At 39.5% G+C, this 51071-nt stretch overlaps 7 protein-coding genes across 7 annotated transcripts; 1 reads left to right on the top strand and 6 right to left on the bottom strand.

Annotated features, from left to right (window-relative positions):
• Positions 1-1832: 1832 nt before the first annotated feature.
• On the top strand, positions 1833-16513 carry kcnk10b (potassium channel, subfamily K, member 10b). The gene is made up of 7 exons (XM_034525246.1): positions 1833-1887; positions 5064-5479; positions 12866-12983; positions 14094-14254; positions 14383-14575; positions 14668-14810; positions 15739-16513. The coding sequence occupies exons 1-7, from the start codon at positions 1833-1835 to the stop codon at positions 16429-16431; spliced, it is 1779 nt and encodes a 592-aa protein (XP_034381137.1). The 3' UTR covers positions 16432-16513.
• A 5771-nt stretch (positions 16514-22284) lies between these two features.
• LOC117751702 (psychosine receptor-like) lies at positions 22285-25301 on the bottom strand. Its single transcript, XM_034563659.1, has 2 exons — positions 25170-25301; positions 22285-24525 (listed from the first exon to the last, which is right to left on the bottom strand). Exon 2 carries the CDS (start codon positions 24495-24497, stop codon positions 23553-23555), a length of 945 nt encoding a protein of 314 aa, XP_034419550.1. The 5' UTR covers positions 24498-24525; positions 25170-25301; the 3' UTR covers positions 22285-23552.
• Positions 25302-26075: 774 nt separating this feature from the next.
• LOC117751597 (ovarian cancer G-protein coupled receptor 1-like) lies at positions 26076-27041 on the bottom strand. Its single transcript, XM_034563528.1, has one exon. The coding sequence runs from the start codon at positions 27039-27041 to the stop codon at positions 26076-26078; it is 966 nt and encodes a 321-aa protein (XP_034419419.1).
• Positions 27042-31465: 4424 nt separating this feature from the next.
• LOC117725178 (B2 bradykinin receptor-like) lies at positions 31466-33974 on the bottom strand. Its single transcript, XM_034525191.1, has 2 exons — positions 33955-33974; positions 31466-33123 (listed from the first exon to the last, which is right to left on the bottom strand). Exons 1-2 carry the CDS (start codon positions 33972-33974, stop codon positions 32076-32078), a joined length of 1068 nt encoding a protein of 355 aa, XP_034381082.1. The 3' UTR covers positions 31466-32075.
• Positions 33975-36921: 2947 nt separating this feature from the next.
• bdkrb1 (bradykinin receptor B1) lies at positions 36922-38734 on the bottom strand. The gene is given in 3 exon segments (XM_034525510.1): positions 36922-38034; positions 38667-38702; positions 38705-38734. Coding segments are annotated over 3 exon segments (1179 nt in total).
• Positions 38735-41617: 2883 nt separating this feature from the next.
• On the bottom strand, positions 41618-42646 carry LOC117751596 (B2 bradykinin receptor-like). The gene has a single exon (XM_034563527.1). The coding sequence runs from the start codon at positions 42644-42646 to the stop codon at positions 41618-41620; it is 1029 nt and encodes a 342-aa protein (XP_034419418.1).
• A 1304-nt stretch (positions 42647-43950) lies between these two features.
• Positions 43951-46640, bottom strand: LOC117725177 (B2 bradykinin receptor-like). Its single transcript, XM_034525190.1, has 2 exons — positions 46565-46640; positions 43951-45275 (listed from the first exon to the last, which is right to left on the bottom strand). Exons 1-2 carry the CDS (start codon positions 46582-46584, stop codon positions 44261-44263), a joined length of 1035 nt encoding a protein of 344 aa, XP_034381081.1. The 5' UTR covers positions 46585-46640; the 3' UTR covers positions 43951-44260.
• Between the last annotated feature and the right edge of the window lie 4431 nt (positions 46641-51071).

The raw sequence follows: 51071 nt of genomic DNA, 5'->3' as shown, positions 1-51071 counted from the left end.
AACATGTACTGGTACCTATATCTTGTTTTTTACAGTTTGAAGTAAACACCCACCATCTGGCCTGCTGAAAAACAAAACCAACAAAGCAATAATGGGAGCGTGTGAAAAACTGACCAATGTGAATGACACAGAGTGCAACACATATAAATTCTGATTCAAGTATGTCCATCATGGGAACATTCTGTCAACAGCATATTGTTTATTCTGCCATATTCCTTGCATTGTTTGATAGACCTTTTGACCCCTGACATCATTCGCCAACAAAAGATTGTACATTAGGTAATTGTAGTGTGAAACGAACAGCGCAGTTAGCCCTAACCACAAATGAAGTCATGCTTGTGGGTGTATTCTTGTTTCCAGGAGTAAAACAGGGCTATAGCCTATTTATAATTATGATGGGCTGAGACTTATAGTTTGTAAAAATGTAAACCTGTTCTGTTCCAAAACGATTTCATTCCATTTTGCTGCCTGAATAAATGTTTAAAAAAATTGGAAGCTGAAACACTTTGAGGGTAGTAAAAGAAAAAAGCAATAATGCACTTGTTTAATGGACTATAAATTAGCAGCTATTAGAGATGATCTAATACTGCACAAAAAAATAGAAAGATATGACTGACCACTGTGAAGAAATTAAACATTAAATTCTGCAGAGCATTTATAATACGGTAATAATTAAATGTATGTGTTTTTTAATGTAAATCACATACATTACATCGCTGCTATCTCTTTATAATTGTATTACAGCGGCAGTAACATAACTTAGACAAAAATTGAAGCAGTTCTAAAGCATGTTTCGAATCCACAGTCTATTGAAATATATCGACACCACATTAAACTAATGTATAAATATAGTTGGAAATAGACAAAAACATGCAAAACAATAGTATGGTTCTTCAAATAGACCTGTAGGACATTTTGACTACATAATCAATACATTTTTTGGTACACTTTTTCAGTTATATGCAACAAGCCTATAGAGTAACTCCGAAATCTATATCCTGAATTTTTCTTCCTAAAATGGTCAGTCTCACCACCTGACTTAGTACAGGGGGTCTGACGGTATGGAGGAGGTGACTAACCCAGAGATAGAAGTTGATAAATAATGCACTGTTACATGTGCATGATGTCATGGTTGAAGTCTGCTGCTGATTTGGCGTACAACTCTCACTTGACGCCCTGCGCCATGTGCTCCGTCGCCGGTTGCTAAACGATGAGAGGATAATCCTGTTTTGGGGGATAAACAAACGAGTGAGTATTCAATAACGGATTATAACAACATGTATTTAAATGGCTGATGCAAATAGAGGCAAATTTACCTCCAGCTAGTTACAGTTAAAAGCAGGTGGAGTGTAGAGCTTTGGGAATGAAAGGGAGGAGAGCATCCTCCCCCGTTGTTCTTGCTGCTGGTGTAACGCATTCATGGGTAAAGTTGCTTTATTTGGACACACTGGCTGGTGTTTGTGGACCGGACCACCGCTGTGTGTGTGTGTGTGTGTGTGCGTGTGTGCGCGTGTACGTGTGTATGTTTGCGTGTGAAACGTGATGTGGGTTGTTCCTCCGAACGCTGCGACAGTGAAATGTCTCACGAGTATATTTAAGACAAACACCGCGCTTCCAAGCGAGGAGGAGAAAAAAAGGAGGGGGATACAGCAGAGGCAGACAATGCGGTTTTGCGATGCGTTTATTCCTGCGTACAATTTACGCCCACGTCCACGAAAACATGTTGTCCTGAAGATGTGGGAGAATTCCTCGTAATATGGCTCATTTTCTTCATTTAAAAAAATTGGATTGAAGAACATTTCCTTACGATTTGATTGAGAACAAAAATAAAGATGAAATTTCCAATTGAATGCCCAAGGAAACAAGTTAACTGGGACCTCGAACAAGGTTGGTAAATATTGCTTTCTTGTATACTGTCTGATAACTTTAAATAGGCTATATGCTATATTAATGGGCTCCTCCTGATCTCAGCACCCTCTCATGGAGATAGAATGAGGCACAATACATTACAACATGCTGCATTATTCACAGGCTTGAACAGTTTTTCACAATTTCTTATTCATCATTTTGTTCATTTGACTTTATGGTTACTCGTATTATATGGTTCTATTTAGCAAAAACGAGACAAAGCGGCAGGAGGGTATTTCTTTATTCTCCATTATCTGTGCTCAGTTGTGCAAGGAAACGCTGCTGCAAGCAGAGCTTCAACCACTCCAAGCTGACGGGAATAACCAGGCCCAAACCGGAAATTGTGTCAAGAATAAAAGCACGTAAAGTTGTTGTCCGGACACGGGTTATTTTCAGAGACTCTCTGTGGTTTATGCACGGAATTAATTACACAGCAAATAAGGCTATGGCCCTTCATCATATGGGTATTTCATATGTGGTTATTTCATATGTGTTACATTTGGTATTTCAGATGGGTATCTCATATGTGGGTACTTCACATGTGTTTAGATGGGTGTTTAATACATGTTTAATTTCTATTTCATTTCATTTTACAATTTTGCTGTGAGATAAATAGATTGATTGACAGACTAGGCTACATGAAACTTCCTCAGTAAACGTTTTATGTTGAAATTAGTTTCTCCCGGAAGCGTGGGGTCTTCATTTCTAATCCAGGCGTGCTTGACACTTGGTTTTGAGTCTCAGCTGGTGAGTTAATGCCTAGAATAAATCTAGTTCCATAGGGCACATGAGCTGAAACCAAACCAAAATGTGCCCCCATGTTTATCATTACGTTTAGTTTATTCATTATTCATTAGTTGGCAAACAACGCGTTGTACACACAATATGCGGCGGGCATGCTGAAATGTTGACACAGTGTTTCCAGTGTACCAAAACTGTGCCCCACTAAACAGTGTCGTAGATGGTTGATGCAACATTTTATTTTATTACCGTCATCTCTAAATCCTCATTAGCATCCACGTATTTGGTTTCCAGAGAGAGAGAGAGAGATTATCAGATACTGCTTTCCACTCAGGTCTTATTTAATTAGGAAAAATCAATATGAAGCAAATTCAGTAGTCTGAAAAGGATTTTAGATGAATGCCACACAGCCTTAACAATCACATGAAATTATGTTTATCATAATTTTGATTTTTCCTGTGGTTTTAAACTTAGATATACACATATATTCTTTTATTTCTGTTTGAAAGTCTTGTAGTTTTTTTTACCACGTAGCTGTACTAAAGTCAATGATATCCATCATTCTGAGCTATCTCACAGGGTATCTGCAGCTGCCCTGCTGCATAGAGCTGATTTATTCAATTTCCCTCATGCACAAGATGAGATGAAAGGCACTTAATGTCTCAATAAGACTAGTTATGGACTTGGTTCATGTTGTCAACATGACAGCACAAAATACAGAAGGTGATATTTATTTTGGGTTACATTCTTTTTGATGATTCATCGCTTAATTTTAAAATGTATCCCATGTTCTAAAATTAGCCATCACACTTAAAGGCTTGTACCATGAATTGAAAGTGGCAGTTTGGCACCTTCCTGGATTTTTCACATCACTTTGCTGTTATTGATTCACTCAAGGTACTCACGGCAATAACAAGATTCATGGGCTACTTCCTGGATGCCCTTGACTAATCAGGGAGGGAGATGTGCATACATTTTACTTTGCATTTCCCATAAGTGATCCTATCCCAATAAACAAAAGAGAGCTTCTCGAGAACAAATCCATTTTGTATTCCTATACCTATAGAGTTGCATCACGGTAAACAACAGGCTCCACCCATGGCTCTGAGGCACGCCATGCTCTCCAATCTGAGAGAGAAGGGGGCATCAGGGGTGAAGGTGCTCTGAATAGCTCATACAGTGCTTTATAAACATTAAAGTGATCTATATTTGGCTGCCTCCACGGTGCCACTTGGTTGACCTGCTCCAGCACCCGTGCTTTTATTATAAAACCAATCCAGAAGCCAATGACTGAAAGTGGCCCTTATAGTCTATTAGAAAAATTAAATCCTGCTTCTCAGTACATTTTCACCTCTGCCTAGCAATAATGGAAGGGTTTTGTTTCAATGGTGCGTGTTCCTATTTTGCCTTATTGTGCATGTACATCCATGTTATATACATCCAGTCATTTGATTATTCACCCTAATTCACGTTTTTTTTCAGGTTTTCAATTCATAATAATAATTAGATCACACGGTTTTCTGCATTGAAATCTGAGGCTTCATTTAACAGGAATAAAAGCTATTATGTGTAGAAAACAAAACAAATTCTCAACCTGTGAAGACGTTGAGATGGTAGCATTGACACATCTGTAGGCTGGATAACAGGCTTTTAGCTGATAGCTTTGAGTGTTGGCTTTGGGAAAAGCCCTTTACCAGCTCAGAGTAATCAAAGGAAATCACTTTTAATGCTTCATGCAGGAGGATATAGATTTTCAATGGCTAGCGAGCTCGTGTTTATGACCTTATGAAAGTGGTGTTAAGTGCAAAAGAGACGTATGTCTATCTTGTCCAGGAGTCCAAACCTGTGCTGTGGTTTCTGCTTTTGAAGAAGTCACTTTTAAATATTTAACATTTAGAAAAAATATATTGTTTTAAACTCTTCCTCAGGTACAGAGTTACGCAATCAATTTCGATACCTACATTGAAAAGTTGTCTTGTTGTACTTTTTTAACAAATACATGTAAAGAGTGTCCCTTTGCTGTCACTGTATTTGACATGCAAGCTTAGCTTAAAAGTATGTTTAGTGTAGTTAAATTCATTCCATGCATTTCTTTTCTCAGTATTTGGATTTGTAAACACATAAACTTTGTTTAATCATTTCAGGCTCACTTAAATGCCTCTAAGACCACTGACAAAACCACATCTGAGAACATTTTTTCTCAACACTCAGTCTGCCTTCACATTTTCCTATCTAGTCTGTAACAGATTCAGGGCCTTCAGCCAAGAACGGTCTGTTAATTTTCACTTGCCAAAAATCATTAGAATCACTCCAGAAGATACAGAATAGCTGTTTCTGTCTCGGTATCCTCCAACACAAAAGCTAAATAAAAGATCAATTAATCTAGTTTTCTCTTTCCTTTGACTCTTTCCTAGTGGCGGTCCAGACCAACTTGGTCCCTCCGAAAAAGGTCCAGTCCGGCATGGCAAAGTCGAGTCTAGTCCAGGCCAGCGTGGCCACCATGCAGAACCCCATGGGCTGCGACCCCAAGGCCAATGGTCATTGCCCACTGCCACGCCTGTCCATCTCCTCCCGATCGGCCAGCGTGGTGGCCAGCATGGATGCCAGCTGTGACGGCATGGCCGCAGCGCTCCACTCAGTGATGAAGTGGAAGACAGTGCTGGCGGTGTTCATTGTGGTCGTTCTCTACCTGGTTTGTGGCGGTCTGGCATTCAGGGCACTGGAGCAGCCGTTTGAGAGCAACCAGAAGAACAGTATCACTCTGGAGAAGGCGTTGTTCTTGAAGAAACACCTCTGTGTTTCTCCTAAAGAGCTGGAGGCACTCATCAAGGTGAGTCCTTGGAGGTGGAGATTCACTTTTGGAGTTTCAGATGAAGTGAGACATGGTATTCCCATTTAACAGACCCTTCTCCATACAGCTGCTCAGACAACCCTGGAATTGTACATTGCATTTGTTCAATCTTTTCATCATTGACCAGATACATTTATGACAGGTTAGGAAGATAAAATGAAATCAATGAAAAGGATATGATGAATAATTCTGAGTGTCATTTTATTTTATTTGTAGATAAGAAGTAGAAAGTCAGACAAATGACCTTTTGTAGCAGCAGTTTTCTAGCTGATGATAGTTATCAGGGGTAATTAGAGGTTCTCGGGTTAATTAATTCTGGTTTCATTAGCTTGTCACATGATCTTCAAAAGCTTGAATGACACTTTTTGTATGTCCAGATTGTCCTTCAGCAAATCAACTGTTGCAGAATTTGACTGAATAATAGCTCACGTCCACATTAAACGTGCTTTGCAACAAAATCTGTCAAGTTTGTTTTAATACATAACAAATGTTGAATAAAGGGTTTTTACTTTTTAGTGGACTCATTTAGAACCGTTTGGATTTCAAAGATTAGTTATATTTGTATCTATGATAAACTAGCCTTGACTTGAATCAGCTTTAATTTATATTTGAATAACAACAATGTATTAAATATCAATGGGAAAACGTGTCCAAATTAATAATAATATTACTCCTTAATTGCTAAGTCGCTGGTAAACATCTCTGTTATTGCAGGGTTAAAGCTTCCCTTACCAGCTCTTGCTCTTATTCATGACTGGAGTGTGGAACGTAAGCGCTGACGATGACACCTGTGTCTATTCCATTCATTAAAGAAGATTTTGACATGCAGTTGAAAGCTCAGAAAAAGCTAGTAAATCGACCTTTGAGTTGAGACCACGGCCTAAAAGGTCAAGAATGATCCTTGTTGGTTCCTTGTTTTTTCCTTCAGGCATCATTCTTACAGATTATGTAAGCGTTAACTTGGAGCGGTTAAGTCTACTATCCAGCCACTCTACTATTGTAAAACAACCCAGTTCTAAGTTTACAGATCAGTTTACAGATGAGGGGTTGTTTGTACCTGTTGCTTTTCAAGTATCGTCAGCCGCCAGTAATCTGCATTGTTGTATTGTACTTCTCTATTTGTTTTCTAATTTTAAGGGTTACAGTGAACTCAGTCAAAACCCTTTTACTAAAAGAGTATTGTCATTGCAGTAATAATGCAGATTTATAGACATTATATATAGTATGTGTATAGTAACTAAAGCACCATCATAATTTATTACGTTGATAAGAAATGACTCTCTGCCACCCTGGATGAGGACCGTTGATGGGTAAATGTCAAGAGCAGACTTAGAGGCAGGTTCCTCCTTCAGCGGGAAGCACATTAATACCTTCAGGGTCACTACAGAGATGCTCATAATTTTCTGTGACACTTCACATCTGTTGGGAAACACACTGTAGAGTACATGCGAACACATTCGGTTTTATGTTACATAACAGGACGGTAATATTGGAGGAAAGCGCAAAAACCTGTCTTGGTGTTTATCCTTAAAAATAAGGTCAGTCAGCGTGACCTTTATGCTGGATCACAGCTGCTGAGTGGAACATTGGGAAATTATTTCTTCAATTCATGTGCAAACAACCTACATAGTGTATTACAAGAGAAACATAGGGAGCCATTTCGGCTGGATGGGTGGATGGATGAATTGATGGTTACATTGAATGGATTCAATTTGTGTCCTGTAAACCAGGGTTAACATGACTTTACCTCCACAGTCCTTAGTTTTCGCAGCAGGTGGAGACACTACTTCTAGAACACTGAGTCAGAGTCCTGGGAAAAGGAGAAGGAGCTGTCTATCTCCGTCCCAAGGTGTTGAAATGATGGTATTTGTTATAGCAGCTGGCCTTTGATAGTGAGAGGCTGGAAAAGAGGTTGTTGTGGGTCTGGATTCTCTCGACTCCCACTGCACAGATTCTTGGATTTTGGTGATGTTGAGCTCGAGGAAGCTTTCCTGAAATATCTGGACAAGGATTCTTACTTCCTGTTGGTGCTTTTCTTCACTGGACCAGGAGATGTTGCTGGTGAAAACAGAGAAAAGAATAAGGTATACACACACTTAGGGGAGCCCTGTGTTTAAAATCAACTTACTTTTGGATTTTAAACTATTTACAAGCACCTGTTGTTGCCTGTCGTTTCAAAAAGTCTTAATCCAAAGGAACAGGTTGACCTGAAGCTCCACTAGGAGGTGGAGTAGGGTTGTGTGTATTAAAATCTGAAGACAAATCCATGAATACAATCTGAGGTCCAGGTGTCTAAAAGAGTCAGACTTAAATGTTCTGCACCACATGTTGCCTTGGAGGCAAGTTTGGGGGCTCTACCCCTGCCATGCCTCCTTTGTACTTCCAGACACATTTCCACTCCATCTTGTCTTTGGCCAACTTGTGAATTCTCCCTTAATTCCTTCAGTTAGCTTGTCTCCTTTTTCTGAACCAGGCAGATTCCCATCTCCTTGGTGACCAATTTCGATGAAGATTTGTTTGTTTGGATGGGAGTGACCATGACCTCACAGTATGAAACATAAGATGTCATTGCATCGCTCAGTAAATTAAGACATAAAAATAGTGCTACAACTGTTCCCAGGCCCTGCTACATAATACTCTCTTTCTGTTATCCGGTAGCTATTTAAGTTTGTTGGCTTCCTACACAGGTAATCATTATAAAACAAATCCCAGTCAGTCAGTTTAAAACAACTCCTTAGTTTCACTGGTATTGAGGTATATATATCTGAATGCCTTGTACCTTCCGTACTAAATGTATTAGTAATTCCAGAGCGAGGCTTTAACAACACGCACACATTTTAAATAAGGAAACTAGCCCATGGCCTCAAGAGCACTGTTGTCTTTACTGAAAGAAACGTTTGAAGACACGTTTCTTTGTCTTCTACCATAACTGTGTGTGTTGTATCTTCTTTTTTAACAAGACATGTTGTCAAACTTAAGGGTTTGAAAGATCAAGGACTATTTCAGCAGCTGAGGGACCCTGATATATATTTTTTTATATTGCATCTATAAGAATGATTCCTTTTCCTCAGCTCAAAACAGGTCTGTAAACCTCAATCTGTGGTTAATTTAAGCTGACCTGAAGCAAGCTGTTTCTGTTCCACATTACCAACATGGCATGAGAAGCTTGTATTCTCAACCAATACCTAAACTGGACCAGATAACAAGCAGATCGTGAAAAAAATAATTCCTATCACATCATGACTGTACTGCGCATGTCTTTTTATAGTGCCAGCTGCTTTATCACATAGGGAATGCACCAGCTTCAAACCACTCTCTGATATCAAACCTGGAATTATAGGTTGACATTTTATGGTCACTACATCAAGCTGACGTGTGGAAGCAGGATTGGAAAATAATTTGAGATTTGTCGATGGGCAGTTTGCTGAATGGAAAGTTTGATTTGTCAGGGAGTGCGGTGATAGAAGAAAGCAGGACTGAGATCAGTCCAACACCCCTTTGCAGAGCATGTTTAAAGAAAAGAGGGTATTCTGCAACAATATTGGTTATTTGCTTTGGAAAGTAAGGGTTTATGACACAAAGGCTTAAGGGAAAATCCCGTTTACCGACAGTAGTACCCAATTAGCAGTATGTTACAGGAAACACATGGTAATACAGCAGACCTTGCAGAAGAGTGAAGAGATCCTTTAAAAAATAATTTGCTTTCCATGTTTTAGTCTGAGAATAGTAAATACAAGATTTGCGTTAGTGCCTATTATCTTGAGCTTAAAATAAACCCAAAGAGTGGACCAACCACATGGCATATGGTGCACTCCACTTTCAGCTCCATTCGGCGGTAGCTTCTTCAACGCTGCTTCAGGGAATATTGGATTGCCTCATTCACCTTCTCCACACCCACATTGGTTCCATTATTCTCTCAGAGAAGCGTCATTCTTCTTTTTCCCTTGCAGCGCTCAACTTTGAACCACAATAGTGCTCATCGTGAGTTTGTAAAGAAACAAAAAACAAAACAAATCAATGACAGTATTTCCTGAGGAGACGCGTGGAAGTAGAACCTTTAGCATGGTCTGCTTGTGGTCCTGAGGGAATCAATTATTCATTGCACAGGCCAGCAGTCGCAGACCTCCTGCTGCCCAAAGCAGCAGGGCCAGTAGCAGCAGCTGAATCATCACCATGTTTTCCCAGAACAAATTGAGAATATTACATCTGACAAATTAAATGTATCATGAGAATAGTTTGTCATGTTGAGATATACACTTTTCTGCAAAGAGTTAGATCTCACATCTATAGAGTATATAAAGCTACCACCAGCTGCTAGTTAGCTTATCTTAGCATAAAGACAGGAAACACACGTAAACAGCTGGCCTCACTCTGCCAAACACCACAAAATCTGCCAATTGGCACCTATAAAAGACAAAAAAGCAAAGTGTACACATTACAAGTTGTGGTTTATGTGCCAGACTATTTTCTGACTTGGAACAGTGACTTAACTCCTGTTAAACCCCAACGTGTTATTTTTTACTGTTCTGTTTGTGTCCAGATTAAATTATATACGGCCGGTTTATCAGTTTTCGAGGTGCCGGTAGGCATATTTTGTTACCTATGATATATACATATATGTTACCTTTGTGGTGTGCAGCAGTGGTGACTCACTGTTGTCAAACTGCTTGGTGGAGGAGTTGACAGAAAAATGGCAACCTTGGGAAGCATGTGTGCGTACAGCGTGTGTGCGTGAGGCGGAAGACAACGGTATATCCTAAAGGTTTGCTACACAGCATGTGTTGACGATGTGTATGTGTATCCATGCACGTCTGTTGACCTCCTCATGTCTGCTTCAGCATCTGTGCTGTCCACCTACCCACTGTGCGCCCACAAAATCAGCAGACCTAATTGGCTTTTTCTGCGCCCTCGGGATGACTCACACTTTGCTGCGCTGTTATTGACACCAGCCAACCCTCATTTTTTTAAATATAATTTTACAAACACTGAGCTACCTGCAGTAAATCCACGTCAGGACACGCAACCAATGTCCTAATGTGGTAAGTAATGTGGAATCAGCTCCTCAGGGGTCTGTCTACACAATGTGCACCAAAACTGTACAGACAGGTGTACATCATAGACCTTTGTGTCTTCAAATGTTTGACCAGAACATGTGTGGAATGCAACGTAATGCATCTACTCATTTAACTAGGAATTTAAAGTACTGTTTAAAGTTCCATTTCATGCAATATAACACATTTCATTTTTTTACTCCATTACATATTTTTGACTTGAAATAAAACCTAACAATATATAAAGTAGTTAAAATGAAGTGAGTTTGCTGCTTTTGTGCTTCTTGTCCTTAAGTATGACTTACCGCAGTATAAAAGGAGTATTTGTATACTTTTACTGAAGTTAAATAACTAAGTACATTATCAGTGCTCTATTTATGTTTTAAATCAGTAAGTCACAACTGTAACATGAGTGTAAGAATTGTGAAACAAGTGTCTTCAATGTCAAAACACTGCAATATGTTAGTCTCAATGTCTCATTTAGTTTTTTCATCTGCTCACTTCACAAACAGTTTTGTTCAATACAAATCAGCCTTGTTTGTAATGGACCAGAATGGTTTGATTTGGCAGTCATTTTAATGCTTCAAGGTGGTTAGGGCAAAGCTTTAGACATTAGTGATGGCGAGAGTGCTGCAGAGAAGAGGGCTTGGCACCATGCTGGCTGGATCACTGCCGTCACCTGCTGTGAGTCAGAAAGACACACTGAGAGGATAAAGATCTGTCGTGAGTGAGCTCTCTAATAATCCTGAAGTGTAGAATATAAAAACACACATTAGCCAACATTTGGTGGCGATTGTGTGATTTCAACATTGTCTGTGTGCTTATTCTTCTGTGCAATCAAAAATAGAGGGAGAGCCCCATGTGAAACAAAAATAGCATTCGTCGTCCTAATTAACACTTTACTACACAAATCAAATTCAGCACACCTGTGCCTCAAAAGTGCTTGCGGAGAAGGAGGATTTTCGACATTTTGAATGCAGTGTAAACTTGGCTGTGAAAAAGAGGAGATACAGAAATAGACCTTCACATTAAGTATTCATATGAGGCTATTTTCAGCTCTCCCTTGATGCCAGATTTAGGCTATTTGAGGTTTATGATATAAATACCGCTTTGATTGTCCCCCTCAAATTAGCTCTATGAAAAAGCATTACAGTAATTGGCTAATTTTAGATACCAAAATCTGTCCTGTTAGGGAGGCTGAACGGATGGATCTGAGGTAATCACATGCAAGATTACGAGAAGGCATGTGTGGGGAAGTGGTCCTCCACTCTGCTTGCTTTGAAATGCATGTCACGAGAGTAGATGCATATTTTATTAGATGGACGTACATCTCCCTAACAGCTTGCATGGATAGATTGGGGGTTGCCCTGAATGAAGATGAAGACCAGGAATGTTGTTAAATGCACCAAAGCTATTTCTTACCAAAGGCTTCCCTCACTTTTAGTCAGCAGAAGTGATGTTTATTTGAGCCAAGAGGTACATTTCTAACTATTCTTTTCCACGAAGATTAAAATGCCCATAAACAGGGAATTTAGAAAAAACACAAGATAGTAGATTAGCTTTTCATTGCTACATAATAAAGCTCAGAAGGAGATCATTGAGAATAATGATGCAGTAAACGCAGATCACTGTGGCTTCTGGTGTTTTCCCTTGACAAGCTGGGGAAGAAAAAAAGAAACGTTGGGACTAAAGCAAAAGGCTGACAGAGGAAAAGAGCCATAAAGGGCTCTCTGCTGCAAATGAAAGTCAATGTAGATTTAGTCAGCGCGAAGAGTAAAAAACATGCAAAATGGGAATGCCGAGTGAAGAAACAGCTCTAAGTGGAGAGCCGGCCACTGAATAATGTGAACACATCTCGCGCTCGATGTTCGTGCATATTCTGTACCGACTGTATGTCCGCAGGAGTGTTTTCATAGGTTGACATTAAAGTGGTTGATTTTGTTGTGCGGATAATTAAACAGTATATTGCAGAATACTAAAACCTCTTCCCCATATTTCAAGTATTTTCATAAATAAATACAAAAGACCAGACTTAAGGACAGTGGTTATTAACATGTGGGTTGGGACTCCCACAAGAGGTGGTGAGGGGTTCGCTAGAAAACACATTTCTGCTGTAAAACTTGAATCACAAGATCATTTTACATCTGTATAATGCGTGTGAATATGTCAAATGTAATAATATTGGACAGATTTAATCAATTGTAACAGTATCCACTTGGCTCCACTTCTAATCACAGTTTTGTGGCGAGGATTAATCTAATTCATATTTCCCTCCCTCATTAATGTTTTAATTTATTCATGTTTCTCTTCGCAGCATGCAATAGATGCTGTGAGTGCTGGAGTCAGTCCTATTGGAGACACATCACACAATTCCAGTTACTGGGACTTGGGCAGTGCCTTCTTCTTCGCTGGAACTGTTATCACAACAATCGGTGAACTTTTAAATAATCCACTCTTTAATGCCCGATACTAGTTAGATATGCTTTTGTGTTGTTGCATAAGGTATTAACACAGAGGTGTGACCGATACATTAGACTGGGGTCTAATGTTGGCAATTGTCACAAACTGCAGAAACAATTCCCACTTGGTCAGATTCTATGGAAGCCCAAAGTGTTACATTTTAAATAAATGCAAAATACATAATGATGTAGGTAATTATCAATATAAATGAACCATCAATTTGTGAAATTATTTAAGAATACAAATTCCACTCATATATATAAAATACAATTTCATCATTCCCATTTTAATAATAGACTTTAATTGAATATCATTTTGTTTTATTTCATTTTGAATATATTTTTTTGTTTCTAATGAGTTGCAAAACTAACTCATTAGACCTGAACATAGAAATGATTGGATAACATTTCACTTTAATATTTTAATTGTGATATTGTTTAACATCCTGTGAAGTTCAACATCAAGGATGCTGACAAAACAAAGACTGCTGATATAGACACGGCCGATTCACTCCATGTCAATGTCTACGTACCTTTTCTCCTTCTGCAAGACAATCAAGTTATTGACAATGTGTGATTGATCAAAACGATTTTTAAATGAAAGTGAAGGGACTTTGAGTGCCTTGAACCCTTGAGCATTTACAATAGATTAACTTTCACTTAGGGGGATTTGCTAATACAATGTGGTGCAGATGCTTTAAGTGGCTTCTTTTACTTCTCTGTCCAGATATATTATTTTTAAATATCAGAAGTTAGAATACAAGAATTAAGACCTCCAGCTTTCTCCTCGGCCTCTTCATTGTATCCTTGTCACTGGAGGGCCATAATTAATGCAATTTCTCCAAGGGGAACCTAATTATTGTCTCTCTAGAAGCTTATTTACTGCAGACCCCTGCAACAGGAACTGAGTATAACACATGGGCTTCAATTGATTATGTTGCATAAGAAAGTCTTGATTGCCATCTTACTCTTAACACTCTTCCTCCTCCTCCTCCGCCTCCTCTTCATCACATCTTCTCTGCCATGTTTCTTCACTGTTTTTTTCTTCTCTGCTCTTCCTCGTGTTTTCCTTGTTTGTGACAGGTTATGGAAACATAGCTCCAAGCACGGAGGGCGGGAAAATCTTTTGCATCCTTTATGCCATATTTGGCATCCCTCTCTTTGGCTTCTTGTTGGCGGGGATTGGTGACCAGCTGGGCACCATCTTTGTGAAAAGCATCTTGAGGGTTGAGAAGATATTTAGGGTGAGTTGCAAGTCAAAGCTAGTTTCTCTTTTATTCATATTTGCCATTTTTTAATGAGATGTCTACCTCTTTTTTTTTTTTAAACTGTTGCTTGCATTGTTCTTATATCTCCTGTTTGTTTTTCTCAGCAAAAACACAAACAGATCAGCCAGACTAAGATCAGAGTGACGTCCACCATCCTGTTCATCCTGGCTGGCTGCATTGTCTTTGTCACCATCCCTGCTGTCATCTTTAAACACATTGAGGGCTGGACCGCTCTGGAGGCCATCTACTTTGTTGTGATAACACTCACCACAGTGGGAATAGGAGACTATGTGGCAGGTAGATCTATGCGAGGAACTGTCGTCATGATGTAGATTAATGTTGTGTCAAACTATCATGACTTATTTTTGGTACTTTTCCTTCCCCCGCAGGTGGTAACAGTGTGATCCCCTATATGAGCTGGTACAAGCCTCTGGTGTGGTTCTGGATCTTGGTGGGTTTGGCGTACTTTGCGGCCGTCCTCAGCATGATTGGAGACTGGCTTCGATTATTGTCTAAAAAGACCAAAGAAGAGGTGAAGTTCCTTCAATTACACCACTCAGTATTACCTTAGAGAGGCATTCAATGTAAGGTTACTGGGTTAGGGCCTCCTCTGCGTCTATTCTCTTATTTGGATATTAATTGCTGCTGAGATTTTGCCAAAATGTGTCTAGACAGAAGACGCAGAAGAGGAAACGATGTACAGGGCTCGCATAATCAGGATGGCCTTTGTCAAAAGCTTCAATCACATATGATTTTTGTTGATTTTGAAGTCCCTGAAAACTTTAATATACTATTTAGCATCAGATATTCATGATTAAATAAGCAACAACCAAAGTTAACGTCTGGGATTTAGCCATCAAGACTATGGTTGTGTTTTTATCGCATTTGATTGACGTCAATTCAAATATTGCTCAAGTCTGCATGGTGCACACAAGTATGTGCCGTCACCTTTATCAAACTCAGCCTTGGCCACTTTAAACCAGTGAGAAAAGCAGAAATCTCCAAGTGTGGCAGAAGATTTTGTTATTATTTAGGACCCCATAACTTATACTAAGAATCTGACTGAGATATTGCTTCCCATTACTTTTGGATGCTTGTCTTCCTCCAGACAACATGAAACAAGACCAAGACATGAGAGAACTATTGGGACTAAAAGCAAATTCCTGGAGACCTCTATCCATTTTGTTTTTAGACTTGTCATGTTTCCTCCTTCTACTCTGTTTACTGGCAGTTGACAGCGCTATCTTCTGAACCATGCAATTACTTTGCAGAGTCAATTCGCTCCGAACCAGTTGATGGAAATTTGCATTTCTTTTTTCTGTGACATTTAAAATGAATTAGGTTAAAATTAGCTTGACAATTCAATGGAAACTCAGCCTATGTCTTTGCTGCGGCAGATTATGACTCCATATGCTTTCAAGATCTGTTCCTGATCCCTTTCTTACCCCCGTCTTTCACAGGTTGGGGAGATTAAAGCTCATGCAGCTGAATGGAAGGCAAATGTTCGAGCGGAGTTCCGTGAAACACGGCGGCGCCTGAGTGTTGAGATCCATGACAAGCTCCAGCGAGCTGCCACCATCCGCAGCATGGAGCGCCGGCAGCTCGGCCTGGAACAGCGAGCTCACTCCCTGGACATGCTGTCTCCAGAGAAGCGGGCCTTGTTCGCCAGCCTGGATGCCGGCCGCTTCAAGACTTCCTCTCAGGAGAGTATCGACACCAAGCTCAACAACCTGAGGCTGAAGGGGGCCTGTGAGCCGTACAACCATCAAGGGACTGAGCAAACGCCACAGACAGCGTCTTCCTCTGAAGAGAATCTCTTCAACCTGCGCTGTGGATCCCTCACCAAGCTGGCCAGACGCAACAAGAACCGCGAGCTGCGGAGGAACATTAATGAAGATGTGCGACGGGCTAGTGTATGTGTAAACAATGGCAGTGTCATGCTGGGTGAGGAGAGGACGGAAGAAGAAGAAGATGGAGAGCCAGATGAGGAAAACAGAGAGCGAAAAGAGAGAAACACCAGTCTGACAAACCTGTCACAGAATGCAATGGAGCGCAGCAAGTTGAATAAGTTCACACCGGTGCAGGCCAAAGATAGCGACCCACTAGGCATTGAATGGAAGAGTGCTTTAGAGACAGAGAGAGAAACAGAGTGAAAGATAGAGACAGATACCGAACAAGAGTGCATGGAACTTTTGAGATGTCAGTAAATGTGCCTTTCTGTTTCCCATGCTTCGATTGGAACTGCTCCCAGGAAATTCAGTCATCACGCCATAGCCATGGGAAGAAAATGTGTTGCCAAAAAAAATTGAAGAGACAGAAGAAGCTGTAGTTAAAATACCTCATATAGGATGTTGCTGTAGGTTGAGCAACTCCCTACAGGAGCTATCTCTCCAGCTTCGTTGTCCTTCAGCTTCGACTCTTGAAGCTTGAGAGACACTTGAGCAACCGCTGTCTGTTGATGTTAAATCTTATCTTCTCACAATGTGGGCAGGACATGCAGAGAGCTAGCTTCAGGTCATCCATCTTCAGAAACATTATGGATCTCTGCTTTGTGGTGGCTATTTTTAGCTCAGCTACCATAGGACTAGAATGTGAAATTAATGGAAGGTGGAAGGTGGGAGGTTTTGTTTCTGCTGGATCAATAGACATTATGAACATTTGCCTTGCTGACATGTACAATTATTTCTTGTATGTGACTTTGGAAATGCAGCCTAAGGGCATAAACTCATGCTACATACGAAGAGAAGAGCTCATGAAAACAAACCATAACCTAGATTGTGCATGGTTATTAAAACTAAACCAGAGCAGTTAATTGACTTACTTGAAAGCTTGAAATGACAGCTGTAATAATGTTTCTTTTTGTTTAAATAAAATGAAATGTACTGCTTTCTTTCACATTTCGTGAAAAAAAGATTTATTTCAGTGATTGCCACCATTGTGGATCAACATTGAGCTGGAATTCACCCAACGGACACATTTAAATCACCTTTGGCCAAAAGATTGTCAGCCATGTTGAAAACATTTTTTTTGTATATGCTATTCACTTTTATCACAACTGTCTTGAGACTTTTTAATGAATGAATGGGATGTTGTTACTTTTGTACTCATCAAGCATGTTTGCATCCATGTTTACTCCTTTTTGTATCAGCCAAGCACTTGAGTAGATTTTTCCATTGAACTGTTATGAACTAGTTATGTCATGTTTCTTTTTTCGTATTTCTTTTCTGATACACGGTCAAACATTGTGGCTTCAATCATCTTCACACTGAAATGTGTTTTCCTGTAGTTTCTAGAGGTTGACTCATTGAAATGTTTGACATATTTCAACTTTATTTGCTTTTTACAAACAGGCCCTGCACTACTTACCCCGACGCCTTCTTTACATTTTCAAGAGATATTAAAAACTAAAAAGGTGAATTATACACACACTGGTTGTACTTGTAACCTGTTTTATCTGATATCCTTTTCATGACCTAACACGTGTGTTGTGTTTAATGAACAGATCACATTAAATGTAGTGAGTGCCTTTTTCCAGATAATAAACATGACAAAAGAAATGTAAAAGGTGGTAGTTGCTATACCAATAACAGCATTAGCATATGAATTTAATATGCACTTGCGGGGTAAATTGAAAGGGTACTGCTACAAAATATATTATAAAATAGGCCTTTTTCACTGCTGGCTTCTCAGACTAGAAAAAGCACAGGTGTAACTAGTAGCATCATGGTTGGCTTCCTTCACCAGTGAGCCGTAAGTGTATCAGCGTGCACAGTAACAGGACCCTGAAACTGGAGCAGCTAAATGGGATTTAGCCATCATTAATTTGATTATTACACTCACAAACTGTGTTTGTAAAGATTTGCTGAGTGGTGGAAGAAGAAGATGCCACAGTCTCAGTGAAGCTAACAGCCTTAGAAGCTGTACTACACCATGCAAAGAAAGAACCATGTCACGTTGTCTCGCCGCACACCTTCAACAACCGCTATCTTTGCTGGCTGGGTGGAATAAATGGTGAATTAGAGACTAGTGTGGATCTGGCCAAACAGCTCTACAGTTATTGAAATATACTAAATGCTATATACTATACTATATACCAGAATCTTGGGACTACAGATGAAAAATAGCCCCTTAGCTAACTCTGGCACATTTACAGAAATGTTTATATTAATGTGCACTCCCTTATCAAATAAACAAATATTAAAAAAAGAGAAATATTAGACTTATACTTAACTTAGAATATCAAATGTTATTGATTATTTATGCTTGTTGACCTCAAAGAGACACACGCACCTTACACACACACACACACACACACACACACCTGCTTGACTGCACCTGTCCTAATTATCCAGCGCTACCCTGATTGCAATTGACTGCAGCTGACAGCCTCTGTGAGCAACTTGTTGAGTCAGAATCAGAATCAGAATAATTTTTTCCCAAGTACATTGCCCATACAAGGAATTTGACTAACATTTGACATAACAATAAACAATAATCAACACACAATTTAAAAATAGATCTGTAAACAAACAGGTGACAGTACATTAAAACAAGTGTATATATATATGTAGATATAGTGTATTTTATAATATTTAAATAATATATATATATATATATATATATATATATATATATATATATATATATATATATATATATTTATTTATGTGCAAGGATGTCGTAGAGTCAGAGTCAGTGGGGGTCCTGGGCTTTGTTGATGAACCCGTCTGCAAAATAAAACCATGATGAATGTGCTTTGATCCAGCTTTTGGGTAATTAAATGACATAATTCATTATTTTCTAACTGCGTGTTACAGGATGCAGGAGCCCAAGGTCTCCCTCCGTGCTCGTCTGTAGCTCGCTGCCACAGTCACGTGTGTCAAAGTGTGTTTGGCACCCAGGAAAAAAAGACCCAGCTGACAGCCCCACAAGAGAAATTAATCAGGGAGACAGGTTAGAGGCAGAGCTATAAATTGCGTGTAATAGAAAGGGTGTGTGTGTGTGTGTGTGTGTGTGTGTGTGTGTGTGTGTGTGTGTGTGTGTGTGTGTGTGTGTGTGTGTGTGTGTGTGTGTCTCTGTCTGTCTGTGGAGGGTTTCCTTTCAAGGTGGAAGTAACCTCGACCAGCTGCTATCTCTCTTTTGCCTGTTATTTATCGGTCCCTCTATCTATATCTCTATTTCTCCCCCGCGCATGATGGATCCACCACAATTTTTTATTAATTGAAATATATATCATTTATTATCATCTATTTGTGTGTACTTCATTAGTCTGCAATCAGAGTCATTATTATAGAAGAGGCTGATTGAGTAGGTTCTACTACACGGCAGAAGACAGAAAAAACATCTCTTGACAAACATGTCTCTTAAGTATGGAGCTGTGAATCAAATGGCCATTAATATTGACATATGACCTACAACTGAAAGATTATACCTAATTGAAAACAAAGTTTTTTGTGTTTCTGAAAATAATGATCATCTAAAGTATCTAAAAACATACAACTGCACCTCTCTCTATGTAATGATCTCCCAGTCATTAAACAGGTCTCCCTCCCTTCACTGTTTATCTGTCTTTATCCCTGAGCTCTTTTCTTGCCTCCTTTTAAACAAATCAAAATAAATTCACATAATTTTTCTCTCGCTCCGCATCCTCCCATAACATCTTTTCATTCTCTTGTGCTTAGTGCTAAACCTTCCATATCAACTGTGTTATTTAACAACCAATAGGGGGGGAAGGAAACAGAATAGGTGGCACCCGAAGGCCTCCTTTTATAACTGATAACAAATACAAGTGAGAAGGAAGCGTTGGACCTTTATAGACTGTTTTTTTTAATGAGATGTTTAACAAGATTGATGTTTGTATGCAACAGAAAAAAAGACATTTATTCATTTGATACTGTGACAACATATTTTCATCCATCTGGCCTTCATAAATCACCGCCGTTCAATAGAGTGAGAGAACCTGAACATTCCTTTCTTACAACTTCTCTGATGCCAAAAAGCATATTTTAAGGCTGCAGTTTTTTTCTGGCATACCGACAGTTAAAGAAACATTAACTGATGTTGTAGCTTTACAGCTATTAAAAAGCCATTGGAAAGGTGTGCAATCTATCAAGAGAGCTGAATCACAAATGGATCCATTAAGAATTATTTGAGAATGAGAAAAAAAGGCTTTTGTGTCTCACCCAGAGGATGGCCCTGCTTGCATGAGCACACATTCTAATCTTACCTAGTGAAAGCAGCATACAACATTAAAAAAATCACTCCTATTTCTTTTTTTATTTATTTGAGAGATGAAGAGCACGAAAAATAGAAAACGCTTACGGTTGCAAATCGGGGGACTGTAATAGTGAATCCTCCAACTTTCACTTCCTTTTTAAATGTGTTCAAAATGGCCATGAATCAGTCACAAGGAAGGCCTCTGCTGGGGTTAACTCATTTCCCATGTTTGCACATCAAGCATAAAGCTTTCAAGTAACGGGCAATTCTGTACCCAAAACCACAGCTCTTATTGGACAGCGATTGGTCTTGGCTCCATTTTTTTTTGTATAACTGGGATCTTAACGCATTCTTCTTATACAGAGTTCTACTGTGCTGAACTTTGTCCAACAAAGTAACGTGCACTTCACCTTGTGGTTTCCAAAATTAAAAATGGAGGACGTATTGTTGCTATTTAAAGGAATCCCCGAAACACCAACAATAATCTCAAAGGCTGAAAGGACAAAAGAGGATGAGCAGAACAGTTGTTGCATGATAGACACATGTAATTTCGTAATTAACGAGTGCTAACTTGAATCACTAACAATGAAAAAATATCCCCACCACAAGTCAACCCTGTTAATTCAGGTCTTGGGCTGCACGTTGGTGACGGGCCAGAGTTCGATCCCCGAACCGAGGAGGCCCTTCTGTGTGGAGTTTGCATTCCGGGTTCTCCGGTTTCCTCCCAAAGACAGGCAGCTGGTGTTAATTGGAGGCTCTAAATTGCCCGAAGGTGTGAATCTGAGGGTGAGTGGTTGTCTGTCTCTATATGAGCCCTGCGTTGAACTGCTGACCTTTCCAGGTGAACTCTGCCTTCGCACAATGTCAGCTGGGATCGGCTCCATTTTTAACTCTAGCTTTCAAAGATGAGATGCCTTTTTTTAGTCTAAATGGAATTATTAGGTCTAAATGATATAAAGATAGAGCCAGTAACAATAATTTCACCAAAATGAAACCCCAAAGAAAGAATAAAAGTAGTATGATCCATGGTATTTAAATTGTGTGTAGAAAATTGAAAATGGATGGAATTCCATTGAATACATTTAAATAGGAACACAAACATTACTGCATTGTACTGCTGAGAATTGCTACCATCCTATGATTAGAATTCCCCCACATTGAAGCTTTTTGGAAGTTGTTGCTAGAGCTGTTGTTAGGGAAGTGTGAAAGCGCTGCGACCGACAGTGAGGATGATGAAGAGGAACGGTTGGAGGGAGTGTCAATCACCTGGAGGAGCCTTGGGTGCTTTGACATCAAATGCAATGGGAGAGAGATGTGAAATCTGCCTGACTACGTGTCTGAGAGACTGAAGTGAAGAGAAGTGCAATATGATGCAGGAACACAAGGAATCACATGGAGGAAAAACATGTCCTTGTCAGCCTTTGTTGTTATGGGGGCAAAGTGTCACACACCTGAGAAAAAAATGTGCAATGCAAACACTTGCAGGTTTGCCCACCTCTGCGGTTGTCATATTATGTATCAACATAAATAGATATTATTTTTCTACATTATTGGGACTCCCCTGCCATCAGGGGATATAAAGCTGGTCCCTACAAGTTTAATTTGATCTCTTTTTAAAGACCAATGGTCAAAGTGTGTGTGTGTGTGTGTGAGAGCTGCAGGAGTGTGTATGGTATGCACATGCAAGAAAAACAAACACAACAGACCAACTTTGTATCATAAAGTAAAGATAAAAGAGGACAATTTCTGTGTTTAATTGGTGTAATACAACACTACAGGTTATGCAATAAAACAAGGGATTTTTATTTGAAATGATCAACTATTCCAAATGTAAACTGTGAAACAGCTTGCTGCACTTTCAGGATTGACCACTAGAGAGCTTCAGATATCCACTTTCAGTCAGCTACACCTTGGACCAGCAATTAAAAGCACTTGTAACATTCACTGTTATTACTGAAAATGTTCTTCAGTCATTTGCTGATGGGTTGGTAGTAAGTCCTTAATATCTCCCAATGTAAAATATTATGGCACATATGAAAAGGCAGAAATCCTTTTTGTCTGTTAACTTAAAATACACGCTTCACACTTGATCAAAAATACAAATAGCTGAAGTGCAACCACAGTCAAATGTCATCATATAGCACATCGATAAGGCTTACTCAGGGCCAACTCACACTTTATTGAAATGATGAATGGTGTCGAATTAAAATACCTCTATTTTCTTTTGGCTTGTATAGAGAAGGTTTCACACAACAGAACAACTGTGATGTCTGACAACCCATAGAACAGCTGTTCCACATGAGTCACTGCTGATAAAGGGATTACAGTATCTTGATAGCAGAGATGTACAAGCAAAGTACGCATGTAGTAAACATTGTAAAAATGATTTGCAGAGTTTGATATCAAGGCTTTAATAACTAACTAACTAACTAACTAACAACATGTTACCTAACTATGTACCTAATAACTAAATTCCTATTATTGACCTATTAATCAACTAACCAATAACTATTTAATGTAATTCTACAGCACTACATTTCAGAGGCAAATATTGTACTTTTTTATTCTACTACAGCTTTCCAATTTAATATGTTTCCCTTCCTGTCCAGTGGAAACAACTTATCTCCAAATTTGGTGATTTAAAATGTTTCTTATTTCTTCCGGGAAATAAAGTATTTTAAAACCCTCGGGAAAATGCATCGTCACAAAGCTGAAGTCAGGACTGTTGTTCTCGACTCACAAAAAAACTAAACATTTAAGAGATGTGAAGGAGATGCATTGCTGTAAATGTATCGACAGTGACAAGCCCCGTTTTACTGAGTAGTAGTAGAGTAGTTTGATACTCGTGGAGAGTTTTCACATTGTGGTATTAGTACTTATTTAGGTAAAGGATCTGAATACTCCTACCACCACTGCTCAGATAGTGGTCAGAGCGCCACAGACAAGTCCAGGAGATTTATTTATTTAACATCAGGATCATATTCTACTGTTTAACTTTCTTAACTGATAAGTTTATTACAAGGTCATACTATTATTTAGACCCGTACTTTATTTAAATCTAAACTACATCTTCATATCTGCTCCTCTTCTTTACCTGGAAGAAGAGAACAACCTGATTGACATTTTCCTTCCCTGTTCGAGTAATGAAACAGTAAAGGAGAGGGTCTGCAAGGCAGTTGAGGGTTGAGATCGCTATGCTGATCTTGTATGGATAAAGGAACCATGCAAGATTCCTGCAGTCCTCCACTACTGTGCTGAGGAGCATCATGACGTGGATAGGTCCGAAGCAGAACAAAAGGGAGAGCAGAAATACTGTCAGCAGCTTGGAAATCCGTTTACGTTCCTGTTCCTCTGTGGCCTGGTTGGATTTCACTGCCTTACAGATCCTCCAGTTGGAAAACACCATGAGGAGAGAGGGAACAATGAAGCCCAGGATGAAGCGTGCTACATTCGCCCGAGCCAAGTTATCTGACACCGGGAAGAAGAGATCAAAGCACAGCTTGTTGTTTTCTTGGTATGTGTCTTCCCATGTGATGGTGATGACGTTGAAAGAGACCACCAACACCCAAATGGCAACGCTGACCGCTGCTGCAGTGCCAACTTTCCTCAGGGAAGTGTACTTTAAGGGGTGAACCACTGCCAAGTAGCGGTCAATAGCAATGCAGCATAGGAGAACGTCACTGGTGTAAAAATTAGTGAAGAGAAAGTAGACAGATAGCACACAAACGTAGCCCCCATGGACCCAAACGCCTCTCCATAGAAAGTCCAGCCATAGGGAAAAGCCGATGGTGAATGTCAGGTCACTCAGGGCTAAATTGAATAGATACACACCAAGCCCATTCTTCTGTCTAATGTGCTGCCAGGACACATACAGGAAGAAGGCGTTGGATGGGATGGCAGTGATGATGATAGCCAGGTAGAAAAACAGAAACGGCCTCCTCCTGGATGAACTGTCAATGGAGTAACATTCTGAATCATTTACGCCCAGGGTTAAGTTTTCCATCGCAGATGTCGCGTCCCTGTGCTCACACCTTGTAAAGAAACGAGGAAAGAAATTAGCCAAAAACAACACAATTCATTCAAATTCAGTTTATCCATCAGAGAATACTATCTGGCCTGTGAAAACACCTGAATAATGTCTTCTGTGGTTACTTCAAGTTGATGACAACCAACAACACACGGTGTGGAGTTTGATACAAAAGGGCATTTAGAAGTCAAAGATAATCTACTGAAAGATGCTATTGTGATTTTAGGGCCTGCGACTAAAAGCCAGGATATCGTAGCTTCTGCTGTTATGATATTTTTGACATTTAAAACACAAAGTATCATGTGATCCCCTCTATTTAATGGAAAGTACAATTTAGGGAGTTTTACTACTCAGAGTGGTCTGCTTTAGCTGCTTCTAAAACCTCGGAAGTGGCACTTTTTTGGAAGGTGGTTATTGCACAATACATCCTGCATCCCCACATGACAAAAACATGGTGGAACAAAAGTAATTGTTGATCAGATCAGTTATCTAGAGCACATTTGAAGTCAAAATGTAGGTATTTCCACCTAGCAGAAAAAATTAGGACATCATTCTGAATTATAAAAAACCTGAGCTATGGTATCAACCATAAACATACTAACTCACTAAATAATAAACTCAATTTAAGTCATATGAAGGTCTACTTACTTTTTATTCAGTTTGTTTGTCCGCTCCAAAGTATGTCCATAGGATCTTTTATTATCTAAATGAAAACATTGAAACAGATGCAGAAGGGATTCATTCAGTTGTCTCGTCTTCACTGCTTATAGAAACAGGAAGAGTCAGCAGCTGCCTCCTTGTTGTCCCTGACTACCACATGTCGTGTACTGGGTGACAGGCCATGACAGAACAAACTACCGGTGTTACAGGACCACAAAGCCGATTTAATTTAGGTACTAAGTCGATATGAGACTGCAATTACTTTATGTTTGGTGTGTCAATATAGACATGGACTCAGGTAAAGGTGAAGCTGATTATTGTCTGATAAAAGAATACATATCTGCTTGACTAATTGTTTCCATAACGTAGTTATGTTGTTATGGCTAGGGCTAAGACTACGTGCTCCTAAACGATACAGACAGACAGACAAATATATATATATATATATATATATATATATATATATATAGTCCCCTCCCCTTCTCTCCTGCCTTTCCTGTTTTTAAGGCACCCCCAAAAAATTCACAGTCCTTGTTCTGGGTAAAAATGAATTCAAAAGCCAAAGTTAATAAGTCTTCAGCAAAGAGACAAATTCAATGGGAATCTTCCAAAATAAGTACCAAATGTGCTCTCTGTGTTACTATGCTGAGCACACAAACATTGTTTGTGGAAGCACAAAGAAGGAAGTTTGTACCAAAAACACCAATAACAATAACAATATATATATATATATATACATATATATATATATATATATATATATATATATATATATATATAAGGCACATTTGAGGAGGCAATTTATAATTATAATCATCACAACAATTTCATTATTTAATTTGGGTTACAAATGTGACATGTAAATAAATCTGTTGTTAGGAAATGAACTGCATTTCAAGCCTTTTTAGTGCTCTCTGACCCTTTCCTCCTCACAAAAACTCCCCAACAATTGTCTAGAGCTTTCTTAATCTCTTGCTGAGCGCTCTCGCTGATTAAACAATATATTATGGGATCCAGAGTACTGTTAAAGGTGGTTGTGGCAACTGTGACCAGGTACGGATCTCTGAGCAACACGGCCCAGGCACAGGACCCCGGCTCAAGTGTGGCCCTGAGCAGCATGACAATCTGGTAGGGCAAAAAAGCCACTATGTAGGTAAGAAGGAGCAAAAACAACAGCCGTCCCACTTTCCTGCGCTCCTCTGTCAGGATGGAGGTGCTCTGTCGGAGTGACCGCATGATCTGGTGAAAACAAAAGGTCATGATGAAGATGGGGACCAAGAAACCCAGAGTGACTCGTGTCAGGGCGAGGTTGGCATCTTCTGGCGCCATGGGCATCCGCTCATCACACAAGTCTCTGGAGGAGAAAGCTTGCAGCGCCCCTGTGTGGTGAAGCAAGATTATGTGGATGGCAATCTCCAAACTCCAAACAGCAATACACACAACGGCAGCTGTCCGCACCTCTCGAACCCAGTGAAAGTGGAGAGGATAGACCACAGCCAGATAGCGATCAACAGAGATGCAGCAAAGGAGGCCTGAGCCCACGTAAAAGCTGTTGTACATGATCACAGCGACTAAACTGCAGAGATCCCCCACAGGCCTCTGCAGGGCCAGCTCAATCCACACAGGGAGAGAAATTGTGTAAAGCAGGTCAGAGACGGACAGGTTAAAGAGGTAGACCGCTATGTTGTTCCCATTCCTCATCAGCATCCAGGCTACATACAGAGACAGGCAGTTGGCCGGAAAGCCCACAATAAAAAAAAGAGAATAGACAGCTGGATACATCCTCTCTTCGACAGAGGTCTGCATGATGCAGGAGGTAGATGAACTTGTGTTCGTCTGGTTGAGTAGAGCTGAGAGCATTCTAGCATGATGATGACAAAACCCGAGTGTGGATGGAAATGAAGGGCTCCGTGCTTTGTTGAACAGAGATCTGCCTTGCAAATAGCTTCTGGTGAAACAGGTTTTCTCATGCTAGAAATGGAAACAGCATCCAATGCTTTCATTGTGTTGTCATTTTACGTCTGCAGTGCTGAATGTCAACATCCCAAAGATTAAACTGTATCTGAAAGTGTTTAGGATTAAATGCAAATGATACTGTTTTGTCAGTTGTTCCATCAAAGATACATTTCCCCTTTAAACCTCCAATATGCTTTTAGTTAAACTTCAAATAGGAACAATTGTCCAATGTTTGATAAAAAAGAAAACTTTAGACAATAATAAAAGAAATACAATTACAAAGTTGTTCAAAAAAATTCTTGTTTTTTTGTAATTCATATCCCACTAATCATCTAACAACCCCGTCGATTTATCTTGTGGCCTTTTGGAGGGGGTCCAACCCTAGGTTTGCTAGAACGATCAAGAGCTATTTATGCATTGATGCATTAGTGTCAATAAAACAATGTAATAACATGTACATGTAAAATACTATATCAGTCATAAAGACCATTTGTCTGTGAACTGAGTGATTTTACTTTTGTTACTCTTGTGTTAATACGTCTGATAATACCTTTTTTATTTTTACTTGAATAGGAATGAATGCAGGACTTTTACTTATAATGGAATATTTTTACATTGTGGTTATATTTTGTGCTTTCCAGCACAAGCATGTATTATTATATCCTATCATTCCCTGCTCTGGTGCAGTGGAGGATTCTAGTAGTTTAGTTGTGTTTCATTAAGTTGACATTTTGCAAAGTACTGTGCTACTGAGGCCAGGCAGGCACAGTGATAGCCATCTGATTGTAGTTTATTTCGCATCAAGAATGTGTTGACACCAAGCAGTCTTGGTGTCAACAGACAGACCATCAGCCCACCCTCCCCCAGCCCATCAGGGGCTCACACCTCTGTAGCATCCTCCACCTCCCCAGCGACGACCCTCGCCATTCTGGAGAGAGATGTCAACAGGCTGTTTAAAAAGCAGAACCCCCACAAAGCAGCGGGCCCGGACTCCGTCTCCCCCTCCACCCTGAAGCATTGTGCTGACCAGCCGTCTCCGGTGTTCACCGACATCTTCAACACCTCCCTACCACGTTCCAGCCTGCTTCAAGGCCTCCACCATCATTCCCGTCCCCAAAAAACCTAAGATCACAGGACTCAATGACTACAGGCCCGTCGCCCTGACCACTGTGGTAATGAAGTCCCTTGAACGCTTGGTCCTGTCACACCTCAAGACCATCACCGACCCACTCCTGGACCCCCTGCAGTTCGCCTACAGAGCCAACCGGTCTGCAGACGACGCAGTCAACATGGCCCTTCACTACATCCTCCAGCATCTGGATTCCCCAGGAACCTACGCCAGGATACTGTTCGTGGACTTCAGCTCTGCTTTCAACACCATCATCCCGTCCCTGCTGCAGGACAAGCTCTCCCAGCTGCACGTGCCCGACTCCACCTGCAGGTGGATCACAGACTTCCTGACCGACAGGAAGCAGCATGTGAGGCTGGGGAAACACGTCTCAGGTTCCCGGACCACCAGCACAGGTTCCCCCCAAGGCTGTGTTCTTTCCCCTCTGCTTTTCTCCCTTTATACCAACAGCTGCACCTCCAGTCACCAGTCCATCAAGCTCCTGAAGTTCGCGGATGACACCACCCTCATTGGACTCATCTCTGGTGGGGACGAGACCGCCTACAGGTGGGAGACTGACCACCTGGTGACCTGGTGCAGCCAGAACAACCTGGAGCTCAACGCTCTGAAGACAGTGGAGATGGTTGTGGATTCCAGGAAGAATGCAGCCCCACCCGCCCCTCTCATCCTGTGTGAATCCCCTGTCGACGCTGTGGAGTCCTTCCGCTTCCTGGGCTCCACCATTACCCAGGACCTCAAGTGGGAGCTGAACATCAGCTCGGCCGAGAGGGTTATTGGCTGCAATCTGCCATCCCTCCAGGTCCTGTTCACTTCTAGGTCACTGAAGCGGGCCAGAAAGATTGTCACTGACCCCTCCCACCCTGGACACAACCTGTTCGAGTCCCTACCCTCTGGTAGGAGGCTGCGGTCCATCAGGACAAAGACCTCCCGCCACACCAAAAGTTTTTTCCCGTCGGCAGTCGGGCTCATCAATGGAGCCCGGGTCCCCCACTGACTGACTCTGTCACCCCCAGGACTACCTCCTCTTCTTCTTCCTTCCTCTCTCCTTCTTCTTCTTCTTCTTCTTCTTCTTCTTCTTCTTCTTCTTCTTCTTCTTCTTCTTCTTCTTCTTCCTCCTCTTCCACACACATGTCACTTTAACATGCACTTTAACTTAAACACACGTCACATGTAACATACACTTTAACTTAAACACACATGTCACTTGAAACACACACCTAAAAACTTTAACGTTATTTGTTGTCTGAGCACTTTATCTTTATCTTATACTTAATACATTGCACTGTTGCTGTCGCGTTGATTGTTGTTTGTCATGTCTAATGTTGCACCTACCGCCAAAAAAAATTCCTCGTTTGTGTAAACATTCCTGGCAATAAACGGTTTCTGATTCTGATTCTGATTCTGAGTCCGTCCACTGAGAGGTTAGTGAAGCCTAGTGTTCTTTTCCTGTTCATTTTTAGTCTTTTGGAAAAGAACCATCCCATTCCGATCTGTGTAACACACCCAGTCTTTCCTAAGTTAATGATTAACAGATCACTGCGCATGCTTTTCCTATTTCTTATGGAGTTTTTTAAAAAGAGCATTTATAAACACCAACAATGAGAATGTACATTGTATCTCGACAGTTTTATTTCAACATCATACACATTTCAACAAATACAGATACAAGGCGAGGCTGTGTTATAGATGTAAACAATGTAGAACCTGACTAAACAAAGTCAATGATGGGTTGAATTAAATAGATTTTCCTCTGACCCTGAAAGCATTGAAAGAGTATTCTAACAATTTAGTATTGTAAAAACACAATGAATGTCCTCGTCAAAAGCTGGTCCTTTCCCACAGTACAATTCAGCCACCAACGGTTTAATTGATGGTTCGGGCTTGTAATGTTGGTTTTGTGGAGTCTCTTGCAGTATCTTGAGCCATATAACTTTTTTCACATCGTAGTCCCCAAGGACTGTAAAAATACTTTCTTCTTATTTTATTAGTTTTGTCTCATCTACACATTGCCATTAACACATTGTATTCACTGAGTTAGTTTGCTAAGATCTAGGAACACAGCAACATTAGTGAAATATTCAGATAATAATCATATGACTGTTTCCTGCAAAGTCTGATTCGTTGTTAGAGAATTTCAGCTTTCCCAGTTGTCACTAACCACATGGATTAATTTAGTGAATTAAAATGCATCACTATAAGAGAAAACCATTGCACAGACTTTACTTTTAACATCCATTGTAGTTTACACACTGACGTCCGAGTTCAACCTTGATCTACTGTATCTCTCTTGTGTGTGTTATGAGGGACTATTGGCAACATTTTGGGTGAACTCACTTTTGATTTACCTTCAAAATATGATCAATACACCTGTTCAACCAGCATGAACATAAAGCTAAATCTAATTCAATCGACTGTTCAAACAAGCACAGAACACAAGCTTCGCCAAAACAAATAAAAACAAAAGCTGTCTGAGGACAGAGGACTGGAGGGATGACTGATGTATGTGTTCTTTATAAACTTTACTCAAACATTTTATTTATGTTATTAAGATTTTAGATTTGTTTCCAGTGACTTCATTTCGCGACTTTGTTGTTGTAAACATTCCTATTGAAGCTCTAGAAACAACATTTAGTTACAGTCAAAGTATAAATACATTTGAATCCTGTTGTTAATTCAGTTATATATGTTTTTAAAATAATTAATTGGTCATGAAGAAGAACAGAGTGTTGATAAGAGTAGCTCCTTGTAGTAATAAAGTCCTAATGATACCTATCCCGAGTGGAGGGGGATTTAGTTGGTGGTAATCTGCACCACTATGCCACAATATCCTCCACACTCTTCCTTTTAACTTGGAGGCAACAATGTTATCATAACCAAGAAAAGGCATCTTCAAAAATAAGAACAAATATGTAATATTCCGGTTTCATACTGACATTATAATGTTATTGTAATAATAATGTGTCACATTGATCAGAAAAACAAATGAAAGCATGTACTGTCACATAGGTGTTTATTCATGGATCAGCACAAGATTAATACTTTGCATGCATATTTGCCACTCAAGGTGTAACATTGCATTGATGATGCAAATAGTTTCACAATTGTAGCACAGAGGTTGTTCCATCATCAGTGATGTTTATTCAAAGCAACAAACTGTATGTGCATGCAAATGTATGCACAGTGTGGACAGGCCATTCTCTTATGTTAGCTTTCTGGAGTCAAAGAAGGGATACATGAGTTATCAGCGTCAGAAACAGGCAGGAAAATACATAGTTATAATTTAGGGCAGTTTTCATTTAATGTTTAACATTAAAATATTAAAAAAATTATATATCATTTTTTTAAATAAATATTAAATCATACAATAGAGAGAAACAGATTCACACACATATTCTGGGACATTCACACAGACAAGAAAGGAAACAACTTGTCACATTAAGACTTTAAAACCAGTGCTGTTACAGAGACACGTGAGTCTGTTTCCAGCTTTCTTGTACATTACTTGCATTACTCCATTATTGTGGTTTGTGACCATAAGTTCTGAAAAAAAATCTAGTAGTGCTGTTTAATTATGTAGCAGTGTTATTGTCTTGTGTCTGAAAGCATTTCTAATGAAATAACAGTTTTATGGCATAAGTGTTACAATGGCAAATACAGTAAATTGAGTCACGTTGTCATCGAACACGTGTACGTCAGAGAGTATGTTGACAGCAAACAATCAAATAACTTATGTTATATCTTCATTTAATTATGTGAAATTGTAAAAGAAAGAAAAAAACACCCTAGCTGTTCAAAACAAATCCTCAAGATCAACTTGAGGCATTCATAGTTGTAACATTCCTCAACATGATTGAGCGTGTGGACGTGGTGTTGAGGGTTGTTGTTCTGTTAATGCTCCACCGCGTGAAGAGTTCCCGAACTTTTTTGCGGAAGTTATTTCCTACAATAACGTAGAGGATGGGGTTAAGAACACTGTTGAAGAAGGCTAAATACATAAAGATATTGTTGCAGATATGTAGGATGCTGATGAGGGTACAGTCTGTCAGCACGTCAGCATATACAAGCATTATGAGTGCCTTAACCAGGTAGAATGGCACCCAGCAGATCATAAACGCCAGGAGGACCGCCAGCACCAGAGTGGTGGCCTTGTGCTCCATCTTCTTGGTGTTTAACCCAACAATTAACCGGTTATTCAGTGCTCGAATAATCCTGACAGTGCAGAAGGAAATAATTAAAATGGGGACGATGAAGCCGAACGTCATCTGCATCACATCACACAGACGCTGTACAGTGGCATTCGGGTAATTCAGATAGCACATATGAGCATTTGAGTAATTGAAATATCTCACGTCCCTGTAGACGAGTGTGGGGACACTCAGAAACAAGCCGAAACACCATACCAGCAGACAGCCCAGTTTGGCATATTTTGGCCTACGCATTCCCTCCTGGGACAGCGGGTGCACCAAGGCAACATAACGATCTATGCTAATCAGAACAAGGAAGTAGATGCTGCAGTAGGCGTTCATCCTGATGGAGAGGGTGACCAGTGTGCACAGAGGATTAGCAAAGGTCCAGTTGAATTTGTTGGCTACATATACAGCCCAGAAGGGCAAAAAAGCCATTAGGATGAGGTCAGCAGCGGCCATGTTGCTCAGGTAGATCTCAGCCATGGTGCAGGCCTTCTTATGAAGGAAGAAAACCATCATTACGAACACATTCAACACGATTCCCAGCACGGCGATGAGCACAATATACACTGGCAGCACAGTAACGTGCCATTTGTTTAATTTTGGATGAGGACACCCAGTGTTGATTTGGTCTTCATACATAACCGCAGTGCTGAAGTTAGCTGGAACGCTGTAGAGAGATAGAGACAAAAGATCAGAATAGACAATTTGAAGGTAACTTTGACATTGTCTTTAAAGTGTTGTCATTAACGTTATGTGGAATATTGGGAACCACTGAACACTGTGAAGTGCTGAGTAATATTGAGTTAATGCTAAGAAATATTGAATACTGAGTAACATGGAAGTCATGCATTCAAATGTTTTACTTAAGTAAAAGTAATGTATTAGCGTCAAAATATACTTAACACCTCAAGTAAAAGTACTCATTACTGAAATGGTCCATTTCAGAATAATAAGTATTATATATCTATTGTTCCATTAATGTGCACATCCCATGTACTGATAAAGATGAAACTAATTATAAACTACTTCCCACATGTATTAATAAAGTTTTATCCATCACTCATTTATTTGCTGATTTGTATTTTATTTCTGAATATGCAAAGTCAGAAGAATGAAAGTATAAATTACCTTTAAGTACCTCAAAATGGTAACTTTCTACCACAGATTATTATTTAGGACAACTTAATGCTTTCAATTTCTTAAACTCTTTTTTCTATATTCCTGTATCAGAATAGTACAAACACAGTACAACAGTTTGAAATACTTATCATAGTGTACTAACTATCTAAACCACAGGGCTTAATCTCATTAACAGCTAACACTAAATGTCTTGAGGCAATCTCGATATCAACATGTTGAAACCTGCTGTGCCCCATCAAGTCAAGATAGAACCATTTTCTTTATATCATGAACACGAGTACATATTATAAAGAGTCTGTATACTGTCATGCATGGGCAATAATATAAAGCACACAGCAAAGTAATATAGAGAGTATACCTTGTAGGCAGAAGAGCCATTCTTCCTGAGGATTCCAGATGTGAAATGCCCAGACAGGATACACTGCTCTAGTACCTCCGTCTATTCTCTCTCTGTCTCACTCTCTTAAAGGAGAAAATACACTGTATTGTCCCCTCCTACATCATATCTTCTAGTAGTATTGAATACACACCCTGTCTGTCTGTTTGCAGTAAAGTTTATGTCTACATAAGTCTACTTATATATATATATATATATATATATATATATATATATATATATATATATATATATATATAAATAAACTTGCCTTGCCTTCTTTATAAAATGAGATGTTCTTATTTTTGCATTTAAAAAGTGCTACATTGGAAATTCAGTCATCTATCTATTGCCACCACATGGCTCTCATCATTCAGACAACTGAATCATTTGCTGGCAGCTAACCATGCCAATATTGCTAACGGTAAAGGTGCTGACAGAAGGAAAAAGGGCCAAGGGGGATGGACCCAAGTCCCGGTTCCGCTTCTGAACGCTCCAGTTATCTGCTACCCGCTCTCCTTCCTCGTTCTCCAGCTACTCCTGCTCTTATATGGAAGAAACAAAACACACCCACTTGACCCCAGCTGAGGCTCATTACACATCAGGGCACCATTCCCTGAATCATCCCCACACCCCCTCCCCCTCCCCCTCCCCCCACTCCACCCACTCTGCAGCTGAGTACAACCACACCCCGCTGCCACACTGTTCAAAACAAAACTTGCAGTGTCAAACAAAGGTAAATCAAAATGGACAAAGACACAACACAAGGTAAAGATCAGGAAATTAGATTCCCTGAGGGATCTAAACAGGGTAGCAGGGAAACATCCTAGGGATCAGGGCAGAGCAGCTAGGGAGCAACACAGGGGACATACCATGAATTGAAGCAGACAAACCAACACAGAGACAGAGGAGCACAGGGTTTAAATACACTGGGAGGTGCAGGTGATTAGAGACAGGAGGATTCAGTCAGGGGCTGGACAGACAATCACACACGTGTGAAAATGTACAAAGGCAGGAAGTAAAGTGAGCACAGGACACAAGAGGCAGGGGAATTCAAAATAAAACAAGAAACTAATTCAATCAAAACCGAAGACCATGACAATAGAGTGATGACAGTTGTAATTATCTTTTTTATACCCAGCTACTGTTGGAGAAAATCATCATATAACACAGTTTGAACTCTTGACAGTAGCCATCATAAAACGATTTATATAACTTGTTATGTTGGAAACATCTGGTTTTGTAACCAATGTTTGCTAGAGATTGGGACTTGGGCAATTAGTAGAAAGAAGATTATTAGCACTTTTTTGTACCGACTCTAATTTCACACAAATGTCAACTTTTACATTGTGATAATAAAGAGAGACATTTTTTTTCTATTTGTTCTCCTGTCCACGCTATTTCCACACCAAACTCCCCCTCCTGTGTCCTTCTTCTCGTAAATGGGGGACTCAAACCCAGATGGAAGCGTCACCGTCATGCCAACGAGAAAAGTAAGATGGGCCATCCAATCCAGTTAAAATTAATCTATGCTGACAAAAGACCACTATTAACACAAATTAAACAACTGGAGAACTCCCGTAGAGAAAGAGCTATGTATTTCTGAGTGAAAGAAAACACATGCTTTTTTTTGTCTGAACAGGGCAAGTGCAGCACAACATGTAGCCTTCTTCCCTATATATATATACTATTGAATCGTTTCAGAGAATGTAGAATGAGGCATAACAAGCTGGGGGAATGGGATAATTACAACAATGCATGGCCATAAACAAGATTAAAACAAGGCCTCACAGTAATTCACTGTAATTTTTCATGTTATTAGATTTTGATCATTAGGCTACTGGAAATTGATGTCAATTTGGAACAAACAACAGGCCAAATAGCTGACAGATCATGAGTTACACATGAATACCTCAGAGATGTATTTATTTTTATACTGCTGAATTTGAAACTTCATTTTTAGATATTGGTGAAAAAACGTGTTCATTAAGACATTTTAATAATACAGTACGGAAACATAAAAGACATGCTTGGATAAGTGCCACAAAGGTGAGAGTTACGATTTAATAGTTTTACTAGAGGAACGATTTTGGACTAATAAACCGGTTTGGCAAATGTGTTCTGGGGAAACTTCCAGAAACCCAATAAAGAGCAGGACAAAATTAATATAATAATTTACTGGCTCATACTTGATGTACATATACTTCAACAAGCTATGTGCCCAATTTCTGTTTGTTGCATGTGGTCAGAAGGTTCTCTGTGTGGTTGATGCTCTATTGCACCCATAGCCGCAACCAAACGTGATATCACTGTGTATTTACACACCCTGGAGTACATATAATATGTTAGTTTTTGGGGAAGTTTCCAACAGGTTATGCCTATGTTATGTTTTGCATTCAAGATTTAATTGTTTATTTAATTGTTTCAGGTGTTCAATTGAGTTGATTATAAAAAAAACACAAAAGTAGGTAAGTAATGAGTGTTTATACTAAAGAGTAACTTGCTGTGTCTGTCACAGCTGAATAAATATGTTGTTTAAATGTCAATATATACTGTAAAAAGTGAATTATGAATGGTATAAAATACTTTGTGGAGTCAATTCAATTAAACAGATTCAGATACATACTGACTGCCTACAGAGCGAGACATAAATGTCTTTATGGAGACTGTGAACATAAAGTCTGCTTCTATTTCTTCCAAAGATTACAGCCATTAATGTTTGGTTGTGCCAATTATTTTGCAAACAGCAATAAACATCCTCTGATGGTGCTGTTAAACCATATAACAGCATTACATTACATTACATTACATTACATGTCATATAGCTGACGCTTTTATCCAAAGCGACTTACAATAAGTGCATTATTATTGTGTTAAGTCTCATCAACAAACAACTTGAGACTCATATCCTATATATTGCATTGCTCAAGTGATGGATGTCATGAAGAGTCACATCTGATCCTTTGCATTAAAAATGACCACAGCCTTAATTTGCTCTGTCCTGTTAATGTAAGTGGACACAACAGAGCGTTGATATGTGGTCATATCTGATCCTCTGCGATTATATCGTGTCCTTGTGTAGATGGCGCTAACCTTCCTCCTAAAGTACTGCCCTGAGAAGACATACAGCAGTGGGTTCAGGGCACTGTTGAGAAAGGCCAGATACACTGAAACCTGGCCTCCTATATCGAGAGTGTGGAACCACAGCTTCTCGTCCAGCGCTTGGACATCACAGAGGATGTCGAGGAAGGTGAAGACCTGGAAGGGACCCCAACACAGTAAGAATAGTAGAGTGACAGCATACACCAGTGCGGTGGTCTTTGTGTCATTAGTTTCATGAAAAGCAGCACTCTTCCTCCTCTGAATTAAAACATTGATTATGTTTCCACTGCTGAAAACAATGACCAGAACAGGAAGTAAAAAGCCCACCACATTCATCAGAATCTGATGGGCCAACTTCCAAGAGCTGTCATGACTGTAATCCAGTATACAAGACATTGTCTCGAGCTCCTCGATGAACTTCACCTTTCTGTGAACAATTGTTGGCACGCTCAGTATGACCGCAAATATCCAGAGGATGGAGCAGACGACCTTGGCATAGAGTGTCCGTCTCAGCCACCTGGCCTTCATGGGCTTCACAAGTGCCAGGTAGCGGTCAACACTAATCATGGCCAGGGTGTAAATGCTGGTGTAGAAATTGATGATGATGACGGCGTTGACCAGTTTGCATAAGGCATCTCCGTAAGGCCAGTTAAAGTCATTGAGGATGTTCATGGCCCAGAAAGGGAGGCCACACAGGAGAATAAAGTCAGCAAGCGCCAGGCTGCTCAAGTAGATCTCTGCTACGGTCAGTCGATCCTTGTTAGCGAAGAACACCGCCAGGACAAAGCTGTTAAGGAGAAGGCCTAACAGGGATAAGGTGAAGATGTACGGGGGAATGATGGAGTGGACCAGTTCCCATTCTGCAGAGATCGGAGATTCTGATGGACCGGACGGCAGGGAGACACTGCTGTTTTCAGACCACAATGTCGTCACAGATACAAGTGTCATTGAGTCCATGGGCTAGGAAACAAAATAATTAGAAATAACTGTCAGTATAATACTTTTATCGTATTTAAAAAACAAGATGTGTTACTATTGCATCAGTGATAGAAAATCCATATTAAGTTTATGTTACACACAATATAACTGGTAGAAATATATAAAATGATGAAGGTTGAACATGATGACATGTTTATTCATAAATTTAAAGCATATCTATGATTTAAGGATTGCCTCAACATGGGAACGGCGTTATCTAACCTTTAATGAGCGGAGTGCAGAGACTCACACACACTAATATGCACATTTGACTTGATGGGCTATGTAAACAAAGCTCAGCGAAGCTCGGATTACATCTAACACATGAGGTGTGACTTGTTCTCTGCTCATGATGGCATTACTCCACCATATCTGTTCATCAAATAGTTGTTTGCTGTTATATTAAGGCACATATTAAGGCAGGAATTTGGACAAGAATTTTAACAAGTTGATTAATTTCCCTTTAGTTTAACCAGACTACCAGACCAAGCTACCTACTTTCTGAATAGCACCTCTTAGTATTTAAACGTTAAAATAAAAGAAGCACCTTGATGCTCAAACAAAAAAAAGAAGAAAAAAAAAAGAAAAAGGGTGGAAAAATGAAAGGTTCTTACCGTTCGTCTCATGAATATGTTCCTCTTATAATCAAAATGATAACAGACACATCTGGAACAGGGCTCATGTGTGTACTGAGTTCCTGGTAAGAGTACACAGCAACTTAGAGGAGAGATCTGCTCCGGGAGACTTTGTATATAGTTGCATTCTTCCACACCCTTCGCCAAGAAGTTCAATATATCAACTTGTTTATGAAAGAGTCAAAATTCGGTCGGTGCACATATTGTGAGGCTGAAACGTTGATGCCTAAATGTCTTCAACTTCCCCAGCAATACTGCAGACTATTAAGAAAATATCAAGAATGATAGCATTGCTTTGTCATTACTAAGTACAAAGTATTTTATTTTTTTACTTGGAAATGTAGAATTATCACTAATGTGATACTGATTCCATTGTTTTCATGCAATAATTTCAACATTCCTTTAGGACAAAGGGAAGATTACTTGCAGTTAATTTAAAAGATGATGAAAGATACATTGGAAGCAACTTGAGGATAAGCATATTTAAAACACATGATGCTATGTTACTACCGCATCAGAGATAGAAAATACATGTTAGGTTTATCATTTTCAGTTTCACAAAATAACTTATTTTTTGGGGTAAAATTATGAACTGATAAAGGTTGAACATGATGACATGTTTATTCACAAATTCAGAGCATATCTATGATTGAAGGATTGCCTCAACATGGAGACAGCTGAGCTGGTGGTTAGAAGCTAACAGGGCTAATAGCGCTAACAGTGCAAACAACAGCAATAGTGCTGACTGAGCTATCTGCATTTACCTGAGGGAGAACTGGAGGATGGGTCCTGTTTTGGGACGTTTTCTGTGGTAACTACCGTATGAGCATAGTGCAGAGACTCCCATACACTAATATGCACATATGACTTGATGTGCTAAGTAAACAAAGCTCAGGGAAGAGCGGATTACGTCTCACACAGAGTGACTTAATGCTCTGCTCACGATGACATTACTCCACCATATCTGTACATATCAAATCGTTGTTTGCTTCTATTTAAGGCACTGCATTTGTAATTTAGCACATTTTAACAAGTTGATTAGTTTCCTTTTAGTTTAACCAGACTTTATAATATTTGAAAAATAAGCTATATAATGTTTGTGTAGCACCTTGATGCTCAAACAAAAAAAAAAAGAAAAAAAAAAAGAAAGGGTGGAAAAGGGAAAAGTTCTTACCGTTCGTCTCATGAAAATGTTCCTCTTATGGTCAAAATGATAACAGACACGTCTGGAACAGGGCTCATGTGTGTACACTGAGTAGAGGAGAGATCTGTTACGGGGGATTTTGTATATAGTTGCATTCTTCCACACCCCTCGTCAAGAAGTTCAATATATCAACTTGCTTATGAAAATCTAAATTCGGTCGCTGCATATATTGTGAAACTGAAACATTAGTGCATAAATGTCTTGTCTGACTTCATCAGCAATACTGCAGACTATTTAGAAAATATTAAGAAAGATAGCACTGCTTTGTCATTCCTAATGATGTATTTTAATTCATATCACAATGGCAAAGGCTTTGGAAGCAACTGGAGAATAAGCATCTTTAATGCATGTAACCATGTGTTATACTATCTTAATCTATTCTAAATTCCATGCTAACTCAAGCTGAGGAAATGGTAACAATAACAACATTGATAGAAGAAAAATACAAATGGACAGCAAAAAATATAAACACATTTTATGTCAGTATGCAGTGTTATCTAAAAATGACTGAGCTGCAGCATCCCTTAAATGGTCAAAATGATAACAGCCCACAATTTTGCAGTTCATGAAGAAATCCTGAAAGGGAATCTGGCTCATTGTCATTGAAGCAACACTCCAAAACAAAGACTCTGCTTCGGATAGTAATAGATAACACTTTATTTAAGACAAAAAACACATTCATAGTTGAATTATCTTGAAAAAAATGTTGACTCATTTTTTAGGGTATTGAAGCAAAAGTTATATTTCACTCTACACAGTGATTTATATGATAACACACAAACATGATCTATTTCTTATTTGCTCAAGAAGACAAATACAATTTTCTGATAGTCGCTATAGAAACAGAAGGCATAGCCTCGGATAACACCCACAAATTAAACTTTATTAAGAGAGCTAATGGCAAGTACAACACAAGTGGAAATGTTCCGAATCGAAACTACTGTTACAATACAATAATTATAATCACATCAAATTTAGGATTGACGAACAATACGGAGTACATTATAATGGCAAATATTGAACACTGTTAGTTTTGAAGGTTGTTTACACAAACAAGATACATGTTAATTAGTCATCTTTAGAGATGCCGTTAGCCTACAGACATGAAAGTGGTATAAACTTTCTTAGCTATTTCTTGTCAAGAAAGCATATACGTGTATTTCCCAAAATGTCAAACTACTCCTTTGAGTGGCATTAGGTTAGAGGTAGGGTTGGCAATCTTCTTCAAAAATATGTTTGATATATTGATTTAATTGGTCATTAAATCTCAAAAGTAAGTAATAAATCAAATGTTTTGAAAAAAGAAAAATCTGGTATCTGTGGCTGTTGCAGGATTTTAATAAACCTGTCAAATGTCTGGTAACCAAAGTCTTCCAAAAGCTGCTAGATTGACAGCCGTGAGTAACAATAGCAATGTTTGTTGATAACATTACATTTTTACATTCATAATGATAATTCTGAGAGAGTCGCTTTGGGAGGAAGGAAGGCTGTCAGTGTTGCAACTTGACAACTTTCTTGCCAGATTTAGCAACGTATGAATTTAGGGCTGCTAGCTTCTTTTCATTGTAAAAGAGTTGGCAACATTGGGCTGGGTTTTTCAGTTAGATCACAAAACACAAAAAAGCTAGCGTTTCTTAAGATTACCAACTCTGTGAGTAAACATAATGTGACTTACATAAACTGATTTCTTTAACAGCTGTTACTTTCCTCTATATGTGTTGTTGATTTATATTTTAGTGCTCTCCGTTTGTTTAGTTGAGTTGAGATTGGCACTCAAATGAACGGGCTTCGCCCACTGCCTTTTCCTCCTGCACAGCACTAGTGTAAACACTTCCCTTGCCTTCTGCTTAAAGTGCTTCCCCACAATCACATACAGGAAAGGATTCAATGAGCTGTTGCTATAGCCAAGGTAAGTAGCCAACTGGTTTCCAATGTCCAAGACGTAACTCCACGTACATCCAGAGAAGACTTCATAATGATCCAAAGTGTCCAACAAGATGACAATCTGGTAGGGCAGCCAGCAGAGAATGAACACAGCCAGGACAACAAGAACGAGGTACGCCGCCTTTCTTTCTACACTGCCTCTGCTGCCTTTTCTCAACCTCTGGCTGCTCTGAAGGACTTTAGTGATGTGGTAACTACAGAAGGACACAATGGGGACCGGGATAAGGAAGCCTACTGTGCTGACAGTCATGTTGTAGCGCAGTCTCCAGCCTGCATGGGGATACGCTAGGTAGCATGCGTCGATGCCCAGATCAGGGAAGAACTGAACGGAGCGGAAGAGGATAGCAGGGAAGCTGAACAGGACCCCAGCAATCCAGATACTAAAGCAAATCCCACGCGCCCAGAAGGCCCGTCTCTTCCTCCCCTGGGTTAGAGGTCTAGTGAGGGCCAGGTATCTGTCCACGCTCACAAGCGTAAGAAACAGCACACTGGAATAATAATTCATCCCAATGACAATGTTGATAAGCTGGCACATGGCCTCCCCAAACCTCCAGTGGAACTTGTTGACAATGGTTGCCACCCAGAACGGTAGGCAGGAAACCATGAGGAGATCAGCTGCTGCCAGGTTGCTCAGGTAGATGTCGGCCACAGAGCTGCGCCGCTTCTGGAGACAGAACACACATAGCACACAGGAGTTGCCGATCACTCCAAGGAGGCAGATGATGGACATGTAGGCAGGCTGCATGGTGTAAACCCAGTCCCATACATATGTGTGGTTGCAGACGGGCTCAGCTCTTGCGGCAATCTCCATCAGTAATGTGGATCACTGTGACAGCGGTTGCAGAGTAACAGCGATTATAAAAGGTAGAAAAATGAGGTTGTGTTCAAAATGAATACATATACCAGTGAAACCTTTTAACTGTGTCAACACAGGTGTATTGTCTCTGTCTCTATACCTTCGCATCCTGATTTGAGTTCCAAGGTGAGAAGGATACTTGATTTAATGGAGTGTTTGTGTTGGCTTATCAGTCAGAGCACACAGCACCACATGCTGTCGTCAAAGTGGGGAGTCTTAGCAACTGTGTGGAGCATGTCTGTGATAGAAGAGAACCCAGGACACACATTGAAAATAATTCAGACTTACAAACACAAACAGTTTGATTACATGTACACATGCAATGAGAATTTTTGTTCAACTGAAATGTCTCATTTCTTTACGCTTTTCACTTCCTTGGTACACTACTGACAGGAGTACGTTATCGTACTGTATTGCATTCATATGTGCCCCATGGTACACTACTGACAGGAGTACGTTATTGTACTGTATTGCATTCATATGTCCCCCATCCTGGACACAATTACGTTTTTATTCCTCTGAGAAAGTGGAATTTAGCAAGATAGGAACCATACTACTGACAGGCAGATACAAATACATGGAACAAGGTCAAACTGTATTTTTGGCATGCAATTTACCCTTTGAGGTAACTTTGTCTGCCTGCATGTTTTTTTGTTCCACGAAAATGTCCAGCTCTGGCAATGGTGGTAAAGCCTGACTCCTAACAAAGATTTCCTGTTTTGGATACTAATAAGGGTGTACCCTTGCCCACAGCCCACACTAAGTCAACATTGGACCATAAAATGGGAGTCGGGAGACAACTGATGTGCGTGCAGCCAACAAAAAGGAGCATGTTTGTGTGTCACCACTGGAAACATTTTGACAGAATCCTGTTTTTAACTCTGCAGACTATGAGTCAAAAACACCAGAAAACACTTAGCATACATGTTGCTGGGGCTTTTTTTACAGTACGTCCACAGGATGCAGCACACATGTGCTCAACGAAACATTTAAATACATTGAGAATATTCACAACATCCATTACAAGCATCCATGTGTTTTTATTTTAGCTATTTTTTTGAAAAACACATACTGGTACTATTTACAATCTGAGTGATCAGCAATACAAGACATAATATGACAACTGTATTCATATATGTAATTTCACAGCAACTGTACATCCAAAATATGTATGTTAAATATAAATATATATATGCAAATGTGTGTAACAAGAGGCCAGCTGTTGTTTATTGTATATGGTAAAACTGTTTAAAAAGGGAGAACAACTAATCAAGCCTTGTAAGGACTTACACATATAACCACATCATTTAAAAATAATTAAAGCATGTTAATCTTGTTAAGGCGATCGAAGACGTCAAAGAGTGATTTGAGGAAGGGTGACTTGGTCCCATTAGGCCTACTCCACAATTACATCCGCAACAAATCTAATAAAGAATAAGCTTATCATCAAGGATTTACATTTACACAAGTCTACCGCTACAGACAATGTTTCTACAAATTAGCTACCGCTACAGACATGTTTCTACAAATTAGATTTTGAATGTGAACAGTGCTTTTGAAAGCAGGATTTTATGCCAAAGTCTTCAGTGTGCAGGACAGGTTTGATGAACGCGAGGACTCAGACGTGGCTGTTTTCTTAATATTCCACTCCTTGAAGATTTCACAAACCTTTTTACGAAAGTTCTTTCCTACAATAACGTAGACGATGGGGTTAAGAACACTATTGAACATGGCCAAGTAGGTGAAGATCTGATTGCAGATTTCTAGGACAGACTCGAGGGGACACCCTCTCAGGATGTCAGCTCGTGAGAGCACGTCCAGTATGGTGACCATGTGGAATGGCAGCCAGCAGATAAGGAACGCCAGAAGGACCGCCAGCATCAGATGGGTGGCCTTCTGTTCTGTTTTCTCGGCATTGAACCTCTCAATCACCTGGATCTTCAAAGCCTGAATAATCTTGACAGTGCAAAATGAGATAATGGAAATGGGGACAATGAAGCTAAAAACTATCAACATTGCATCAAAGAACAGCGCTGCAGTTAAGTTTGGGTACTCCAGAAAGCATGCAGTTACGCCATACTCAGGAAAATATTTCACATCCCTGAAGACGATTGTGGGGACACTCAGGAGCAAGCCGAAGCCCCACATCAGCAGACAGCCCAGTTTGGCATATTTTGTCCGACGCATTCTGCCATGGGACATTGTGTGCACCAGTGCCACATAGCGATCCATGCTAACCAGAACAAGGAAGTAGATGGTGCAGTAGGCGTTTATCTTAATGCCCAGGTTGACGACTTTGCACATGAACAGACCAAAAGGCCAATTGAAACCGTTGGATACGTTGACAGCCCAGAAAGGCAAACAAGACACCAGGACGAGGTCGGCAGCAGCCAGGTTGCTCAAGTAGATCTCAGCCACAGTGCAGGCCTTCTTGTGAAGCCAGAAAACCATCAGGACAAACACATTGAGCATGGTTCCCAGCACAGTAATGAGCAAGATATACACTGGCTGACCAGTGTAGAGCCACTCCCAGTCGTACAGATCAGGACAAACCGTTCCATTAGTGTTGTTTTGCTCTGGGACACTGTGGAAAACATAAAACAAAGACAATGAAACATTGAGATTTAAATCAGGGATGTTCCAATCAAGTTGTATTGCACCTAATCCTGATCCGAGTCATTAAATATTGAGTATAGTCTCATTAAGTTAAGTCTATACAATGTCCCGATACGATACTGATTTCTTTCCTAGATAACACAGCTACACAGTGCTCACTATAACTAGATTACATTTATTAAAATGTTATTAAAATGTATTTAATCTTTTGAAAAATAGCAAGATATCAAATAAAAAACAGTTTGGTCTTGTTGCTGTCTCGAGTGAATTCCTTTCATTTCATAAGTGTCCTCCAGTGTTTGTTGCCCCTGTACAGTCTATGCCTGAGTTACCTGAATTAACTTCTTGACGTCTTCTGTGTTTATTGTCCTTGACCCTACATTTATTGCGTGGATTACATTAATAAATTACTCTTATCGTTTTTTTGCTAAATATTGTAGTACAGGGGTCACCATGTTCCAATAATGAGCAACAGGCTTGGCTCTGTTCTGTCCTAATTTCCCTGGAGCTACTTCACTTTGCTCTGCACAATATGAGATACCATCTTGGTCCGAGTTTCTGTTTTGTACTGAAGTGTTTTGTCAAAGTCAACAACATTTCTAAATGATATGCAAATGAGAATGTTTTTAAATGTATTGGGGATCAATAACAATCAGTGCAGCTAGCATTTAAGAGCTCAGGTCTACATCAAATGTGTCACAGACAAGTTTTTTATTGCTGTCAGTGGTAGATACCAGCTCTGTGGCACTGCACACATTTATGGCATATGCAACTGTTGCAAATTGCAACATATAATTTCCATATTTGACCAAAAATGTGTTATAAAGTGCTTTCTTATTTTCTTGGGCCACAACTGAGATATGATTCCCATTCAATTAACACATTTACAAATTGATTTGGAATATTATGATAGTACAAGCAAAACATTTAACTAGGGTTTATATTGCAAAAACAAGGAGGTGGATACTAAAAAGTACCACAACATATATTTCTACTGGTAGGGCTTTTCATTTTTATGTTAGTTCTGCTTGTTATGTATTAATGTATTCTATAACCCAACACATCTTGATGTAGGATAAATCTGAACCCACATTACAGTTTTAATAGGTTTCTCTACATAGTTATTCACACACAACGATTATAAAGCACAACACTACTGTAAGTTATACATGTTCAATGTTAAAGAGTATCTCATGTATCAATGCTAATGTAAAATATTTCCTAATATACAATAAACAACAAATGAAATATGTATACCTTGTAGGTTGGAGAGTCATATCTCCGAGTAAGTCCAGGTGCAACAACAAGTCTACACTGCTTCAGCAACCCTCCCTTACTGTCCCAGTTTGTCTCTGACTCACTCTCTTATGAGAAACTGTAATTCAAATGATGTCTGGCAACTTCAGGCTCTCTTTTGCGCTGTCCCCTCCTGTTCGGCCTCTTCTGAGTCAGATCCTCCGCAGCATGTCTGCGTTTTGAGCTGGGAGTTAACGTTTAAAATTAAGTGGGTGACGTCTGCCTTTGAGTCAAAACATTGTTGGTGTTATAGACAATTTCACCATGAACAGCACCAACGCCACATATTTGAGGAATTATTGGAAATTTATTGACAATAATAATACATTTCCAATTAAATAATGTGAGCACAATGTTATATCCTCAATATTAAAGTGTAGTAAATGTGTGCTCTGACTATGCTGAAAGCCACTTATTGTATATGTTAATGTATAGCTCGCTGTACAGTAGAGACAAAATAATTAACATACTCCACTGTATTTAGCTTATTGTAAGATTATTATTATTATTATTATTATTATTACAGTGAATAACTCTGCCTGGTCTGCCTGAGTCTGGTGTGAAGTACAACATTGTAATGGCTTCAGAAGTGCATCATAATGGGAACCATTTTAAGTGAAATGTTTAGCTACTGAGGGAAACCCTGTTCCTATAAACAGAAGCAAACATACTGCGTTGGTGCAGTGCACACATTCCTGACAGACCTTTATAATGGGATTTGTATATTTCTACTGTTTACCATGTGATCACTATGGAGAATCAAATGATCGTCGCCATTTCACTAAAGCAATTGGGAAGCCCTGCTTCCTTATTCCTATTTAATTGTGTCTCGATACAAGTTTTCAATTTCTTTTTATGCCTGAACGCCTGGTAAGAGGCACTAAAGAAAAATACTTCTGCACAATGAAGCTTTGACATTTCTGCTGCTTCTATGTAAAGCCTACGATCATCTTCTTTCAAGCTCCTCTCCAGGGTGAAATGTTGGGCTTCTACAAGACATCTGAGAACATGTCCAACCTCCAGTCTAATGGCTAATGTAGGCAGCCATTGTGGATGGTACACGCTTCTCTGCCTGACCATCTCTTGCTGAAGGAAATGTGCTATTTTATGGGTAGTAAGGGTGAAGTTTTCTGTTGAACAGTCAAAAACAGCAAATCAAACAATTCACTCATTTGGCATCGTCTTGATGTGGCCCATCACCCATCGCTGCTCTTCTGCTGTTTAAGGACTCAGACCCATCCCCTCTCCATGATGTCAATATTGACCATCCAATCTCTGTCTAATCTACCAAACTAAGATTTATAATAGAAAAATGATCAGATTTTCTACACTCTGTTCGTGTGTATCACTGACAATGCAGAAAGATGGACTGGTGGCTCATCAAGCCTGTGATTATCAGCTCTTATCTAAGAATAAGATATTGTCATTAATCACAGAGACAGCAACAACATGCAATTTGAAAGACATAAAGAGATAAATAGGGAGAATGCACTTTAAACCAAAGACCATTTTCAAATTAGCATTGATCATAATACACAATGGGCTGAAAAGCAGTCAATAGTGTGTGCAAAATGATCTAGTGTGTCATATTCATATGATTCGAGAGCAGTAAATGCATTAACCATGACTGTGATCTTTCCTTGAAATTATGTTGCAATGATGAATTACATTTGTGCCACTTACTGTTGCAGAAACATTGAAGACCATGATATTCTGAAATGTATACCTTGTGTAGCTGTTAATCGATTGGTAACCTTATAGGAGTGAGCCAATAGTCAGGCTGAACCAGTTAGCACCCAGTTGTCAATTTCCAGTTGGTGCTGGCGCCATTCTATCCCCACCATTTGTTTTCCAGGTCAAGTTGTTTATCATACAATCTACTAGCAGCCAAGTCAGGAGACTTCCTGAAATATTGTTTCCTCCTTTTCCCCTCCACCCTTTCCTTTTGGTTTTTTTTAAATGATAAGAATCAAAATTAGATCTTTTATTTGATGGGTGTTTTTTATACACTTGTAAGATTGATGTAGAACTGAATGTATCGTGCAGTACTGATTTCCCACTCAACACTTTTCATAGACATTTCCTTGGTAACAAATCCATAGCAAGGGAAAGAAACACTAGAATAAAAGGTTATGTAACACTGTTATTACAAACAATGAAGGTACTTAAAGGGCCAAGCTTTACACGACAATATGTAATACAAACATTGCTCAAAATATTTTTGTTGCTTGGATGAAGTCAACTTTCACTTCAGACTGCACTGCTCTCACTGGTTTGTTCTCATATATTTGATCTCCAGCTTCTCCGTTCACCTTGCTTTATAATAACATGGTTTGTTCATCATCTTCTCTATGAACATCATTCGATCTATTTATTGTTTAAGCGGTTTGTTGTCCATATGTTTTTAACAAGACTTGGCTTAACCTGAAATGATTGACATGAACAGCTTTAATCAAAAAAGCTATTTTGATTGTTGTTCATATAGTCTCTTGAGTTGCTTTACAGTATAGGCTTACCCTAAATCAATGAAATACCTCATATCCACAACATTTAGTTTGATCTCCAATACCTCTGATGCTGATTCTAAAATAAGGTGACTTGCCGGATGTCTGGGTGAATGATTTGATATGACTGAAGTATTATTAGCGCAGTGAAAACCACATTTAGCAATATTTTAATAGGCTGAATATATAAAAGCTAAATGAGGCAAATAAGTAAAAGAAAAACTAGATTGGAAAAGGTGGCAGCTATTCCCACAAACAACTGATCCAAATCATTATTTTGGCAATCAACAAATTACTGCACTTTTGGTAATTGCCTTAGCCATTAAATTAGTTGCTCAAACGGTCAGGTTGCAGATATATAATCTCTCTTCCAAATAATTGTCCTTCAGCAGCAGTTTCATTTATTGTGTGATTTTTACAGAATAATCTGTACTGCTGTCTTTTGGCCGTTGCTCTCAATAGTTTGACAAACAATTCAGTGACATTAATTGGACATTCATGGAGATTTCCAGTGGTTTATATTACCTGAAGTCATGTGCATGTACCTGTTTCCTGCTTCAGTATATTATGGGCTGTTGGAGGACAAAACTCAAATGCCTGTAATATTGTAGACAGTTCTCATGAGAAACTTTATTTTACTGAATATATTAAAAGAAATACTGTGTTGACAGGAAGTCTGGGGTTTGTTTTGACTCCCAAATGCATAGTTTCTGGAAGTCACTGTTTTTCATCTGTAATTTCCATAAGCACCACAAACACAATGGTTCTTTAAAAAAAAAGAAAAAACCTCAATGAATAAAACCGTAATTATGTGTTTTTTTATTTATCAGCCTAAAATTTGTAATTTAAACCTCTTCCCTGGCAAAACTCTTCCTAAATGTAGAGAGGCATACTATATGAATCCTTTACATTGGATTCTAAGTGGCGGTTAATCTGTTGTAATGTAATTCATCACATCAAACTGAAAGGAGCTTGAGTAATCACGACAACAGACTACAACTCTGTCCGTTGCCGTTAGTTATGTCTCAGTGGTGTGTAATGAGGTATATAACAAATGTCTCGACGAGTGGGCGGCAAGGCTCATGCTCCACTTCGAAAATACCCAGCTCATTTCCTGTCTCCTTCTGCCTGTCTGCCTAACGTTTTTTTTTCAAGGCTGTGCTCTATTACTTGGTGCTGATCCCGCCCCCGTTCCCTCTTTCATAACTCCTTACTGATTCAAGACAGCCGGGGCACAGCTCCTCCACGTGTGGGTTATATATTGTTTTCACAGCTGTCCAGTACAATCAGGGACCTTGAAAGGAGAGTGAATGATACCTCATAAGAGATGGAATCATACCAACCCCAGGGTCTGGCACTGGCACTACTCCCCCCCCCCCCCCCACCGACTTCACGCCTAGGCTCTTGTCTGAAACCACTAATGCAACTTTCTCGAGCACTGTGTGATACCACTAATGCAGCCAGCCGAGGAACAACAAGCCATTTCTTAAAAAAAAGAAAATGTGTACCCCTGCTTCTAATGCCGTGCGTCTGACCGCTCAAATGTTCCTGGCAGAAAATAGACCACCTAATATTGCAGTATTTAGAGACAGAGACTTTACGTTTCCATACAAAAGGCTGAGAGGTTCTGGAAATAAATCTGTGTTGTCCCTCGTATGTTTCTTTCAAAAACCTGATGTCGCATGTTCCTCTTGCTTTCAGATAAAGGAAATGCAAAGTGAGCAAATCAAACAAAGTGAAAATAGGATTCAATTTCGCTAGCCATCAGAAGACATTAAGCAATACAAACTACCGGTGGGCGGTCAAAATCCAAACATCTGTTTTTATTATGTCAGAAAAAGAAAAACATTTGTTTTAGCTGTGCCAGGAAATCTGCAGTTTATAGTGAAATAAATGTGTTTATGTGCAATGACCAAACTGTGGGAGTTAGTAGTTTCGAGAAGAACTGAGTGAGAGGTAAACAA

Source organism: Cyclopterus lumpus, chromosome 22 (genome assembly GCF_009769545.1).
Source record: "Cyclopterus lumpus isolate fCycLum1 chromosome 22, fCycLum1.pri, whole genome shotgun sequence".
NCBI lineage: Eukaryota > Metazoa > Chordata > Actinopteri > Perciformes > Cyclopteridae > Cyclopterus > Cyclopterus lumpus.
Note: the sequence above shows the minus strand (reverse complement) of the source record. Positions and strands in the feature narration are given on the sequence as shown.

Coding starts and splice junctions, on each gene's coding strand:
- kcnk10b (XM_034525246.1), top strand. CDS start 1,833: ATGAAATTTCCAATTGAATGCCCAAGGAAACAAGTTAACTGGGACCTC. Junction 14,255..14,382: donor GGGTTGAGAAGATATTTAGG/GTGAGTTGCAAG, acceptor TGTTTTTCTCAG/CAAAAACACAAACAGATCAG. Junction 14,576..14,667: donor AATAGGAGACTATGTGGCAG/GTAGATCTATGC, acceptor CTTCCCCCGCAG/GTGGTAACAGTGTGATCCCC.
- LOC117751702 (XM_034563659.1), bottom strand. CDS start 24,497: ATGGAAAACTTAACCCTGGGCGTAAATGATTCAGAATGTTACTCCATT.
- LOC117751597 (XM_034563528.1), bottom strand. CDS start 27,041: ATGCTCTCAGCTCTACTCAACCAGACGAACACAAGTTCATCTACCTCC.
- LOC117725178 (XM_034525191.1), bottom strand. CDS start 33,974: ATGGCTCTTCTGCCTACAAG. Junction 33,124..33,954: donor ATGGCTCTTCTGCCTACAAG/GTATACTCTCTA, acceptor ATCTCTCTACAG/CGTTCCAGCTAACTTCAGCA.
- LOC117751596 (XM_034563527.1), bottom strand. CDS start 42,646: ATGGAGATTGCCGCAAGAGCTGAGCCCGTCTGCAACCACACATATGTA.
- LOC117725177 (XM_034525190.1), bottom strand. CDS start 46,584: ATGACTCTCCAACCTACAAG. Junction 45,276..46,564: donor ATGACTCTCCAACCTACAAG/GTATACATATTT, acceptor TGTTTTCCACAG/TGTCCCAGAGCAAAACAACA.